General features: G+C 40.2%; 1 protein-coding gene and 1 pseudogene across 4 annotated transcripts in view; both read left to right on the top strand.

Moving 5' to 3' along the window:
* The window catches only part of ZC4H2 (zinc finger C4H2-type containing), a 116,240-nt gene extending 102,881 nt beyond the window's left edge, over positions 1-13,359 (top strand). For 3 of the 4 annotated variants that reach the window (XM_032255803.1, XM_032255801.1, XM_032255802.1), the window contains exons 2-5: positions 7,803-7,974; positions 9,528-9,700; positions 10,562-10,724; positions 11,843-13,359. In XM_032255803.1, the coding sequence (XP_032111694.1) occupies positions 7,819-7,974; positions 9,528-9,700; positions 10,562-10,724; positions 11,843-11,956 (606 nt within the window). In that variant the 5' untranslated portion in view covers positions 7,803-7,818 and the 3' untranslated portion in view covers positions 11,957-13,359. The remainder of the gene's footprint in view (positions 1-7,802; positions 7,975-9,527; positions 9,701-10,561; positions 10,725-11,842) is intronic. The other variant, XM_032255804.1, reaches the window with a different exon arrangement.
* A 22,154-nt stretch (positions 13,360-35,513) lies between these two features.
* LOC116534993 lies at positions 35,514-50,224 on the top strand (annotated as a pseudogene).
* Positions 50,225-72,089: the final 21,865 nt, after the last annotated feature.

Here is a 72,089-nt window from a genome sequence, read left to right as displayed (position 1 = left end):
CCACAGCTTCTGCACGGCAAAAGAAAACAGTCATTAGAGTGAATTGGCAACCAACAGAATGGGAAAAGAATTTTGCAGTCTACCCATCTGACAAAGGGCTGATATCCAGAATTTACAAAGAACTAAAACAGATTTACAGGAAAAAAAACAAACAAGCCCATTCAAAAGTAGGCGAAGGCTATGAACAGACACTTTACAAAAGAAGACATACATGAGGCCAACAAACATATGAAAAAATGCTCATCATCACTGGTCATTAGAGAAATGCAAATCAAAACTACATTGAGATACCATCTCACGCCAGTTAGAATGGCGATCATTAAAAAATCTGGAGACAACAGATGCTGGAGAGGATGTGGAGAAACAGGAGCACTTTTACACTGTTGGTGGGAATGTAAATTAGTTCAACCATTGTGGAAGACAGTGTGGTGATTCCTCAAGGACCTAGAAATAGAAATTCCATTTGGCCCAGGAATCCCATTACTGGGTATATATCCAAAGGATTATAAATCGTTGCACTATAAGGACACGTGCACACGAATATTCATTGCAGCAGCACAGTTTACAATAGCAAAGACCTGGAACCAACCCAAATGCCCATCGATGACAGACTGGACAGGGAAAATGTGGCACATATGCACCATGGAATATTATGCAGCCATCAAAAATGATGAGTTTGTGTCCTTTGTAGGGACATGGATGAACCTGGAAACCATCATTCTCAGCAAACCGACACAAGAACAGAAAATCAAACACCACATGTTCTCACTCATAGGCGGATGTTGAACAATGAGAACACATGGACACAGGGAGAGGAGCATCACACACTGGGGTCTGTCAGGGTGAAATAGGGGAGGGAGAGTAGGGGGTGGGGACTTGGGGAGAGATAGCATGGTAAGAAATGCCAGATATAGGTGATGGGGAGGAAGGCAGCAAATCACACTGTCATGTGTGTATCTATGTAACAATCTTGCATGTTCTTCACATGTACCCCAAAACCTAAAATGCAATTTAAAAAATTAGCTCAAGGTGGATTAAAGATTTAGACATGAGGCTTAACACCATAAAAACTCTAGAAGAAAACCTAAGCAATACCATTCAGGACATAGGTATGGGCAAAGATTTCGTGACTAAAACACCAAAAGCAATGGCAACAAAATCCAAAATCGACAAAAGGGATCTAATTAAACTAAAGAGCTTCTGCACGGCAAAAGAAACTATCATCAGAATGAACCGGCAGCCTACAGAATGGGAGAAAAATTTTGCAATGTATCCATCTGACAAATGGCTAATATCCAGAATCTACAAGGAACTTAAATTTACAAGAAAAATATAACCCCATCAAAAAGTGGGCAAAGGATATGAAAACAGACACTTCTTAAAAGAAGACATTTATGCAGGCAACAAACGTGAAAAAAGAAAAAAAGCTCATCATCAGTGGTCATTAGAGAAATGCAAATTAAAACCACGTTGAGATATCATCTCTTGCCAATTAGAATGGCAACCATTAAAAACTCAGGAAACAACAGATGCTGGAGAGGATGTGGAGGGGAAAAAAAAAAAAAAACTCTTTTACACTGTTGGTGGGAGTGTAAACTAGTTCAAGTGGAAGAGAGTGTAGCAATTCTTCAATGATCTAGAACCAGAAATACCATTTGACTCAGCAATCCCATTACTAGGTATATAACCAAAGGATTATAAATCATTCTACTATAAAGATACATACACACGTATGCTTATTGCAGCAGTGTTCACAAAGGGAAGACTTAGAATCAACCTAGGCCAGGCGCGGTGGCTCACGCCTGTAATCCCAGCACTTTGGGAGGCCAAGGCGGGTGGATCACGAGGTCAAGAGATCGAGACCATCCTGGTCAACATGGTGAAACCCCGTCTCTACTAAAAATACAAAACAAAAAAAAATTAGCTGGGCATGGTGGTGCGTGCCTGTAATCCCAGCTACTGAGGAGGCTGAGGCAGGAGAATTGCCTGAACCCAGGAGGCGGAGGTTGCGGTGAGCCGAGATCGCGCCATTGCACTCCAGCCTGGGTAACATGAGTGAAACTCCGTCTCAAAAAAAAAAAAAAAAAAAAAAGAATCAACCTAAATGTCCATCAGGGATAGACTGGATAAGATAATTTGGCACATATATACCATGGAATACCATGCAGCCATAAAAAAATGAGTTCTTGTCTTTTGCAGGGACATGGATGAAGCTGGAAACCATCATTCTCAGCAAACTAACACAGGAACAGAAAACCAAACACTGCATGTTCTCACTCATAAGTGGAAGTTGAACAAAGAGAACACATGGACACAGGGAGGGGAACCTCACACACTGCAGCCTTTTCGGGGGCAGGGGACTAGGGGAGAGATAACATTAGGAGAAATACCTAATGTAGATGATGGGTTGATGGATGCAGCAAACCACCATGGCACGTGTATACCTATATAACAAACCTGCACTTTCTGCACGTGTATACCGGAACTTACAGTATAAACAATTTGTAGATGAAAGAGAGAAAAAGAGACAAAATTTTCAAAAAAATATATTATAATAATAACTCGATAAATTCGACTTGAAAAAAATTTTAATACTTTTCCAAAGACACTTTCAAGGAAACAAAGAGGCAAGCTGCTAAGTGGGAGAAAATATTTTCATACCACATGTCTGCCAAAGGACATATATCTAGAATATATAAAGAATTATTAAAACTCCACAATGATAAAACAAACACAGTTACCCCTCAGTGTGTATAGGGGATTGGTTCTAGGCCCCTACCTGCACCAAAATTTGCACATATGCATACTCAAGTCAGCCTTTAGTATACAAAAAGTCAGCCCTGCATATATGCAGGTTCCGCATCCTGCAAATACTGTATTTTTAATCCATATTTTGTTGAAAAAAATCCATGTATAAGCGAATCTATGCAGTTCAAACCCATGTTGTTCAAGGAACAATGGTAATCCAATTAGAAAGTGAGCCAAAGATGTGAGCAGACATTTCATAGAAAAGGATATACAGATGGCAAATAAGTATGTAGAAAGGTGTTCAACATCAATAGGCATTAGGGAAATGCAAATTAAGATCACTTTGAAGTAACACTACATATCTATTATGATAGTTAAAATAGCTGACCAGGTGGAGGGACTAGATCACTCATATTTTGCTGATGGGCATGTGAAATGTTACAGACACTCTGGAACAGGTGGGTAGTTTATTGAAAAGCTAAATGTGCAATTACCATACAACCCAGCAATTGCAATCTTGGATGAAAATGGTTACCCTAAAACTCCTACATGGATATTCATATTGGCTTTATTCATTATTACCAAAAATTAGAGTCAGTCCAGATGTCCTTCAGTAGACATTTTTTGAGATTGCCATTGCAAGGTGGTAATAAAGAGTAGACCAACTTCAGTTGGTTTTATTTTTATGTTTTTATTTTCTACACACATCACACCCCCTTATTGTCTTCACCCCAGGGTAGACTGTTCTTACTGCCCTGCCTTTGATGCACCGCTACTGAGAGATGTTAGTGGCACCATCAAAGTCTGCAGTGACATTGCTGTCCCTCCACTAAAGCATGGGCCAGGCTTCCCTCAGAGAAACTGACTTTACAAATAGCAAATAGAGGATATTTCTGAAACCTATCTTCGTAAATGTATTTTCCTTCCCTAACCAGGAGTCTTGGCCCTTCTGCCTGTTAGTCAGGGTCTTGGTCCTTGATATTTCTTGCCATAGTGGGTGAAAGACAAAGGCTCCCAACCATCTTGGATGGAGGCAGTCATTGTGGCTATCTATCTAACTTGTACCCAAAAGATTACGCTGCCATCTTGCTGTTGGCAGCCCTCTACCCCAGAGAGAGGAAATACCACTGGTGCTTTGAGGAAGGCTTTGTGCTTTTGATTTTCCATGTCAACTCAGCACTTAACTGTGACCCTGGACACATCAAGTGAAAAATATTCGGTTTATTCTGGAATTAATATCTCTTGCCCAACAACATGGGTTTCTGTAAACAGAAGTAGGTGTGGTGGGAGGAGGGAGGATTAGATAAAAGGCACTCATTCAAGCAGGGTTAGCTGCACTCTGCTGATTTCTATTAAGTGGCAGTGGGAGAGACCCTCTCACCCCTGATTTCGGTTAGTGGTAGTTACTTTCATGTTAATCGAATTGACTGCAAACTGGAAGGTTTGGGTCAGCTTCATAAAATACTGTTATTTATGTAGACATTATGATGTGGCTTCAGCTAATATATATATATATATATATATATATATTTAAATTTTAGATTCAGGGGCTACATGTGTAGATTTGTTATGTGGATATATTGCATAATGGTGAGGTTTGGGCTTCCAGTGTACCCATCACCCAAATAGCAAACATTGTACCCAATAGGTAATTTTTCAACCCTTATTCCTCTCCCATTCTCCCACTAATGATTATATTTTAATCTCAGTAACCAGCAATATATCTGGCCACTCATGCATGTGGACACACATGAACCCTTTTTGCTGTAGTGCAAACCACTAAGGTGAAAGAGATAACCATGGTGGAAGAGTTGGGCAGAGTGGAGAAAGAAGGGCACCATTTATGTGTTGACTGCCCTCCATGTGCCACATACTCTGCTTGGTGACTTTACATGTCTTATCTCATTTAATCCTCACCACATGATGTGTAAAGTAGTTGTTATTGTTATTCCTGTGTTATTGATGAGAAAGCCAAGGCTGAGGGAAGTGAAGTGAGATGATCAGATAATATCACTCTCCTGCTGGTTAAAATTCTAAAAATCCACCTTCCCCTTGAGGATAATATCCTAACTCATCCCAATCTCCAAGTTGTGTTTTAGTCCCTGTCAACCTCAGCAGTTTTATCTAGGCCCCTCTCCCTCTTGTAGTTGGTGTTCCAGTCACACTTCTCTTTACTCAGTTCTGTTAATATGCCATATTCTTCTTCTGTGGCATCATTACTCATGCTATTCTTTTTGTCTAGACTGTTCTCCTGTGTGCCCACCTGCAGTCACCAGCTAACTAACTCCTATTCATTCTTCAGGCCACAGCTTAGATTTCATGTCCTCAGTTCTCAGGGAAACCTCCCCTGACTGCCCCCTTTATTCTATAGTGTCCCTCAGACTATGTTAGGTCACTTTGTTGTATTCTTCTGTGACATTCTGTATCACCTCCCTACCACTAATATGATTTTACATGTAACCCTGTGTTCAGGATCTATTTTCTTCATTAGATGAAACGTTGTCTATATACTGTCCTGTTCTCTGCTCTATCCCTTGCTTAGCACATGACAAATATTTAATAAATAATTGTTGAGTGAATGTATATTGAAACCTTCTATAATTGGTACATAGTAAGTGCTCAATAAATGTAGTTAAAATACAGCTGCTGTTATTGTTGTCCAAAAGCAAATAGTTAATCAGAGGCAGAACCAGGATTTATACTCAAGCCTGACTCTAAAGTACCTGCTTCTTTTATGATATGACTCTGCAGAAATCGGTTCTTGAACCAGCACTGCCCTAACTGGTTGTATGGCACTTAGGGTGAGACATTATACTACTCTGAGTCTTAGTTTTCCCATCTGTAAAATGAGCATGGGAGTAGGCAAAGTTCAGATTTCTTTTCATGTCACCTAGAAAAGGACAATAGAGGGCCGGGTGCGGTGGCTCATGCCTGTAATCCCAGCACTTTGGGAGACCGAGGCAGGTGAATAACCTGAGGTCAGGAGTTTATGATCAGCCTGGCCAACATGGTGAAACCCCATCCCTTAAAAAAAAAGAAAGAAAGAAAAGGACAATAGAAGTCTAGATAGATGTAATTAACCAATACAAGTCAGTATCATCCCTCTGCAAGATAATTGATGAGCTATAACAAGAACCCTTGATGTTTTTATGCCCTTGAGCCTGGTAACACCGTTCAAATGCAATGTGGAATAGTGGATGGTATGTAGGCTTTGGTGTTAGAGAGCCCTGGGTTTAAATCCCAACATCCAATTTACTTGCTCCATGGTACTAGACAAGTTACCACCCTGAACCTCACTCAGTTCCCTTCTCTACAAATGGGATAACACCCACTGTTTAACCCATTTCTAAGGTTAAAATATATATATATATATATATATATATATATATATATATATAAAAAATAACATGAAAAGATGTTTTTTAGTATAGAAAGATAAACTTCTACCATATTACCCACCTAACAGTTCTTACTGTAGTTCTGTGCCATTGAAGGCTACCTCTTGAGGCAAGAGGCACAGGCAATGTTGAGAAAAGGGAGACTGAAGACAAGCAGGCTGATGTCAGAGGACAGAGTCCAGCATGTGGAATTGGAGCACCCATAGGATAGACTGGGGCAAAGGGGAAGGTCACTGAGGCAGAAGAAGGAGACTCCAAATCTGAGTAAGGGGATAATGGCTAGGCAGATCCTGAGAACCATGGGAGGGAGCCAGTGGGAAGACAACAACATGCCATAGAGAGGACCCCTTTCAAAACTTTGTAGCCCTTTCCTATAGGCGGGCTCTAAATAGTCTTATTAAAGGCCCTTGAAACTGTGCTTCTCCAGATCTTTTTCTTATTTAGTCACATGCATGTACACTTTGAAATTGTAATTTCAGTGTGTACACTTTTTCAGTTAGTATCTTATCTTCAACATGTTTTATGTCACAAGTCTTCAGTGGCTGTCAAATATTCTAATTTTGCTGAAAGCCCAGAAAGTGCATCTCTGTGAATTAACTTTTTGCTTCCTTGAATTACCTCCTTAAAATAAATTCCCAAGTATAGGATTCCTGAGCCACAAGGTATACGATTGAGATTTAATGACCAAAACCAGGTTTTTGTTTTTCTAAGAAAGAAGTGACCCACAGTATCCTTTCCCCTTCCTTTTCTGGAACTGATGAACACAACCTCTAGAGTTATGCTGTCTAATATGATAGCCATTAGCCACATGTGGCTGTTTAAATTTTAAGTTTGATTAATTATAATTAAATAAAATTCAAAAATCAGTTTCTCAGTTGCACTGGCCACATTACAAGCACTCAGTAGCCACATGTGCCTTGTGGCTACTATATTGGGCAGCACAGATACAAAACATTTCCATCACTGTACTAAGTTTGTTGGACAGTGCTTCCCTAGAGTTTCTCAAGAGATCATTTTTAGTATCTTGAGTCGGAGTTCTTTCTGTTCGGGACTTTTCTGTGCATTGAGAGGCTATTTAGCATCTCTGGACCACGTCCACTAAATGCCAGTAACACTTTTCCTTGAGTCAATGTAACAACCAAAACACATCCCATATTTGCAAATGCCCCATAAGGAAACAAAATTAACCCCATTTGACACCTACTGAGCTTTTATCTTAGAGGAAAACATCTCCTAACTCTTTCTTGAGACAAGGTCTTGCTCTGTCACCTAGGCTAGGGTATAGTGCAATCACAGCTCTAGCAAACCTCCTGCCTTAGCCTCCTGAGTAGCAGAGACTACTGGCATGTACTACCATGCCTGGCTTTTTTTTTTTTTTTTTTTTTTTTTTTTTTTTTTTTGAGATGAGGTCTCATTATGTTGCCCACACTGGTTTCAAACTCCTGGGCTGAAGTGATCCTCCTGCCTCTGTCTCCCAAATTGCCAAGATTACAGGCATGAGCCATTGTACCTAGCCTCCTTTTTTGAGATGGCTTCAGGTTGGCTCTGCCTGGAGAGGGGAAAGCTTGGAAAGATGGCTTAGAAAGAAAGTTCTGGCTCCATTTCTATTTTCTCCCTTCTTCTGCTGGCCTGTTTTCTGCTTTTTGCAAATTGCAGGAATAAGACCCTGCAGATGGAGAAGATCAAGGCTCGTTTGAAGGCTGAATTTGAGGCACTTGAGTCAGAGGAAAGGCACTTGAAGGAATACAAGCAGGAGATGGACCTTCTGCTACAGGAGAAGATGGCCCATGTGGAGGAACTCAGACTGATCCATGCTGACATCAATGTGGTACGTGGCTGCCTGTAGCCTATCTCTAAAGCCCTTAAGAAAAATGTAGTGATGAATAATAGGACCTCTCCTTGAGATGTGGCCTTGGCCAACCTTGGAGAGCAGGAATCAGTGCAGGCTGTGGAGTGGAAAAATCCAGAAGTTCTGAGATCCAGCCCTGACTCTGTCACTAACTGTATATCACTGGACAAGTCCCTTCTCTCTGGGCCTCTGTACGATAACAGAGACTCGGTACCCTGCAAGGGTACTGATTTGATGTGCTCTCATTCTGGGATTCTGCAAGTTGACAGCTAGACTTAGGAAAAAGAAGAGCAGGCAGCTGCCTCTGGAATGTAGCTTAAAGCGCTCCAAGCTTTCAATCAACCAAACAGATCATTTCTGCCTACCTATCAAAGTGGGGCTTCCCCTTTGGTATCTCCTTTGGAAACCCTTGGAACATGGAATATGAACTGTCTGCTAAGGTGGTAAGCTCCCCTCTTTTGGAGTTATTCAAGCAGCATCTTAATGGTTACTTGTATGAGCTGCTATACTGATGATTCCTTCACCAGGAAAGAGGTTGGCAGTGCTGACCAGTAAGGTCTTTTCAAACCCTTATCTCCTATAACAATGAGGAGTATATTTGTTAAATTTACCTTTAAAGGAAATAAGTTTATATTTCTGGGAAACTCATTTCTGTGGCAATACTCATTTTCTGATATTGTCAGATATAGAATCTTAAAGGAAATATGAATGAGGTTTGGACAATAGGCAATTGGGATTTTCTGTGTTAGAGATCACAGAATTCTAGATCTCATAAAGTGTTGACAGTTTTGCTGCCAGCTAACCAATAATACAGGGCCAGTTAAATGAGGAAGATATTTGCCAGAAGGGCTGAGAATATAGGCCAATGGATCTCAAACTTGAGCATGTATCAGAGTCACTTTGAGAGCCTAAGGCACATATTGTTGGACTCCACCCTTCATTTTCTGACTCTGTAGGTCTGAGGTGGAGCCTAAGAATATGCATATCTGAGTTCCCAGGTGATACTGATGCTGCTGATCCCTTGGCCACATTTTGAGAAACACTGATCCAGGAGAAAGAGTGTTGGCCTAGGAGGCAGAAGCCCTAAGTCTTTATGCAGGCTTTGCCACTAAGAAGTATATCCCCAGGAGACTCCCTTATCTCTGAGCCTCAGTTTTCTTAGCTGTAAAATGGTACCAAGGGTGGACTAAATGAGCTCTGAAGGACATTCCAGCTCTAAGATACTATATTTGAACAATAACTACTATTTATTTAGTAGTAAATACTAAATTTAGCCCTTTTACTGAGTGCTTTATATGAATTATATCCTTAAATCTTCACCAAGGTTGCATGAGGTAAGCGCTAGATTATCACTATTATACAGAGGAAGAAACTGAGGCTTGAGCAGAGTTACATAGAGAGGACATGGAAGATCAAGGACTTGAACACAGACTGAACAAGCTCTGGAGCTTGTGCTATTGTTCACTCAGCTATAAAGCCTCTCTGAGAACCTTAGGATCTTTTCTCTGTGCCTATCCCACTCTATGTTCCAGATGGAAAACACTATCAAACAGTCTGAGAATGACCTAAACAAGCTTCTAGAGTCTACACGGAGGCTGCATGATGAGTATAAGCCACTGAAGGAACATGTGGACGCCCTGCGCATGACTCTGGGCCTGCAGAGGCTCCCTGACTTATGTGAAGAAGAGGAGAAGCTTTCCTTGGAGTAAGCTACCTGCCCCTAGTCCCTACAACATACCCTCCCTTTGACACACATACATACCTACATACCTACACACACACAGGCATGTATACATACACGAAGTCTAGTCTGAAAGTCAGAGTACCTAGTTTTAGTCCCAGGCTTTTCAGTGGCTGACTCATTGTGTGACCTCAGGCAAGTCTCTGTGCCAGCTTGTTAAAACAGAAGAGGATTATTAAACTGAATTGCTATATGAATTAGAACAACTACTAGATGGCTTTTAAAATTCATTGTGTGATATTGACAAGACTATGTCTATAACTCTTAAGATGTCATTTCCCAAGTTAGGGTCTAGAAGGGGGTATCTAGAAACCTTTAAAAACCCAAAAGACTGAGTTTTCACAGCCTTCACAGGCTAACCTGGGACTTCATCTCCAGACCAAAAGTTAAGAACTAGGCTTGCCTTACAGAGAGAAAGAATTTGGCTTAATAGAGGAAACCATTCCCTAAAGGTAGAGCAAGGTGTCTGTGGAATTGGTGAGCTCCCTATTCCTAGAAGCATGTCAGCAGAGGCCTTAGGACACTTAATAGGAATACTCAAAACAGCATGGGATGGTTGACAGGGCTAAATGCCCTTTAAGGACCTTGCCAGTCCTAAGATTTCTTGGTCTTCTTGGTCTATCAGAGCTAAGGACCAAGAGAATTATCTTTCTCATCAGACATTGGTCCTGGTACCAAGGGAAATAGCCTTGTGCTTGGGAAGGTGTGGGGACCTTCTAGAATGAGCCACAACTCAACCCTTGGTTATATGGCATGGAATCTTTAAGAGGGGAAAGGTTCTCCTTGCTTTCAGAATGATCCAGCCAATGTCTCTCATCTCCAAAGTTACTTTGAGAAGCAGAAAGCAGAATGGCAGACGGAACCTCAGGAGCCCCCCATCCCTGAGTCCCTGGCCGCTGCAGCCGCTGCTGCCCAGCAGCTCCAAGTGGCTAGGAAGCAGGACACTCGGCAGACGGCCACCTTCCGGCAGCAGCCCCCACCTATGAAGGTGAGTGAGCTGGGTAAGGGCTGTGGAGGAAGCAAAGTATCCTCCCATGGAAGGGCCATGGAAGGCTAGGTCTGGGTCTTTGGCCTTATTTACGTTGGGTCTTCTTTTAATAGCCTTTGCTTGTGACACAGAGGAAGGGGTGACATGAGTGTCCTGTGTTGGACCCACAGGGTTTGTTGCCCCATGTTCCCAGAGGTGTTAGAATGCAGGGAGATTTTCAGGCCCTGCTAAAGTACAATTCTAAAAGTTAGAAATGACTCTTACACAAATATGTAATGAGCATGTATCATACATGAGGGAGTCAGCAGGATTATAAAGCTGGTTCCAGGAGCATTTGAGGAACAGATATCTCTATGGCCAAGAAAGGAGAGGAAAGCCAAAACAAATTTGCAAAGTTAGATACAAAACTGGTTTATATCCTACAGGGCAATAAAATCTTAACCTTTATAGTTACTTTTTCTTCCAAACAGAAGCAATTTGCATCTCAACTGGGCAAAAGTCATTTGTAGCTTATCAGTTTAATATCACGGTATCTGGGTCCTAATCAGTTAGTAAATAGTCAAACAAAGAGACATTCTTCTGGAGCAGGGATCATCAAACTACAGCCTACAAGTCAAATCTTATCTGTTCCCTGTTTTTGTTAAAGTTTTCTTGGCCCACATGCATGTCTGTGTTTGCAAGCTATTGTCTATCCCTTCTTTCATGTAAAACAGAGTGGAGTAATTGCAGCAAAGACCATATGATGTAAAAAGTCTAAAGTATTTGCTGTCTAGGCCTTTACAGAAAATGTTTGTTGAACCCTATTCTAGAAAATTAAGTAGTCCTTAACTGGGCATTTTAGACAATGCTTCAGTATAATGATGAATAGATGTGTAGTTCTCATTTTGCCTTACTTTCTAGTTTTGTATACTTTTTCTCAACACCCTTCCCTGAACTTGGTTACATCCTTTGTTACCATCTTCTATGGCATCCAGGAGTACTTGAGTCTTACTCATTGATTATTGCTCCCTTCTGATGGGAAATCACTTTGCTTTCTGGGCTCTTGGGGAATCAGAAGTCTAAGCTGTGGCCTGGAAGAATCTGACAACTAACTTCCTTTTTCCTGTGTCCCCCACTAGGCCTGCTTGTCTTGTCACCAGCAAATTCACCGGAATGCACCTATATGCCCTCTATGCAAAGCCAAGAGTCGGTCCCGGAACCCCAAAAAGCCAAAACGGAAGCAAGATGAATAAAGAAAGGGAGAGCACATGAAGCTTTGCTAATTATAACCCCTCACCTTGACCAGAGTGATTGATGTCCTGATGTGAAACAACCCTTGCCAAACCCTATGAAGTCTCCTATTTAATGTGATGGAAGCACAACCCCTCTCTCATTTTGCTCCTATTTCTTTCTGCTCTTGGGATTTCTGGTTTAGGAAGAGATGTGGTTCAGGTGCTAATGACAGTGTGTCTGATGATCCCATCTCTCCCACTCACATTTCAACCCCCGCCCTTGTTTGGAGCTATGGAAGGGCAAAAGGCTCAGATATGATTCTGTGTCTCTTGTGCCTGAGGCTTGGAGCCTAAGGAGCTGTAGGGTCTGAGGGGCAGGGGAGGACCATATCTTGTTTCAGGTAAAGGACCCAGTGTTTCCTCTCCTTGTACTTTTGCCTTAGGTTCTGAAGGGACAATAGTCTTCATGTTGGATTCTCCAACAGGCTGGGTGCATGTATCCCCCTACTCTCACCCTCATCTCATCTTTAAGGCCCAGAGGTAGCTTGGACAAGCCCTCCTTTTCATAATCATTTGGGAGGCCTGGCTGTTATTCTTTAACTTGCTTCACTTCAGTCTCCCAGATATACTAAAATTTTTAGGTACCAGGCTGTGTGTCTGGGAATCTTAAGATCAATGGGCCTTTCCCCAATATCGAGTCTTTGCAAATTCTAGTAGATTTCCACAGCAAAATCAGGGAGCCAGACCAACTCTGCATGTCCTGCCAAACCTACTCTCTAAGTCATCAGTGCTGAGGGCTTGGCTATAGGGGCTGTCTCAGGCTGAGAAGGCCCCCAGGCTGACATCTGTGTTGGCTTTTGTTCAAAACCATTATTCTGGCACATGCTCAATAGTATATCGCAGGGGAGGGCAGAAGTAGATTTAGATTCAAGTAAATGCCGATCACTCCACACATGAAGGTAGGTGGGATTTTCCTTCCATTCTTCCCTTGCTCTCTTGGATCTGACCTCTTCTGTAGCCTCCACTCAGGACAACTGCTGGCCACTCCTATCCTGTGGATTGTACAGGTGATCTTTCCACCCAAAAGAAAAGACATCAGGCTCCCCAATGTTTTTCAGCTCTCCTTTTCACCAAAGCCAGGTTTCCTGGTAATGTCACTCAAAGATAACGGATGGGGATGAGGTCTGACTGACAAAAAATTTTAGCCCCAGTTCTCAGTCCCTGGCGGGGGAGGGGGGATATTTTTCCTTCCTTCTTTAAGTAGTTTTACATTGCCACAGTATGTATGTGCTCATAATATAAAATGTTCCTCTGCTCTTTGAAAGTGAGAGTGTTATATCTGTACAAATCCTTTTAACATGCATTCATTGGTGTAAATTCTGACTACTGTGTATTGGATAATACAAAAGATGTAATGTCATTTACCTTCTGGGTAGCTCTTCTTTGCTCTTATTCATTCTACTTTACAAATGAGAAAGCCAGGCACCAAGGGCAATAATTTACCTAATTATCACAATAATTTCCATTTATTTAGCACCTACTACATGCCAGGTCCCTATGCAAGTTGCTTTATATAAATGATTATATTTGATTTCCAAAACACCTTACAAGCTAAGTATTCTTATCACCATTTTCCAAAACAAACAACAAAAAAAAGATACTGAACCTCCAAAAAGTTAAGTAACTTTTTCAGAGTTAAACAGCTAGTGAGAGAAAATTTCAGGATTTGAAGCCAGCTTTGTCCAACTCCAGAGCTCATTTTTTTCTCCTTCTTTTCCATAATCATTTTGAAGAAAACCTTTCTCCCTTTTGGAATGGCCTGATGATGAGAGTGGTTGAAATAACTTTGGACCTGAAATCAAGAACTAGGATGTCCAATGACTGAGGCAGGGATATAAAGGCCTTGTTTCCTATAGGGATACAATAGGGAACGACTTTGAAGGGATATCCCAGCTGCTGAGTTTGCCATTAAGACTGCATCACAGATCAGCACCTCCCTCTGTCTAATCCTGTTTCTTTACCTCTCCTTCCCTTAGACAAGTGTTGATCCCAAGGACTCCCTAAGTAATAGCCTGTACACTAATTTATCTCTATGCTTGTCAGGGAATTCAACAGCTAAATAAAACCTCCCTGTGCGTCAGTGTTCTTATCTGGAAAATGGGAAAAATATTAGCACCTATTTCATGGGATTATGAGCAATGTGAGGCACATAGTAAGCACTCATAAATATTAACATCCTTTTATCCACTGTACCTCTGTGTTTAGGTAGATTGGAACACCAGTCAAAAATTATACTACTCCTCTTCCCTGACATTACTGCACCACCCCAGGTTTTGTATAGCTACAGGTCTGCTTTCGAAGTGGCTCAGGCTCACTCTGGGCAAAGGGAGGACACTCAACTGTGCAACTTGGAGTACACCTTAACCTGTATAGGCATTAAAGTACAGGAGGCATCGCCATAGCTCTGCATCCTTGGCACAATGGAGGTCAGATCTGTCAATTATGTTGTAGTGAAGATAACAGATTTTGAACTCCGAGCACTACCAGCCAGGCAAGCCAGATCCTAGGGATACTTTTGAAGTGGAAGAGTATAATCATGTGTTGAGCACCTACACCTGCCAGCCACTTGGCAGGGCTCTACTATCTCATTTAGTCTTCCCAGTTTATTTATCTATTGCTGTGAAACAAACCACACAAAACTTAATGGCTTAAAACAACCATCATTTATTTGCTCATGACTGCAGTTTGAGCAGAACTTGCTGGGGATGGCTAATTTCTGTTCTATGTGGTCTTGCCTCAGACAGCTGGCTAAGGCTGTAAATTCCAAGGTGGCTGCATTCTCATCTGGCACCTCACCTGGGGTGGCTGGAACAAGAATGGGCTGAATGTTCCAATCCCCACCCCAACCTTTGTAGTCTTTCATCCTCCAGGGCCTCTCTCCATTTGGCATTATTCTTCAATACCTGGCAACTGGCATCCAAGAGGGCAAAAACCAAAGCAGACTGACTTACCCTTCTCTTCCTTCTTCTCTGTCTTTCCTAACTCCCTTGTATTATTTTTTTTTCACTATATGTTTGTTCCTTCTCTTCTTTATTCTCCCGTAAGCAAGTCTTGGGTTCACCTGCTGCACTGCACTTAGGCAAAAGAAACACAAAGACTTTTGAGGAAGGCAGACTTGAGTCTGACCTGGCTTTGCCCCTTCATACCTGTTTGTTGGGCAATTGCTTTACCCTTTTTGAGCCTCATTTTTATCATCTGTAAAAGTGGACCCATATAACACATATAAACAGCAAGATCTTTTGTGGCATAAAACCAGAAGTCATTTAGCAATACTGCCTCTGCACTTTATTGGTCAAAGTGAGTCACAGGGCCAGCTCATATTTAAGGAGTGAGGAAAATACACTCCATCTCTTGATGAGAGGAGCTGCATGGATGTCAGAGATGGGAGGAATTATTGCCAGCCATATTTACACACCATCTACCACATTTTCTGACAACAGTGTTCTAAGAAAGGTGTTATTAAATTGGTGCAAAAGTTGTTGTGGTTTTTGCCATTACTTTCCATGGCAGACACAACAATTACTTTGACACCAACCTAATATGTGTCCCTTTTTACAGATGATAAAACTGTGGCTCAAAAAGGGTGAAGTGGTTGCTTAAGAAACAAGTAGGAAGGGGCAAAGCCAAGTCAGACTCAAGTTTGACTACCTCGAAAGTCTGTGAATCTTTTGCCTACATGCAGTACTGCAGGTGAACCCAAGACCTGGTTAAGGGAGAATAAAGAAAGAAAGAGAAGGAACAAAAATATAGTGAAAAAGAAGATAAGGGGGTTGGAAGAAACAGAAGAAAGAGGAGGAGGGTGAGTAAGAAAATTAACAGAAGGCAAGGTATCCTTTATATTTGCTTTACATTTAAAGTACTTTCTTCAACATTTCCATTTCATGCTCACATTAATAACCTTGTTCTATTGGTAGAGAATGTATTATTAACATTCACATTTTACAGATGAAGCCCAGATAAAGGAACCGACTTGCCCAACAAAGATTATGTAGCACGTTATGAGCAAAGCCATAACTAGAACCTAGGCCTTCCAACCTGAGAATCACCTAGGCTGTAGCATTCTCTATATGCTTCACACAGCAGGGATTAATTGTACGCATGTTTTATGCCAGAGGTTGCTGACTTTTACGCAAAAGGTAGGAGCTCACTCCACAGGGAGAGGTCAGGTGATTTTAACAGTCTTGCTCTTAAAGTCCAGTTGCCTGGTATCATTATGCCCTCAGCCTTCCCAAAGCAACTAACAGCATCTTTACAATGATCAGCATCTCCCAAGCTGAACATGGGGAAGGCTATTAACTCAAGGTCATGTACTGTTAGGTTAGTTACTTAACCTATCTGGGCCTCAAAGAGTCCTTTTCCTGTAGCATTGTCTTGAAGATTCAGTGAGCTAATACATGTTAAGCGCCTAGAAGAGTACCTGAAAAGCATTCAATTAGTGGTAGTTATGAGGAAGATGTTAGTAATGATGATTAGCTTCCTGAGAAGCCAAAGATGATGATGATCATGATGACTTACTCAGAATTCCAAATGTGCAAAAGTCAGGGGGTTCAATAAGTAAGGGGTTGTCCTTGTATAGGGCCTCCCATATAGGGCAAGCAGACAGCTAGGAGTTATGGTGCCTTTCCTAAAGACTGAGAAGACTCTGAGGCTCAGCTGCCACCAGCCATTTAGCCTGTTTAATGGTGACAAAGGGCACAGGCCCTTCCTGAATGCTAAGTAAAATTCCCTTTTTGCACTACATTCTGTTCTGCTTGTGGCTGGGAAGACCATCCTTAAACAAGTACTCCCCATCAGTGGTCTAGGCCCTCATGCACTTCAGTCGTTTCCATATTGCACAGTGCAGGGAAATGACACTGACTCAGGAGCCAATTGTTTCTGTGTTCAGATCCTAGATCTTCTATTTAGTAGCAGTGCATTCTTGAGCAAGTTATTAAACTTCCCTTATCTCCAGTTTTTCTCATCTGTAAAATTTAGATAATACCTGCTGTGTGGAGTTGCAGTGAAATTTTTAAGAGTGATGAAGACAGTCATCTTTCATTGGATACCTATAATGTGGTGGATTTTGTGTTAAGTGCTTTCACATACTTTATTACATATTGGGAGGCAGCTTAGTATAATGGCTAAGAGCATGGATACTAAAGCCAGATAGTCTGGATTCAAATCTCAGCAATGCCATTTGCTAACTATGTGAGCTTTGGAGAACTCACTAAATTTCTGAAATCTCAGTACCCCAATCTGTACAATGGGGATAATAGTGTCAGGCCTCCATATGCAAGCCTGAACCCAGAAAGTCTGAAGTCCTGCCTGCCTTAGCTGATCACACCTCACCCACTTACCTGCATTCGCAATTATCCCTGATCGCCCAGCGGAGCTTCTCCCAGACATTAAGCTTCTCAGTCTGCCCTGTCAACTTAACTGTTCTTATGATAATGTGAATATTCCTCACCCCACCCTGCCATCTTAACTGTTCTTGCTCTGTGAATATCCCTCCCCCCACCCTACCATCTTAACTACACTTATTCCTTACGCCACCCATCACTGAAACTGAACTTATTGTAATGTAGACTCCTTGCCCCTACCCCCACCACTGTAACTGATCTTACTCCGTAACACCCATGCCCCCCCCAAAAGATTTGGCCCAACCTATAAAACCAACTCCTATCCCACTGCCCTTCACTAATGCCCTTTTTGGCCTTAGCCCACCTGCACCCAGGTGAAGAAACAGCCATGTTTTTCCACAAAGCCTGTTTGGGGGGGTCTCTTTATTCAACGCGTGTGTTTTTAACATTGGTGCCAAAATCCAGGATGGGAGAACTCCTATGGGAGACCAAACCCCTGTCCCTGTTCTTGTGCTCCCTCCATGAAGAGATCTACCTACCAACCTGGGGTCATCAGACCAGCTGACAGACACACACCACTGGCTACTTTGGTAAGCCGTCTCTCTATCTTGCTTTCCCATCCTTTGGTCTTTTCCTTTCCACTTCCTCCCCCTTTCTGTTTCATCGTTTTTCCACCTCAAAGGCAAGGAAAATCAGGTAAACCAGGTTCTTCCGTGTGGTTCAGGACCTGAAAAATTTCCTATGTAGGTCACGGATCCAGTGACCCAGTTTTTCCCAGGAGTTTGACTATCGTGGAGATGTTCACCCTAATCACTCGACCAGGCTCATGGCCAATATTGGTGGCAGGTCAATGTAGAGGACACTCTCTTTGGCCGGTCACCAACAAGGAGGTAGAATATTCAGGCCTCTTCAACTGCCTCCTAACCTAAAACCCAAATGTCTCATCTTCTGTAACACTGCATGGCCACAAAACAAGTTAGATAACACCTCCAATTGGCCAAAATATGGCACCTTTGATCCCTCTATTTTACAAAATTTAGACAACTTTTGTCACAACATGGGCAAATGGTCTGAAATTCCCTACATCCAGGCATTTTTTTTTATACACAAATCCCTCCCTAATCTCTATTCCTCTTCCCTTCCATCCTACCCTCCTTCCTCTGCTGGTAACCCAGAATCCTCCTTGTCCATCAACTCTTCTGACCTTTCTCCTCCCTGCCTGTCCAAACCGGGCCCTAATCTAGGACCTAACTCCACCCCCAGAGCCGTCCTCCTCTTCCTCTGCCCACAACCCACCTCCTTATGCCCCTCCTGTCACCTCCCCACCTCATATGCAGCCCAGCTTACAGTTTAGTACCTCGGATACCTCCTCTGCCCCTGCCTAACAATTCTCCCTCCACAAGGTGTCTAGAGCCAAAGGCATAGTTAGGGTGCATGTTCCTTTCCCTTTATCTAACCTTTCCCAAATTGACCACCCGTTAGGCTCCTTTTCATCAGATCCTCCAAAATTTAACCCAGGCCTATAATCTCACCTGGAGTGACTTAAATGTCATCCTTACATATACTTTCACCCCTGAAGAATGCTTAATATGCATTTTATCACCCAATCAGCCCTTAACATTATAAAAAGTTACAGAAATTAGAATCTGGCCCTCAAACCCCACAACAAGAATTAAGCAACCTCACCTACAAGGTGTTCAATAATAGGGAAAAATCTGCCGAGCAGCAGCGCATCTCAGAACTACAGATGCTTGTCTCTTCTATAAAACAAACCCCAGCCACACCATCAGCTCACAAAGACTTCAAAGTGCCCAGACTGCAGCTCGTCCAGCCACCCCTCCCTGATCTTGCTTCAAGTGTTGTAAACCTGGCCACTGGGCCAAGGAATGCCTGCAGCCTGGAATTCCTCCTAAGCCCTGCCCCATATGTGCAGGGACTCCCACAGAAAGTCGACTGTCCAACTCACGTTGCTGCTCCCAGAGCTCCTGGAGCTCTAATCCTCAGCTTGGCAGCTAAAGACTAATGCTGCCCGAGCATCTCGGCAGCCCCCTGGACCATCACAGATGTCTAACTTTGGGTAACTCTTATGGTGGAGGGTAAGTCCATCCCCTTCTTAATCAACACAAAGGCCACTCACCCCAGGCTGCCTTCTTTTCAAGGACCTGTATCCTTGGCCTCCATAACTGTTGTGGGTATTAATGGCAATGCCTCTAGGCCTCTCAAAACTCCCCAAGTTAATTAGGCCAGCACTCCTTTCTACATTCTTTCCTAATTATCCCCACTTGTCCTGTTCCCCTCTTAGGCCAAGATCCTAGCAAAATTGTCTGCCTCCCTAACTGTTCCTGGGTGACAGACATACCTCATTGCCACCCTCCTCCCCAAACCCATACCTCCCTCAATAGCTCCCTTTATGTCCCCTTACCTTAACCTCAGGGTGTGAGACATTGCCTTCCCATCCATTGCTGCAAGTCACTCACCCCTCATCATCCCCTTAAAACCTAACCACCTTACCCTGCCCAGTGCCAGTGCCCCATCCCACAACTGGCTTTAAAAGGCATAAAGCCTGTTATCACCCATCTATTGCAACTCATGGCCTTTTAATTCACCTTCCTGCTTCTTCATCTATACTCAAAGGGGTGTCGTGTATCCCCTTCCAAAGACCAAATTTCTTCCCCTATCCTAGCTGTCCAAAAAACCAGACAAATTCTACAGACTAGTCCAAGAACTCTGTCTCATCAATTAGATTGTACTTCCCATTCACTTGGTTGTACCAAACCCCTATACCCTCCTATCTTCCATACCCCCTTCCACAACTCACTATTCTGTTCTTAACTTTAAAAATGATTTTTTCTAAAGCCCAAATTTCTTTGTCATTTGTTATAATCTTTCACCAGCATACATGCACTCTCCCTGCCAACCATATCCAGTTAATTTCCCAAACCCCAACCCCATCTACTAAACAACAGGTTCTCTCCTTCCTAGGCTTTGCAGGATACTTTTGCCTCTGAATATCAGGGTTTTTTTTACCCTGTAACCAAACCACTTCATAAACCTACAAAAGGAAACTTAGCTGATCCCATAAGCCAAAAATTCTGCCCCCCCCCATTCTTCCTTTCAGTTGCTAAAGAAGACCTTAGAGGCAGCCCCTACGCTAGTGCTCTCCAGCTCCTCTCAACCCTTCTCTATCTACACAGCAGAAATAAAAGGCTGTGCCATTGGAATTCTTACACAGTAGCCAGGCCCACAGCCTGTAGCCTTTTTATCCAAACAACTTAACTTCACAGTCCTGGGCTGGCCCTCATAACTCTGTGTGGCAGCAGCTGCTGCTCTAATACTCTTAAAATCCCTCAAAATCACAGGCTATGCCCCACTTACCCTCTATAGGTCTCACAACCTCCAAAGTTTCCTCTCTACACCTCACACACTTACTTTCAGCCCCTTGCCTTCTCCAGCTTTATGTAGTCGCCTCTACTACTTAAACCACACCCCAAAAAGTCTGTTTCTATTATTTTCTGTCTAACTGTAATTGAATTCACTGTACTCATTTACTTTTACATGCCCTGCTTTTGTTTAAGTTGCCTGTTTACACTTTTCCTCCAGACAATTACAGCTAATATTTCAATCTTAATCTGGCTCCCATTCTCTGCTCATACCCAATCTTGTTAATAAAAGTAAGTGGTTGCTTATAAATACCACACGCTTCCTCATACACCATGAAAAAAGCTCTCCCTCCACACAGTTACCCTCCCAAGCCCCGCTACAACCTTTAACAACCGCAACCCTTGCTTGTTCCCTTGGCATTTGTGTCCAAAGCTCCAGCCCCTCAGAACAGTTTCTCATCTTTTCAGTTTATGCTTCCAGTTCTGTCTAAGTCAGGGACCTTTTTTCCCTCTGTGGTTCTTCTTTTTACATCTGCCTTCCTAACAACTAGACAGGCACTTGTACCTTGGTTTTCCTTACTCCCAAAATTCAGTTTGCCAACGGGGATGAAAGCCTCCCTGATCTCCTTGTTGTCCTGACACAACACAAGTGGGTCATTCCATGAATCCCCTTATTTGTAGGGTTAGGAATTACTACTGCACAGAGCACAGGTCTTACCACTTCAATTGGCACCTTCCTGTAGCTTCTCTAATGATTTCTCTGCTAGCATTGGAGAATTAACTCAATCATTATCCCTCCTTCAAGCTCAAGTAAATTCCCAGCTGCAGTTGTCCTCCAAAACTGCAGTGGTCTTAATGTACTGGCTGCTAAAAAAAAGTCTTTGCCTATTCTTAAATGAAGAATGCTTTTATGTAAATGCAGAGTGGTCTCGTATATAACGCCATCAGTAAATTAAAATACAGGGCCCAAACGCTCACTAATAAGGCAAATGGTTATTCTGGACCTGGCTGGACTGGCTGGACACTCTCTAACTGGGACTCATGGCTTCTTCCAATCTTTAATCCTCTGATACTATATTTCTCCTCTTATTTGGACCCTGTGTTTTTCCAACTGATTTCTCAATTCCTACAAAATCATATACAAGCAACAACGAATCAGTCAGTACAACAAATGCTCCTTCTAAAAACCGCACAGTATCACCCCTTTCCCCGAAATTTCTCAGCAGTCTAAATTCTTTCCCACTTTTAGGTTTCTGCACTGTCCCCAATCTCACTCAAAGAAGCCTTGAGAAAGTTCGTCCCCTACCCCTTGAAGCTTGTTATCACCCCCTCTTCTCTAATTCTTTCTATATATAAAAAGACAGGAATGTCAGGCCTCCATGTGCCTGGACCCAGAAAGTCTGAAGTCCTGCCTGCCTTGGCTGATCACCCCCCACTCCCCACCTGTGTTTGCCATTATCCCTGGTCTCCCAGCGGATCTGCCTCCGACATTAAGTTTCTCAACCTACCCTGTCATCTTAACTGTTCTTATGATAATGTGAATACTCCTCACCCCACCCTGCCATCTGAACTGCTCTTGTACTGTGAATATCCCTCCACCCACCCTACCATCTTAACTACTCTTATGCCTTACCCACCTGCCATTGTAACTGAACTTATGGTAACGTATACTTCTTGCCCCTACCCCCACCACTGTAACTGATCTTACTCCATAACATCCCTGCCCCCTCCCCAAAAGATTTACCCCAACCTATAAAACCAACTCTTATCCCACCACCCTTCACTGATGTCCTTTTTGGTCTCAGCCCACCTGCACCCAGGTGAAGAAACAGCCATGTTGCTCACACAAAGCCTGTTTGGGGAGTCTCTTCATTCAATGCATGTGTTTTAATAAATAGTAGAATCTGCCTTATTGGATTGTTATGGAGAATAACTAAGTTAACCTTTATAAAGTGAACATAAAAAGCATGATTTGAGTGTTTGATAAATGACTAAACAAATCAAATATTCCTACCAACACTCAGTGTTATCAATTTAGAGACAAGAAAATTGAGGTTGGAAGAAGTCAAGTGTATTTACATTTGGGTCTGTCTGATCCTACTGTATCACTAAAGTGCCTGGAAGAGTACCTGATACCAAGTAAGTCCTCAATAACATTTCATTCCCTTCCTCTAGACTTGGAGTTTGAAGGGTTGGATCTTGTCTTGGCTCAGAGCCAATGAGGAGAGGAGGGAAACTGATAGAGAGAAAAAGTCACACTACAATAAGAAGCCACGGGGGGTTACTCCTCCCTACTTGAGTTCAAGCTAGTCTTTGTGCTCTTGACAGGCACATATTTAGTGATTCCCCTGCTTGTCTGCCTTCATTCTCCACTAAAAGCTGAGCTCCCAGGGGACCGATCCTGTATCCCTGACTGCCTAGCCAACTCTCTTCTACCAGCAGGTACTGAGCTGCTGAAACTGAGAACACAGTCTTTCAGAAGCATATTACAAACAAGCTCCTTTATTCCTAAAAAATAGTTTCTCATCTGTCTCTCTGTTTGGGTCTCTAATTGAAGCTGGAGACAGAAAAGTGAGAATTGGCACAGGTCATCCAACCACTGCTTTTCCTAGGACACCAGCAGGCAGATTTCACCTAAATTAAGCTACAAGTGTGCAGGACAGTACACAGGGGGCAGTAGAAAGGGCGACATTAATTGTTCAATACGAGACTTCCTTCCTTCCAGCTGCCTAGATACTAAGCAATGACGAGAAAGAGTTGTCTTTTCAGGAGACCATGACTAAGCTTAATTCAATTTAATTACTGTTTTCCAGGTTGCAGTAAATGGCATCCCAATGCATTGCTAATTCTGACACATGTATACACATGCATCATACCACACAGGCAACTCTCTTCACCCTCTGGCTTTTTGCCCCCTCAAGTCCCTCATTCCTCAGCCCCAGTATCAGGTTTCGTCATCTATGCATTGGAGAATTCATATGATAAAAAAGCTTCTATCCCTGCAGCTTGTCTCCCCACAACTTTCCTTAATACTTTGTCACCCTGTCATTTCCTAGAGGTCTACTGCATGTCAAGTGCATATCACTCTACCCTGCTAAGTTTTGCAGAGTCAAAGACATATGAGAAGCAGTTTCCTGTATCTGTACATACTCTTGTGTCTCATCTCTGGACCAGCCAAAGCCAATCCCTCCATCTTTGTGTGGACCCACCTTTTTCTGCTTACTCAAGCCCTAGTAATTCCATCATTTATTCATCCTGTTTCCCTAATCCATACCTTTGCCCTGGATTATGAACAACCTCTACCCTGGATTATGAACAACCTCTACCATGGATTATGAACAAGCTCAATTAGTGCTCATCTTTTAGGAAAAAGGAAAGAAAGAAAGAAAAAAGACTCCCCTCTTAAGACTTTAGGTTTCTCACATCCCACCCTCTCTTCTGTATTTTATTCAAACTTTTACATAGACTTCTAGATAGTCTGTGATGACTGTCTCCACCTTTTCTTTATACTTTAAGTTCTGGGATACATGTGCAGAACGTGCAGGTTTGTTACATAGGTATACATGTGCCATGGTGTTTTGCTGCATCCATCACCCCATCACCTACATTAGGTATTTCTTCTAATGCTATCCCTCCCCTAGCCCTGCATCTCTGTACATTTCCTGGTGTGTGATGTTTCCCTCCCTGTGCCCATGTGTTCTCATTGTTCAACTCCCACTTATGAGTGAGAACATGTGGTGTTTGGTTTTCTGTTCTTGTGTTAGTTTTCTGAGAAAGATGGTTTCCAGCATCATCCACGTCCCTGCAAAGGACGTGAACTCATCCTTTTTTGTGGCAGCATAGTATTCCATGGTGTATATGTGCCACATTTTCTTTATCCAGTCTATCATTAATGGGCATTTGTGTTGGTTCCAAGTCTTTGCTATTGTGTCTCCACTTCTTTATACACATCTCCATCATTATAGTTAACTGTTTTTAATCCATGAAGAACCTCAGAGAAATCTCAAATGACTTTCACATTGTGAAAGTCAATGGACGTGAGTTGATCCTACTTGATCTTTCTTTGTCTGCTGTATAGTTAACTCTTCTTGCACTGATGACACTCTCAGGCTTCTTGTAATGCACTGTACAGGTTCTTTCTCCTACCATGGCAACTCTTTTGTATTATTATTTGTGGATTCTTGTACCTCTACCTGCTTTCTGGAAGCTGATCTACTTTGAGGTGCCAACCTCAGCTCTCTTTTTTCAGCATTTTACAACAAATTTTTTGAGAGATATCAACCACCTCTTGATTTCAACAGCCCCTTTACAACAATCACCTGCATATCTGTATGCAGATTTTCCACCTGAGATCTAGACAAATAGGAGAATAATGACAATGGGCATTTATTGAGAACTTGCAGTGTGCCAAAAACTGTGTCTAGTATTTTACATACATTTTCTCATGGAATCTTCACAAACACTTTATGGAGACAGGAATTACTTTTGTTATCCTCCCCGTTTTAATTATGAAGGAAAGTGAAGCTCAATTTCTTAATTAATTTGCCTAGTACAACAGCTAATAAGTGGTAGAATTAGGATTTAAATTTGAGGCTGTTCAACCTTAGAATTTTTGTCATTAACCACTGTACTACTAGGTAGGAAATAATTCCATGATTTTCCAGGAGAATGGTACAGATTATTTTTCACATAAAGAGTTTGATTCCAGCTTTTGCAGAAAAACTTGGATATTAAAGATAAATTCATGCAGAAAGCACTGTGAAATCTAGGGAAAATTTGGATGGGTCAACCAGAGAAGAAAGGGTTTTCTGGGCTAAGGGAACAATAAAACCCAAAGGCGGAGGTGCAGAAAAACATACAGCTCTCATACAGGGCAAAACAGTTTGGGATTTTTTTCAGAATAGTTTTACATAGCAACATGGAAGGTGGATGTGAGGGAGAGACAAAGGCAGAGAAATTATCTAGGTGGCTATTGGAATAATCCAGGCTAATGGCAAAAGTGTCTTAACTAAGACAATGCATTGGAGATTGTGTGAGAGGAACAGATTAAGTCAAAATTCAGAAGGAAGAAAAAGGGCTCCTGGGGGAAGGAAGAGAAAAAAAGACAAACTATTTCCACTATGAGAGAGAAGGCATAATTCAGACCCTGAGGCCCAGAGTCTTCCTCCTGAGATTCAGCAAGGGAGGAAGATAAAATTAAGGACTAGAGCATTTCTGGCCTTTAGCATTAGGAGGCTTAGTGCAAGTTTGTCAATGCTTCAGGAATCTAGACATGAATCACAGCCCCTGAGTGATGTTATTTTTATTTATGGGCTTAAATGAATAGTTATGACAGAGGTAATTTGTTAATTGGAAACTGTGACCTCCACAATATAATCAGTTGCTAGGAGCTAGAGTTTTTCTCCCTAGAAATCACCTCACATGGAAGTTGGTTAAATTGGCCAGTGTAAGGGAAGGAAACCCAGGCCTGGCTGAGTCATGGAGAGACAGATATATTCCCAACACAACTCTGGTAGCCCCCGATGCTAGAACCGGGACTTTCCTTTGGAGAAAAACTTGGAGGAATGAGGACCCAACACTTCCCTAGGGTCCCATATGGGCTGTGGGATGGAGGGTGGTGATAGGTGGTGAGAATTTAGCTGAGAAACTTTTACTATACTTGGTACTTCTGAACTGTTTTATTTTTAATAAGTATGTTTGACTTTTGTAATGAAACCAGACCATGCATACAGCTACATACCTATTAGAATGGCTAATACAATATTAAAGACTGATGACATCAAATGTTGATGAGGTTGTGGAGCAACCAATACTCTCATACACCTGCTGGAGAGAATGTAAAATCTCAAAATCAATTACTTTGGAAAAAGACCTGAAAGTTTCTTTTAAAATGAATAGTAATCAGCATTATAACCCAGCACTATATCCCAGCAGTACATAGCACTACTAGTTATGTACTTAAGAAAACTAAAAAAAGTCCATTAAAATCTTATATGTGAGTGTACATAGAAGTTTTATCCTTAGCAGCTCCAATCTAAAAACAGCTCAGGTGTCTATCAATTAAAAAATGGATAAGACACTCAGAGACAAGATGGCAGATAGGAGACAGGGCTAAAGTGCAGCTCCCACTTGGAAGGACAGAACAGAATGTGGAAACTCATACCACAGTCTTTCGCTGCTGTAACCATCACAGGAGCATACCAGGAAAACAAACAATTCAAAGATCCTTTGAAAGAAGCACCACACCACTGCAAATTCTGGAAAACTGTGAGTTCCCAAAGTTTCAGTGGGAAAAATCTGCCTCTGAACACACATTCCTACAGGGGAGTCTGAAAATCCAGACTATAGGAGAAGGATTTAACCTTACCTAGAGTTGAAATGGATTTAGGGAGTCATATGAAATATAAAAGTAGAAGTAGCAGTGGGAAGTGCCTTGGAGGCACTCACAGTCTCCAGCTCAAGTCCAGGGAGGCCATCCCTGACTATATCTCACAGGGTCACTTGGGGAAGGCAGCCAGCAGAATTCAGGAAGGGTCATGAGGTGAGGAAATCTTCCAATTAAAATTGGTAGTGGTTTTAACTAGGCATAAATTTTCTTGAGTGGATTCTGGGAGATGAGTGGGAGTTGATGTAGATATGAGTGCAGGAGCACAGGAGTCTCTGTCAACAGAGTGGGCAGATGAGGAGGGGCTAGGTCCAGGCTTGCTTTCCCAGCAGGGAAGTTTATGGCCTGGGGCAAAGTCTGAGCAGGGCACTGAGGGAGTAAGACCAGTCTCACCAACTTCATGGGAGGTGGATAACGCCTCTTCCTACTGTTTGTTTCCCACTTCCCTGGCAAACTATATGACACAGCAGAGGCAGCCAAGATCTCTGGAACATAACCCCACTGGGCCCAAGAACCACCTCCCATACCCTCCACAGTGGCCATGGCAAGCCCTGCCAAAGGAGAGTCTGAGCCCAAACCCACCTAACCCTGCCCCCACCTGTTGGTATTTCTCCACCTACCCTGATAGCCAAACACAAAAGATAGGAACTCTGGTGCCCTCTTGAAAGCACCACTGCCTGGAGGGAGGCCAACCAACTCAGGTCATTACAGCAACTCATGATAGGATAACCTCTATCCTAGAAAATATAAGAAAATGTGGCACATATACACCATGGAATATTATGCAGCCATAAAAAACGATGAGTTAGGGTCCTTTGTAGGGAAATGGATGAACCTGGAAACCATCATTCTCAGCAAACTGACAGAAGAGCAGAAGATCAAACACCGCATGTTCTCACTCATAGGCGGGTGTTGAACAATGAGAACACATGGACACAGGGAGGGGAGCACTACACACGGGTCAGCTGGGGGGAAATAGGGGAGGGAGGGTGGGGGGTGGGAAGCTGGGGAGAGATAGCAAGGGGAGAAATGCCAGATGTAGGTGATGGGGAGGAAGGCAGCAAATCACACTGCCAGGTGTGCTCCTATGCAACAATTTTGCATGTTCTTCACATGTACCCCAAAACCTAAAATGCAATAAAATAAATAAATGGGAAAAAAAAAATAATACCTAATTCTACCACCTGCAGCATCCTGTCTAACCAGAGGTCCTGGGTGTGTCCAGAGGACAACTTCACTGCTGGCATAACCAGCATTTGAGATAGCACACTAACATATCCACAACCAAGGACTCTTACAGGGTCTAACTTCACTTCTCTGCCAGCTCTACCAGAGCAGGTGCTGATATCCACAGCTGAGAGACTCGAAGATGGATCACATCACAGGACTCTACAGATATTCCCCAGCACCAGCCTGGAGCCAGGAATCCCCACTGGCTGGCTAGACCCAGAAGAGCAATAATGTTCACTGCAGTCTGGTTCTCAGAAAGGATCATCTCTAGGGGAAGAGGGAGAGCACTACATCAAGGGATAACCTGATAGGACAGGAGGATCTGTGCAAATGACATTGAGTTTCAGACCTCTCGACTGAAATAGTTTACCCAAATGAGAAGAAACCAGAAAAGTAATTCTCATAATATGACAAAACAGGGTTCTATAACACTCCCAAAAGATTACACCAGCTCTCCAGCAATGGATTCAAACCAAAAATAAATCTCTGAATTGCCAGCTAAAGAATTCAGAAGATCGATTATTAAACTACTCAAAGTGATACCACAAAAAAGTGAAAATAAAGCTAAAGAAATTTAAAACACCAGATATGGATTTTAAAAAGTTTCCAGATAAACAGGTATCATAAAGAAAAAACAATCAGAGCTTCTGAAAATGAAAGACATAAATAAATAAATACAAAATGCAGTGTAAGTTTCAACAATAGACTAGAACAAGTAGAAGAAAGAACCTCAGAGCTCAAAGACAAGTCTTTTGAATTAACCCAAACAGACAAAGACAAATTAAAAAGTGAACAAAGTGTCTGAGAAATTTGGGATTACATAAAATGATCAAACCTAACAATAACTGATGTTCCTGAAGAAGACAGGAAATCTAAAAGTTTTGAAAACTTATTTGCAGGAATAATTGAGGAAAATTTCCTTGGCCTTGCTAGAGACCTAGACATCAAATACAAGAAATGGAAAGAACTCCTGGGAAATTCATTGCAAAAAGATCATCACCTAGGCACATAGTCATCAGATTATCTAAAGTCAAGACAAAGGTAAGAATCTTAAGAGCTGTGAGACAAAAGCATCAAATAACCTATAAAGCAAAACCTATCGGTTTAACAGCAGATTTCTCAGCAGAAACCTTACAGGCCAGAAGAGATTAGGGTCAAACTTTTAGCCTCCTGAAACAAAATCATTGCCAGCCAATAATTTTGTATCCAGCAAAACTAAGCTTCATACAAGAAGAAGAGACAAAGTCTTTTTCAGACCAAAAACATGCTGAGAGAGTCATCATTACTAAGCCAGTACTATAAGAAATGCTTAAAAAAAAAATTCTAAATGTTGAAACAAAAGCTTCATATACACCAAAATAGAACCTTCTTAAAGCATAAATCTCACAGGGCCTACAAAGCAATATCAGAATGCAAAATAAAACCAAAGTATTAAGGTAACATCTAGCATGATGAATAGAACAGACCGTCACATCTCTATACTTATGTAGAATGTAAATGGCCTAAATGTTCCACTTAAAACATACAGAAAGGAAGAATGGATAAAAATTCACCAACCAAGTATCTACTGTCTTCAAGAGACTCATGTAACACATAAGAACTCATAAAATTAAGGTAAAGTGGTAGAAAAAGATATTCTATGCAAATGGAAACCAAAAGTGAGCAGGAGTAGCTATTCATATACCAGACAAAACAGACTTTGAAGTGAGAAGAGGGGGAAAAAAGACAAACAATGACAGTAAATAATGATAAAAGGATTAGTCCAACAGGAAAATATCACAATCCTAATTTTATATTCACCTAACACTGGAGTTCCCAAATTTATAAAACAATTCCTATTAGAAATGAGATAGTTGGCAACACAATAATAGTGGGGACTTCAATACTCCACTGACAGCACTAGACAGGTTATCAAGACAGAAAGTCAAAAAACAAACAAACAAACCAAAAAAAAACAAAAAAAGAAACAATGAACTTAAGCTATACCCTATAACAAATAGACTTAGCAGATGTTTACAGAATATTTTATCCAAAAACTAAGGAATATACATCATTTTCTTCAGCACATGGAAGAATCTCCAAGATAGACCATATAATGGGTCACAAGACAAGGCTCAATGAATCTTTAAAAATTATATAAAATATCAAGTATCTTATTGGATTACAGTGGAATGAAACTGAAAATTAACTACAAAAGGAACCCCCAAAACTATACAATTACATGAAAATTAAATAATCTGCTCTTGAATGAGCTTTGAGTCAACAATGAAATCAAGATGGAAATTTAAAAATTCTTTGAGCTGAATGATAACATTGACATAATCTATCAAAACCTCTGGGATTCAGCAAAAGTGATGCTAAGAGGGAAGTTCATAGCATTAAATGTCTACATCAAAAAATTGGGGAGGGTACAAATGGACAACCCAATGTCACACCTCAAGGAACTCAAAAAAAAAGAACAAACTAAATCCAACCCCAGCAGAGGAAAATAAATAACAAAGATGAGAGCAGATTCAATGAAATTGAAAGAAATAAGCAAAAAACACAAAAGATAAAACAGAAACCTGTTTGTTTTTTTTTTTTGAAAAGATAAACAAACTTGATAGGCCATCAGTGAGATTAACCAAAAAAAGAAAAGAGAAGATCCAAGTAAACTCAATTAGAAATGAAATGGAAGACATTACAACCAATACCACAGTAATACAAAAAATCATTCAAGGTTACAATGAACACCTTTACACATACAAACCAGAAAATCTAGAGGAGATGGACACATTTCTGGAAACATACAACCCTCCTAGATTAAATAAAAAATAAATAGAAACTCTAAACAGACCAATAACAAATAGCCAGATTAAAACAGTAGTTAAAAAATTGTCAATAACAAGAAAAAATCCAGGGTGTTTTTGGGGAAAGCTTTCAATATTCCAAAAGATAAAGAAAGAAGGAATTCTCTGTAAATTATTCTATGAAGCCAGTATCACTCTAATATCAAAACTAGGAAAGAGTTAAACCAAAAAAGAAAACTACACAGCAATATCCCTGGTGAACAAAGATTTAAAAATTCTCAACAAAATACTAGGTAACCGAATTCAACAATATATCAAAAAGATAATACACCACAATCAAGTGGGTTTTATCCCAGTGATGCAGTGATGGTCTAACATATGCAAGATAATAAATGTGATACATCACGTAAACAGAAGTATAAACAAAAATTGTATGATCATCTCAATAGATGCAGACAAAGCCCATTTGACAAAATCCAGTATCACTTTATGATTAAAACCCTTAGCAATATTGGCATAGAAAAGAAACACCTCAAGGTAATAAAAGCCATCTATGACACACTCACAGCTAACATTATACTTAATGGGGAAAACTTGAAATCATTCCCTCTGAGAACTGGAACCAGAAAAGAATGCCCACTTTCATGACCTCTATTAACATAGTACTGAGGTCCTAGCCAAAGCAATCAGAGAAGAGAAAGAAAGAAAACACATCCAGGCCAGGCACAGTGGCTCATGCCTGTAATCCCAGCACTTTGGGAGGCCAAGATGGGTGGTCAGGGTTCAAAACTAGCCTGGCCAACCTGATGAAACCCCGTTTCTACTAAAAAAAAATACAAAAATTAGCTGGGCACAGTGGTGCATGCCTGTAGTCCCAGCTACTAGGGAGGCTGAGGCAGGAGAATTGCTTGAACCCCAGAGGTAGAGGTTGCAGTGAGCCGAGATAGCGCCACTACACTCCAGTCTGGGCAACAGGGTGAGACTCCGTCTCAAAAAAAAAGTATATATATATAACTTTTTTTAAAAGTTAAAAAAGTTATATATATATATATATGTACACACACATGCACACACACACACACACACATATACATATACATGTACATATACATATATATATATATAACTTGCCAGGACTGTTGACGGCCCTGCATTTGGACTGATGCCTTCTAACATATTTCCCTCTGTGATACACAGGGAAATGGGGTGTGTGTGTGTGTGTGTGTGTGTGTGTGTGTGTGTGTGTGTAGGGGGGGTGTGATGAAGAAAGATCAGAAAGAGACAAAATATAAAAGCTATTTATTTATTTAGAGACAAGGTCTTGGTCTGTCACCCAGGCTAGGGTGCAGTAGAGTGATCATGGCTCACTGCAGCCTTCATCTCGTGGTTCAAATGATATTCCTGCCTGAGTACCTGGGACAACAGGCAAGCCACAATGACCAGCTAACTTTTTTTTTGTTTGTAAAGATGAGGGTCTTACTATGTTCTTAGGCTTATCTCAAACTCCTGGCTTCAAGTCATCCTCCCACCTTGGCTTCCCTAAGTGCTGGGATTAGAGTCGAATAACAGCTTTTGAAACAAATCCCATGACATTCTGTTTCCAACTGTCATTGTCTATACATATTAACTTACCTGCCACTTAGGGCTTCACTACCTGGTTTACTTAGAGCACATGACCATCTTTTAGCCCTGTGATTAGCTCCAGGTAACTGAGATGCAGAATTGGAGAGCAGAATGGAAGAATTCTGGATTTCCACTAGCACCTTAGCCAGCTCCAATATCTGGTGCAATAAAAAAATAGGGGCCAGAGGAAAGCTTGTGAAATATCACCTTTCATCTCAAGAACACTCAAGGACACATTAGATTCAATAAATCCAGCAAATCAAAAAAGAAGTCCAGAGCCATTCACTACTAGAGAAAAGCATATATATGTCGGTAATAGGAGGTACTCCATTTTTGCTCTGGCCATTTAAGCCAACTAAGAGATGCACACATTAGGCATCTGATGCCTCATAAATATCTCAAGGCTGTTTATGACATGTCCTCAGGGCATCCCCATCCTTGTTCCTAATTTACATTTTCTCAAATTGCATCCTTTTGGGATGCACATTATAGGCTCCACAATCCTTTTTTAAAAATTATTATTATACTTTTTTTTAATTGCATTTTAGGTTTTGAGGTACATGTGAACAACATGCAAGATTGTTGCATAGGTACACACATGGCAGTGTGATGTGCTGCCTTCCTCCCCTTCACCTATATCTGGCATTTCTCTCCATTCTATCTCTCCCCACCTCCCCAAATTACTATTATACTTTATGTTCTGGAGTACATGTGCAGTTCTTGTAGGATTGTTGCTTAGGTACACACATGCCATGGTGGCTTGCTGCCTCCATCCTCCCGTCACCTACATCAGGCATTTCTCCCAATGTTATCCCTCCTGAGCCTCCCCACCCCCTGCTATCCCTCCCCTAGCCCCCCACCCCCAACGCACCCCAGTGTGTGATGTTCCCCTCCCTGTGTCCGTGTGTTCTCATTGTTCAACACCCATCTATGAGTGAGAACATGTGGTGTTTGGTTTTCTGTTCTTGTGTCAGTTTGCTGAGAATGATGGTTTCCAGATTCATCCATGTCCCTGCAAAGGACATTAACTCATCTTTTTTCTATGGCTGCATAGTATTCCATGGTGTATATGTGCCGTATTTTCTTTATCCAGTCTGCCATTGATGAGCATTTGGGTTGGCTCCAGGTCTTTGCTATTGTAAGCAGTGCTGCAATGAACATATTTATAATAGAATGATTTATAATCCTTTGGGTATATACCCAGTAATGGGATCACTGGGTCAAATGGAATTTCTATTTCTAGGTCCTTGAGGAAGTGCCACACTGTCTTCCACAATGGTTGAACTAATTTACACTCCCACCAACTGTGTAAGAGTGTTCCTATTTCTCCACATCCTCTCCAGCATCTGTTGTCTCCAGATTTTTTAACGATCACCATTCTAACTGGAGTGAGATGGTATATCAATGTGGTTTTGATTTTCATTTCTCTAATGGCCAGCTATGATGAGACTCTGCAATCTTGATCTCCATTCTCCCACTGATCCTCCTTAGACCTTAAGGTTTACAGTGACTGAGCAAGTGCTAAGACCCAGGTTTACCCCCGGCATGCTGCCTTGGTGCTTTGTGTTCTGGTTGCAGTCTCTCTGATTACATCGTTGACATCAGTTACTGGGCTTTCTAGACTATTCAGGCCTGCTCTGACTCTACCTCATGAGAGAGATGCAATCAGACACAGTTCCTTCCCCCTCCTCCTAACCTTCCTCACAAACCACACCATGCCAAGCACTGCAACAGCCAAATAGTGGTACAACTGTGGCTGAAAATTGCTATGGTGCTCAATCTTTCCCTCCTCTGACTCTATGCTTTAGTAGTTATTGGCAAGGGAATAGGAGCTGGCAGACATTCAGCTTAATTCCAGGTCCTGCCTTTGATAATTTTTTCTCCTGTACACTAGTAGGAAGCCCCAGAGGTTCTCTAAATTCATTTTTTAATTTCCACAGAAGCATTATGCAGGATGGGTCATGATCAGCCACAGCATAGGGACAGTATTGACTGGGAAAGGAGGACCTAAGGCTATGCTGGAATTCTAGATGAAGGGTAATTACTGGAAGATTGATGAGGTTTTCTGATTCATCTATTTAATCCACCTTCTAAATGCCAATTTATACACATTCATCTTTCTTTTGCTTAAGTTCAGGGTTGGAAGATGGAGACAGGGAGGAAATGTAGTCTCAGTTTTTCCTGGAAGCCTGAGAATATGATGGCTGTTCAACCAACCTAGGGCTCTTAGAAGTCTCCAATATATTATTCAACAGGTTGTTCAACAAATATGAAGAAACTCAGCAGCAATTCCCTGCCAACCAGAGAAGTGAACTACAATAAACACTACAGCTTCAAAAATAAAGTGATTAATCCCTGTGTGATCCTGTTCATATCTCTTTAATAACTTGCCAGAGATTAGAACACATTTCTTATACAGTTGGCTGTTGATATTCACTTGGGGTGGCTGGTACATATTAAAGATATAATAGGAAAAGTTATAGAATATAGTCTCAAACCTTTGGGAAGGCTGAAAGGTTTTATTGGGGCAGGCCAAAGGCAGCCAGCTGGTCCATTAAGTTAGGGAGAAGAGAAGGACAATAAGAGGTTTTTCCCAGTTTAAGTCTGTTTACCCCACATTCCTTTGTCTCTACTCTGTTTACTCATGTTAATTTTGTGCTGGGTGGCCCTCTCTGGAGAGGATCAAAGGGGAATTACCTATTAATAGTGTTTACTGCTCTCCTCTCTTCCTTTCTCTGCCATTGTGGTGTGTGCTTTACTCCATTTCTTGCCATGTCTTCTCACAAGACTTTCAGGATTAAGCGACTTCTGACCAAGAAACAAAAGCAAAATGGTCCCATTCCCCAGTGGGTTCAGATGAAAAATGGTAATAAAATCAGGTGCAACTCCAAAAGAAGACATTGGAGAAGAACCAAGATGGGTCTATAAGAAATTACACAGGAGAATGGCACACATATTTATGCAGTCTGAAGGTCACAATCATGTTACTAAATCGAGCTGAAAAATTTCACTACTCTCTGAAAAAGTTTGAACAGAGTTTCCTCTCCGCATCTGTTATGAAGGCATTAGTTGGTATAACCCTCGGTGCTTCCATTATTCATGTTAAAAAAAAAAAAGAAAGAAAGAAAAGAAGGCTTTGGTTGGCTGGGTTCAGTAATAAATATGTGAGATCTTTCAAAAAAAATAGTGTTTACTCTGGGCCTGGAACCTAAAGCTTTTATCATTTGTATATCCACTCTTTCAGCCATGCTAATTATCCACAAATGTGTTGACTTAGAACCTCTATTATGAATAAATATGTGGATGGACAGAGGTTTTTGGTTGATTGGCTGCATTTCATCCTCTGAAAGCAGCCAATGGCCATCCTTAGCCCACTTGTATCACTGTAATGGTGTTAGAGTGCATTCATTCATCCATCATTGTGTTGGGGTTTGCAGGTCAGACTTCCGCAGGTGGTGACTGACGTCTCAGCTGACCCTGTTAGAACCTAAGAATTTAGACCTGGAAAGGTACTTAGAGTCATTTCATCCAATTCATCCTAGTATGAATGGGAATATTAAACCCAGGCAGAAGGGACTACACAAGGTAACAAATCAGTCTATTACCAAGGCAGGGCTAGGACTGAGGTCTCCTTCTGAGTTCCATTTTATTCCAAGTTTTTGATGCTACCTATGTCCTGATTTATCTAAATAGACCTATTGGCTCCTTACTTTTCTGGGGGCATCCTGTCCACAACATGATCAAAGAAAGCCTCTGGCCATTGTTGCTGCATGCCATGCCATGTAAGGGACTCACATGCCAATTTACTGTGGTAGAGAGTTTGGCATAAAGGAGTTCAGGTCAACCTTGTTTTGGGAAAGATTCAGCACCATATTCTACCTAATAAGACTGAGACTGAATCACTCAGGGACAGGATGGTTTTCACTGGCCAAAATTCATCTCTTAAGATAAAGCTTTGGTTGCCCCTGTTCCAAATAAAAGCCTGTTAAAACTTCATCTCTGTTCCATTTCAACCCCTAATACCCAGATAAGTCCACACCCAAAAGCATTCTACCTCAGATATCTTACAATTTAATGTCTCTTCTCTGCCTAACAGACACCTGTCACATTTTCTAGTCTTATTCTTCTCTCCCTCAGTTTCTCCTTCCCACCTTCTCCTGGACCTAACAGAGGCTTCAGGCCAGGGACCCTCTCCTGGTCCATCCATCCCATCCTGACTTTTTTCACAGCTTGGACTCCCTGGTCCATTTCTTCAACATTTCATTTGGCAATACCATCAACCCTCCTTGTCCCTGTCCTTCCTCTATGCTCCCCAGAGAATCCCAAGTCAAGGATCACTGCTGCTGTTGTCCTGGGCAGTCAATGCTGCTGGAATCACTTCCCAGCCCCATGTTGCCTGGTCCCACTTAGCATTCATGGTCCCCAAACCCATCTGGATGTCTAGTATTTTCCAGTTATCTGTTAGTCACCTTTCTCCCCTGATCCTCTAGTGAAGAGGACTAAGAGCTGTCACTTGGAGGCCATGTGGTGCTTAGAATCACATGGGTTAAGGCAGCATAGGAGGTATAGGTGAAGAACAGTTTGCAGTTATGCTGATCTGAATTTGAAACTTGGATCTTCCACATATTTGTTGTGTCACTTTGGTCAAGTAAATAATCTTTTAAACCTCATTTCCTTCTTTAAAGTGTAAAAATATAGTGTAAGGGATCTAAGTTCTTAGAAAAAATTTTCGGCAGGCACTCAATAAGTGGTGGCTGTTATTTCCTAGTGCTCTGGGCAACACTTTGATTGGCAATACATCTTCATTTCAAGTCTGATTTCTTGGTGGACAAAAGCTGCTGACTGAGCTACTGTCTTGATGGGGATTGGCTCAGGAATTGGGGTGGACTTGGGCCCGTATGTGGGCACATAAGAGGCATAGGAAAGACATGGGTGGAATACCAAAAAAATGCAGAAAGTCTGGAGTCAGACAGATCTGATATCTTTGTGACTTGGGGTAAGCCAATTTACCTCTCTGAGCCTGTCTGTTGCTCATGTGTAAAATGATAATAGTCTTTACTCATCACACCTCTCAGGGTTTCAGGGAGGATCAATGGCTTAGTGCAGGGCAAAGTGCTTTTAGAAACTATTATGAACTCTATATTAGTTATGTTTGTATATGTTTGTGTGTGTGTGTGTATGTGTGCACACACGTGTGTATGTGTGTGTGTGTCTTTTCTCACAAGAGCTATGATCTTGGACTCTGAACCAGAGGGTGCTGGAGGCAGTGTTTGGGTGACCATTCCAGGATATCATTCTCTTCTGATTCCTTTTTCCACTTTTCAGGAGTCTTTTGATGACATCTTGCCTACTCAGATAACCGAGGGTAATGTCCTTAATACCAGCTGATTAGGAACCTTATTTCTATCTTCAACCTTAATTTCTCTTCGCCATGCAATCTGACATATTCACAGCTTTCAGATATTAGAATGTAAGAATTTTTGCAGGGAGGGTCATTATTCTGCCCACCACTGGTAATTCACAGGTTAAAAGAGAGTTAACAAACAAATCAATCCAATATTATCTCTAGATTTTGGATTGGATCCCAATTCAAACAAACTAACTGTAAATATAAGAAAATCAGAGAAATTTGAATACTAAGTGGATATTTCATGATATTAAGAAATTACTGCTAACTTTTTAATCTGTGGTAATATTGGGGAAAAAAGAATCCTTATCTTTTACAAATATGTACTGAAATACTTGGGGATGAAATGAGATGATGTTTGGGATTTACTATAAAATAATCCAGGCAAAAGATGTTAGTGAAGGGGAAATACAGTTACCATGTGCAGATAAATGTCAAAACCGGGTAATGGGAAGATAAAAAAAATCATCATACTATTTTTTCCACTTGTGTATATGCTTAAATTTTTTTATTAAAAATTTACCTGGCAAGATGGCTGAATAGAAATAGCTGTGGAGCACAGTTCCCAGCAGGAGAGACACAGAATGTAAGTGATCTCCACATTTCCAACTGAGGTACCAGGTCCATTTAAATGGGACTGGTTGGACAGCAGGTGTAGCCCAAGGAGGGCAAACCGAGGTAGGGTAGGGCACTGTCTTACCCAGAAAGTGCAACTGACTGGAGGATTGGGGAATTTCCCCACACCAGAACTCCAGTTCAGATACTGCGCTTCTCCCATGGCCTCTGCAACCCACGGACCAGGAGATCCCCACCAGACTGAAAAGCACTGTGAGTTAACAGCACAGATCTGAGCAGCAGCTCCAGCTGGTGCCATGGTGTCAGCACAGATCTGGGTGGATGTTTTGACTAGCACCAAGAGTGCCTGTGGGAAAAAGCTACCCACTCCCCAGAAACAGGGGGAGCTGAAACAGGGAGACAGGTGATACAGCTGTGCAGGTACCACCCCTACAAACACCAGCAAACTAAAGCCCTCTTGCTTGAGAGTTTCACAGCCAGCACACCAGTTTGAGCTCAATTCAGGACGATCAAACTCAGTGAGGGGAAGGGCATCTACCATTGCTGAGGTGGGTCTAAACCTGCCTCTGTAAACAAAAGCCAGAGGAAGCTTACACAGCCTCTGGACTAAGTCTGTGACAGCCCGACAGCGCCTCTACAGGCAGACAAGGGACAAACTGCCTCCTGAAGTGGCTCCCTGACCCCTGTATAACCAAAAAGATGCCTCATACAGGAGAGCTCTGGCTGACATCTGGCAGGTACCCTTCTAGGATGAAGCTACCAGAGGAAAGATCAGTGAGCAATCCTTGCTGTTCTGAAACCCCCACGGGTGATTCCCAGGCAAGCAAGGTCTGGAGTGGACCTCCTGCAGTCCTACAGCAGAGGGATATGACTGTTAGAAGGAAAACTTAAAAACAAAAAGAAATAGCTTCAACATCAACAGAGAGAATGTCCACTCAGAGACCCCAACCAAAGTCGCCAACTTCAAATGTCAAATGTAGATAAATCCACAAAAATGAGAAGAAACCAGCACAAAAATAATGAATTCATCAAGGACCATAATACCTCTCCTCCTCCAAGAAATCACAATGCCTCACCAGCAAGAGAACAAAGCAGGATGGTAAATGAGTTTGTTGAATTTACAGAAGTAGGCTTCAGAAGGTGGATAATAACAAACTCCTCTGAGCTAAAGGTAGGGTAGGGCACTGCCTTACCTAGAAAGTGCAACTGACTGGAGGATTGGGGAATTTCCCCACACCAGCACTCCGGTTCAGATCTAATCCAATGCAAAGAAGTTAAACCTTGAAAAAAGGTTAGACAAAATGGTTGCTAGAATAACCAGCTTAGAGAAGAACATAAAAGACTTGATGAAGGTGAAAAACATAGCACAAGAATGTTGCAAAGCATACACAAGTTTTAACACCCAAATCGATCAAGCAGAAGAAAGGATATCAAAGATTGAAGATCACCTCAATGAAATAAAATGAGAAGGCAAGATTAGGGAAAAAAGAGAGAAAAGAAATGAAAAATGCCTCCAAGAAATATGGAATTATGTGAAAAGACCTAATCTACACTTGATCAGTGTACCTGAATGTGACAGGGAGAATGAATCCAAGCTGGGAAACACTCTTCAGGATATTATCCAGAACTTCCACAACCTAGCAAGGCAGGCCAACATTCAAATCCAGGAAAGACAGAGAACACCACAAAGATATTCCTCAAGAAGAGCAACCTGAAGGCACATAATCATCAGATTCACCAGGGTTGAAATGAAGGAAAAAATGCTAAAGGCAGCCAGAGGGAAAGGTCAGGTTACCCACAAAGGGAAACTCATCAGACTCACAACTGCTCTCTCAGCAGAATCCCTACAATCCAGAAGAGAGAGGGTGCCAATATTCAACATTCTTAAAGAAAACAACTTTCAACCTAGAATTTCATATCAAGCTAAACTGAGCTTTATAAGTGAAGAAGAGATAAAATCCTTTATGGACAAGCAATTGCTGAGAGATTTCATCACCACCAGACCTGCCTTACAAGACCTCCTGAAAGAAACACTAAACAAGGAAAGGAACAACCAGTACCAGCCACTGCAAAAATGTACCAAATGGTAAAGACCAATGATGCAATGAATAAACGGCATCAACTAACAGGCAAAACAACCAGTCAGTAACAAAATGGTAAGAACAAATTCACACATAACAATATTAATGTTAAATGTAAATGGCCTAAATGCCCCAATCAAAAGACACAGACTGGCAAATTGGATAAAAAGTCAAGACCATCAGTGTGCTGTATTCAGGAGACCCATCTCACATGAAAAGACACACATAGACTCAAAACAAAGGGATGGAAGAAGATTTACCAAATAATGGAGAGCAAAAAAAAGCAGGGGTTGCAATCCTAGTCTCTGGTAAAATGTATTTTAAGCCAACATAGATCAAAAGAGGCAAAGAAGGGCATTACATAATGGTAAAGGGATAAATACAATAAGAAGAGCTAACTATCCTAAATATATATATACATCCAATACAAGAGCACCCAGATACATAAAGCAAATTATTTTATTTCTTTTACTTTTTTTTTTCAGAGCTACTGAAAATCAAACATGAAGCAAGTTCTTAACGACCTGCAAGAGAAACAGACTTCCATACAATAATAATGGGAGACTTTAACACTCCACTGTCAATATCAGACAGATCAACAACACAGAAAATCAACAAGGATATCCAGGAATTGAACTCAGATCTGGACTAAGCAGATCTAATAGACATCTACAGAACTCTCCAACCCAAATCAGCAGAATATATATTCTTCTCAGCACCACATCACACTTACTCTAAAACTGACCACATAATTGGAAGTAAATGACTCCTCAGCAAATGCAAAAGAATGGAAATCATAACAAACAGTCTCTCAGACCACAGTGCAATCAAATTAGAACTCAGGATTAAGAAATTCACCCAAAACTGCACAACTACATGGAAACTGAACAACCTGTTCCTGAATGACTACTGGCTAAATAATGAAATGAAGGCAGAAACAAAAATGTTCTTTGAAACCAATGGGAACAAAGACGCAACATACCAGAATCTCTGGGACATATTTAAAGAAGTATCTAGAGGAAAATCTATAGCAATAAATGCCTGCATTAGAAGTGAGGAAAGATCTCAAATTGACATCCTATCTGTAGGGAGCCAGCCCTACATCACCTGTGGGCACCCTGAGTTTGGTGGCAAAGAAGGAATGAGAAAAAGACAGATTAAGACAGACAGTAGGACCAGGGGTGCATTACTCATTACTTTGGAGGAGACAGTGAAGGTCCCAAGCTCTGATCATCCACATTATTTATTGGTTACAATCACTTTGATCTCATTGTGACATGATGGTGAAGTGAATCAGTGAGCCAGAACTGAATCAGTGAGCCGAAACTGGTGTGTCATTCTAAGGATTGATAGCAGTGGTGGTTTGGGAGTTTCACAAAACAAGAACATGTGGTTATATTTAGCTTATTATTTATGTACAGCTGATGCATTGTGGACCTTACAAGGAGCCTACAAATTTGGCTATGTCATAGTGCTACAAAGGGGTTTTACGTCATTGAGCACAATGTTTATTGTAACAGAGCTGAGTTCACCCTGCACTGGAACATGATGCATGGAGCGGCCTTCCTCCTCAGAGGCCTGTTGTGGCCTTCTGCAGTTTCTTGTTCCTCATTTATGTGTTACTCATAACCAATTTAGGTAGGCACTCTAAGTCCTTTCAGCTTTCCTGTTTTTCCCAACACCTATTGTCAAATTGAAAGAATTAGAGGAGCAAGATAAAAAACAAACAAACAAACAAACAAAAAACCCTCAAAATCTAGCAGAGACAAGAAATAACTAAGATCAGAGCAGAACTAAAGGAGATAGAGACACAGAAAACCCTTCAAAAAAATCAATAAATCCAGGAGCTTGTTTTTTGAAAAGATCAGACAGACTGCTAGAAAGACTAATAAAAAATAAAACAGAGAAGAATCAAATAAAGGCAATAAAAAATGATAAAGGGAATATCACCATCAATTCTACAGAAATACAAACTACCATCAGAAATTACTACAAACAACTCTTTGTCTATAAACCAGTAAATCTGGAGGAAATGGAAAAATTCCTGGACACTTTCACCTTTCCAAGACTGAACCATGAAGAAGTTGAATCTCTGAATACACCAATGACAGGGGCTGAAGTTGAGGCAGCAATTAATAGCCTACCAACCAAAATAAGTCCAGGTTCATATGGGTTCAGAGCCGAATTCTACCAGATGTACAAAGAGGAGATGGTACCATTCCTTCTAAAACTATTCCAAACAATACAAAAAGAGGGAATCCATTCCAAATCATATTATGAAACCAACATTATACTGATACCAAAACCCGGCAGAAACTCAACAAAAAAGGAAAACTTCAGGCCAATATCCACGATAAACATAGATGCAAAAACCTTCAAAAAAAAATGCTAGCCAACTGAATGCAACAGCACATCAAAAAGCTTATCCATCAAGACCAACTAGGCTTCATCCCAGGGATGCAAGGCTGGTTCACGTGTGCATATCTATAAATGTAATTCATCACACAAATGGAACCAAAGACAAAAAACACATTATTTCAATAGATGCAGAGAAGGCCTCTGACAAAATTCAACAGCCCTTTATGCTAAAAACCCTCAATAAACTAGGTATCAATGGAACATACGTCAAAATAATAAAAGCTATCTATGACAAAACCACAGCCAATATCATGCTGAATGGGCAAAAATTGGAAGCATTCCCTTTGAAATCTGGCACTAGAAAAGAATGCCCTCTTTCACCACTCCTATTCAATATAGTATTGGAAGTTTTAGCCAGAGCAATCAGGCAAGAAAAAGAAATAAATAGTATTTAATTAGGAAAAGAGGAAGTCAAATTTTCTCTATTTGCAGGCGACATGATTGTATATTTAGAAAACCTCAACATCTCAGCCCAAAATCTCCTTAAGCTGATAAGCAACTTCAGCAGTCTCAGGGCACAAAATCAATGTGCAGAAATCATAACCATTCCTATAAACAAATAACAGACAAATAGAGAGCCAAATCAAGAGTGAATTCCTATTCACAACTGCTACAAAGAGAATAAAATACCTAGGAATAAAACTAACAAAAAATGTAAAGGACCTCTTCAAGCAAAAATGCAAACCACTGCTCAAGGAAATAAGACAGGACACAAAGAGATGGAAAAATTTTCGATGCTCATGGTTAGGAAGAAGCAATGTCATGAAAATGGCCATACTGCCCAAAGTAATGTATAGATTCAATGCTATCCCCATCAAGCTACCAATGACCTTCTTCACAGAACTGGGGAAAGCCACTTTAAACTTCATATGGAACCAAAAGAGAGCCCACATAGCCAAGACTATCCTAAGCAAAGAGAACAAAGCTGGAGGCATCATGCTACCTGACTTTAAACTATACTACAAGGCTACAGTAATCAAAACAGCATGGTACTGGTACCAAAACAGAGATACAGACCAATGGAACAGAACAGAGGCCTTGGAGGCAATGCCACACATCTACAACCATCTGATCTTTGACAAACCTGACAAAAACAAGCAATGGGGAAAGGATTCCCTGTTTAATAAATGGCGTTGGAAAAACTGGCTAGCCATGTGCAGAAAACAAAAACTGGACCCCTTCCTTACACATTACACTAAAATTAACTCCAGATGGAGTAAAGATTTACATATAAGACCAAACACTATAAAATACCCTAGAAGAAAATCTAAGCAAAACCATTCAGGACATAGGCACAGGCAAGGAGTTCATGACTAAAACACCAAAAGCAATGGCAATAAAAGCCAAAATAGACAAATGGGATCTAATTAAACTTAAGAGCTTCTGCACAGCAAAAAAAAAAAAAAAAAAAAAAAAAAAAGAAAACCATCATTAGTGTGAACTGGCAACCAACAGAATGGAAAAAAATTTTGCCATCTACCCATCTGACAATAGGCTAATATCCAGAATCTACAAAGAACTAAAACAGATTTACAAGAAACAAACAATCCCATTCAAAAGTGGGCAAAGAATATGAACAGATACTTTTCAAAAGAAGAAATATATGAGGTCAACAAACATACGATAAAAATGCTCATCATCACTGGTCATTGGAGACAACAGATGCTGGAGAGGATGTGGAGAAATAGGAACACTTTTACACTGTTAGTTGGAGTGTAAATTAGTTCAACCATTGTGGAAGGCAGTGTGGTGATTTCTCAAGGATCTAGAAGTAGAAATTTTATTTGACCCAGCAATCCCATTGCTAGGTATATACCCAAAGGATTATAAAGCATTCTGTTATAAAGACACATGCACATGTATGTCAATTGTGGCATTGTTTACAATAGCAAAGACCTGGAACCAATCCAAATTCCCATCAATGATAGACTGGTTAAAAAAAATGTGGCACATATACACCATGGAATACTATGCAGCCATAAAAAAACCATGAATCCATGTTCTTTGTAGGGATATGGATGAATCTGGAAACCATCATTTTAGCAAACTGACACAAGAGCAGAAAAGCAAACAGCATATGCCCTCACTCATAGGTGGCTGTTGAACAATAAGAACACATGGGCACAGGGAGGAGAACATCACACACTGGGGTATGTGGGGGGTGGGAGCTAGGGGAGGGGCAATTGAGTGTGGGTAGGTTGGGGAGGGATAACACTGGGAGAAATGCCTGATGTAGGTGACAGGGGAATGGAGAGCGCAAACTACCATGGCATGTGTGTACCTATGCAACAATCCTGCCAGATCTGTACATGTACCCCAGAACTTAAAGTACAATTAAAAAAAAAAAAAAAGAAAATCAGTTGATTATAATTACTCTCTGTTTTTTTTCCAATGTGTTTTTTTATTGCTAGCTATCATTGCCAGTTAGAATTAACATTAATTAGAATTAACAATAATTTCAGGTATTGAATGTTATGATTACCTAAAGGGATGCCTCTACTTACTGGGCTCAAGTGATCCTCTGACCTCAGCCTGCCATGTAGCCAGGACTACAGGCAAGCACACCACCATGCCTGGCTAGTTTTCTTTTTGTTTTTTCACTATATTGCCCAGGCTAGAAGAATTTTCTAATGCTCTATTACACCTCCTGTTTTGGCAAGTAAATTGAGAATAATTTTAGGTTCTTTTATTATTCAGTAGGTTTTCAGACTTAAAAGTGTAAATTTAAAACTAGAAGATAAAGCTATATTAGTAAGAATCTCAAGTTGAAGGGTTTTAGCAAGCCAAAGCAGTATAGTAGAGCATAGGCTTGAACTTAAATCCTAGCTCAGTCACCTGTGTGACTTTACGCATCAGTCATTTCACACTTCTGAGCCTGTTTCTTTATTTGTAAAATAATTATAGTAATTCTTTCACAATATTGTGAGGATTAAGTGAAATGTCTTAAATGCCTACTACAGTTGGCTCTCAAATATTTATTTATTTTTTTGTTATGCACTTTGTTTTTTCTGCCTTTTTATGGCTGTCTATAGCCTAGGGAAAAGGGAAGACTGGTTAATGATGAGTAGAAAAAAACTTGTAAGCTAATCATTCACTGACTTATTGTCCTTTCAATTTCTGGTTTTTAAAAAATTAGCCACTCCACAAGAAACCCACATTTTTAGACAGAAAGAGCAAGAAAATTTTGTCACTGCTTTTAATTATTTTCTAGATTTAATAATGTTTCCTTATCTGATGTGATTGTAATTATCTTCTTGTAGTGATTGTTTTAGTGCCCTTTTTGTTGTTGTTATTGTTTTGGTGTTAGGAAGTGCCTCAGTAGGCTCTGTGGTTTCTGGAGACACTTTCTTGTTTGACCATCAACTTAAAAGAAAGGGATAACATGCGGAGAAATACCAGCTATAGCACGCACCTAAAGTTAAATAAGTTTAAAAAAAAGAAAAAAAATTAATTACTTTATTAATTAAATATTTTTAAGAGCAGGAAATACACTTGGAGATTGTATTTCTTCTTAAAATTTTCACCAGCAGGGCTTAGTTTTATTATTTTCTTTGCTATTTAACTTTTAAGTTCAGGGGTACATATGAAGGTTTGCTATATAGGTAAACTTGTGTCATGGAGGTTTATTGTACAGATATTTTGTCATCAAGATTTTAAACCTAGTACTCATTAGTTATTTTTCCTGATATTTTTCCTCATCCCACACTCCGCCCTCTGACACTGATAGACCCCAGTGTGTGTTGTTCCCCCATGTGTCCATGTGTTCTCATCATTTCTTTCCCACTTATAAGTGAGAACATGAGGTATTTGGTTTTCTGTTCTGACATTAGTTTGCTAAGAATAATGGCCTCCAGCTCCACCCATGCTCCTACCAAGGACACACTGTCATCTATAAACTATATTTTAGCTATCAAACTGCTTCTCTGTGTTTTGGTCCTTCCCTGAGACAGTTAATGTCTCATGGTTCCAGAATAGCTGAGGCATCCTAGAACACCTAGATTATGCAGAAGAGCCCCTAGATTTTCATCTTGCTCTAACAAGATTGTCATTGGACTCTTTTCCAAATATTTACCAAGAGGATGGAAAGAAAAGCACTAAAAAATGAGATCTCCTGGAAGAAACTACCTCTAGTTAGTGTAGGCACCTAGCTTATGATAGTTGTTTTTTGAAGGAAACTTTAAAAAAATATGTACATTGAAGAATATACTTGACGATTTTCTTGCCATTTTCAGGGACCATTTCTCAATATTTCTCCTTATAGGTTCATCAGCAGAATTTGACACAAAATAATCACACTGTCCTCCTATAACTCTGATCTTTTAGTCTCTGTGGCTTTTTTACGTATTTCCTACTTCTCAGCTATTTTTCTCTTTCTTTTCTCCCTGATCTGCGCCTTCTGCCTATCTAATCTTACCATTTCAAGTCTCTCTTTTGTACTAAATCACTGATTGATATAATCAAATCCCAAATTAACATAAAATATAACTTGCAGATGTCCTGTAGGCAAATTTTACTTTCCTTCTCTCTCTTTTTTTTTTATTGCATTTTGGGTTTTGGGGTACATGTGAAGAACATGCAAGATTGTTGCATAGGTACACACATGGCAGTGTGATTTGCTGCCCTCCTTCCCACCACTTATATCTGACATTTCTCCCCATGCTATCTCTCCCCAACTCCCCACCCACTGCTGTCCCTCCCCTGTTTCCCCCCCACAGACCCCAGTGTGTGATGCTCCCTTCCCTGTGTCCATGTGTTCTCATTGTTCAACGCCCACCTATGAGTGAGAACATGTGGTGTTTGATTTTCTGTTCTTGTGTCAGTTTGCTGAGAATGATGGCTTCCACGTTCATCCATGTCCCTACAAAGGACACGAACTCATCGTTTTTGATGGCTACATAGTATTCCGTGGTGTATATGTGCCACATTTTCCCTGTCCAGTCTATCATCAATGGGCATTTGGGTTGGTTCCAGGTCTTTGCTATTGTAAACAGTGCTTCAATGAACATTCGTGTGCATGTGTCCTTATAGTAGAACAATTTCCTTCTCTCTTTTCGTATTACCTCCATACTTGAGAAAATGGCCATCATATATAACATTAATTTCTATCACTCTGATGCAACAAATATTAATTGAGATTGTACCCTGTTTCAGGAACTTTCACTTGGGTTATCTCATTAAATATTTTCACAGTGATCCCATGAAAATGGTTTTTATCTCTAGTTCATAGTCTAGGAAATGCAACTACAAAAGTTTAAGTAACTTACCCATGTTCATTTATTTAGAAAGTTACAGAACAAAAATTCTGTGGGCACATTAAGCTATTTGTACATAATTTGACATTTTATTGGTGAGGAGACAGTATATCATCTTCTACGAATGCAAACGAAAAAAAGACAGTTTCATACTTTAAGAATTTGCCTTCAAAAGGACAGATCTATAAACAAGAATTACAATGCAAAGTGTTAGTAGAGGTACATACAAAGTGTTATGGGAATAAAAAGATCTAGCTTCTCTGGTGGGATTAAGAACAGCTTCGATGCTGGTTAATATTTAAAATACATTCTAAAGAATGAGTAGATCTTTATACAAATTCTATGAAAATGCATCATCAAGTTCCAAAAACTGATACAAAACTCATACTTTTGGTAAATAAACCATTTGTTATTTGGGCACAGCGCCAACTTAATTTAGACTATGAGGCACTGAATGGAAATAAACTTGTTTATACTTCTGAATTTTCTAAGTGTTTGCCAGAATTTCTCAGAATTAGCAACACTTGTCTGCTTGGAACTTTTTTCCTTAGGAGAACTTAGGACATTATTCATATGTAGATACTTGCTCTATTGGGTAGTGTACCTAAGAATTACATCTTTTCCAGCATTGCAAGATAAAGCAGGATACAATCATCCCCTCAACAAAGGAGTCATAGGTGAAAGTATAGGGGTATGTAGGAGCCCAGCAGTCAGAGGTGAACCTATAGGTCCTATATCTGGTCTATGAAACTTAAGCCCCACTGGATTGTGTGACTGATACTGTTACTCAACCTGAGTGCCACCTCAAGGTAGGGTCAAGATTGATTCAGAATGGGAATGGGATGGATAGAGTCTACCAATTAACCCAGCTTTGAAGGGCCATGGAAATAAAGTGGGGACAGATGAGTCACTAGAATCTAGAAGGAAAAGAATCTGAGAGAGGTTTAAAGGAAAGCACTGAAAAGCCCTTTAGACCTCTAGGATACAAAGAGAAAATTGAGATGGAGCTAGGAGATATCTGCAATGATGTACTGTCATCTTTGGAAAAGTACTTGGTCCCCAGTACTTCACAAACAGAAAGCAAAGTCCTCTATTTGAAAATGAAAGGAGGCTACTACCATTACTTGGCTGAGGTTGCTGCTGGTGATGACTAGAAAGGGATTGTGGATCAGTCACAACAAGCATTCCAAGAAGTTTTGAAATCAGCAAAAAGGAAATACAGCCAACACATCCTATCAGATTAGGGCTGGCTCTTAACTACTCTGTGTTTTATTATAAGATTCTGAACTTCCCTAGAGATAGCCTGCTCTCTTGCAAAGACAGCTTTCAATGAAGGTATTGCTGAACTTGATACATTGTCATAAAAAGACAACACACTAATAATGCAATTACTGAGAGACAACTCACAATGTGAACATCGGATAGCCAAGGAGATGAAGCTGAAGCAATAGAAGTAGGGGAAAATTAACTGGCCTTGCAACTTTTGCCTGCCTCATTCTAAAATTTACACAGTAGAACATTTTCTCATTCATGATGTGCCACAAACAGTTTTTTGTTTATGATTTATGACACGTTTATGTTACTTCTATTTGAATTTATATATTTCCCATGTGGTTTTTATGTTTAATGTTAGGGTATTAAAGCCAGTTAATATTTAGGTAGTTATCTGTTTTCATCTCGAGGTGGCCAATATGGGGATGTGGAATTTTTATACAAGTTATAAATATTTGGTGTAGTACTTTTGGTACATTGTGGTTTCACAAGGGCCAGTGTTAAAACTACTTCCATATCTAAGCAAAGAAAACTACCTACATATTGGTTTGTCTTGGTGAGGAATAAAAGGGACCACTGGTACACTGGGTCCAGTCACAAGTAATTTTGGACACTTTAAGGTTTGGAGCACTTACAAGGCTTTGCTAGAAGCAGATATCTCATGGATACTGCACATTAAACTATGTATATCTATGGAATACTCAATCTCAAAGTACACGTCTTTGACGACAGCTGCAGAAGTATTCCTTTAGACAAAGTTGTAACCTAATTTACTCTGGATAAGGACAGAATCAGTTCACATTCCATTATTTGTAAAGTTACCAGATGCTTGTTTTCATTATTTTTGCTGCACTCAATTTTTTTGTATTTGCATTTAAATACTTTAGGCAACCTAAGAACAAATGTAAAGATAGAGATGCACTAAAATGAATTGCTTGATATTCAATACTTCATCAAGCACAGAATTAAAACAAACAAAAAATACAACATGTAATTAACCTTTTTTTCCTTTTTTAAAATTTTACTTTAAGTTCTGGGGTATACGTGCAGATCTTGCAGGATTGTTACATAGGTATATACATGCCATGGTGGGTTGCTGCCTCCATCCTCCCATCACCTACATTAGGTATTTCTTCTAATGTTATTCCTTCCAAATCTCCCCACCACCTCCTGTCCCTCCCCTAACCCCCCCCACCCACCAACAGACCCCAGTGTGTGATGGTCCCCTCCCTGTGTCCATGTGTTCTCATTTCTCATTGTTCAACAACCACTTATGAGTGAGAATATGTAGTGTTTGGCTTTCTGTTCTTGTGTCAATTTGCTGAGAATGATGGCTTCCAGATTCATCTATGTCCCTGCAAAGGACATGAATTCATCCTTTTTTATGGCTGCATAGTATTCCATGGTGTATATGTGACACATTTTCTTTGTCCAGTCTATCTTTGTTGGGCATTTGGGCTGGTTCCAAGTCTTTGCTATTGTAAACAGTGCCACAATGAACATACGTGTGCATGTGTCTTTATAATAGATGGATTTATAATCCTTTGGATATATACCCAGTAATAGGCTTGTTCGGTCAAATGATATTTATATTTCTAGATCCTTGAGGAATCTCCACACTGTCTTCCACAATGGTTGAACTAATTTACACTCCCACCAACAGTGTAAAACTGTTCCTATTTCTCCACATCCTCTCCAGCATCTGTTGTCTCCAGATTTTTTAATGATCACTATTCTAACTGGCATGAAATGGTATCTCAACGTGGTTTTCATTTGTATTTCTCTAATGACCAATGATGATGAGCATTTTGTCGTATGTTTGTTGGCTGCATAAATGTCTTCTTTTATTCACTGATAAATGTTCATATTCTTCATCCACTTTTTGATGAGTTTGTTTGTTTTTCTCTTGTAAATTTGTTTAAGTTCTTTGTAGATTCTGGAAATCAGCCCTTTGTCAGATGAGTATTTTCCCATTCTGTTGGTTGCCTGATAATTGTTTGCTTTGCTGTGCAGAAGCTCTTAACTTTAATTAGATCCCATTTGTCTATTTTGGATTTTGTTGCCATTGCTTTTGATGTTTCTCTCATGAAGCCCTTGCCTATGCCTATGTCCTGAATGGCATTGCCTAGGCTTTCTTCTAGGGTTTTTATGGCATTAGGTCTTATGTTTAAATCTTTAATCCACCTGGAGTTAATTTTTGTATAAAGTGTAAAGAAGGGGTCCAGTTTCTGTTTTCTGCACATCACTAGCCAATTTTCCCAACACCATTTATTAAACAGGGAATCCTTTCTCCATTGCTCATTTTTGTCAGATTTGTCAAAGATCAGATGGTTGTAGATGTGTGGCACTACTTCTGAGGCCTCTGTTCTGTTCCATTGGAATACATCTCTGTTTTGGTACGAGTGTCATGCTGCTTTGATTACTGTAGCCTTGTAGTATAGTTTAAAGTCAGGTAGCATGATGCCTCCAGCTTTGTTTATTCTGCTTAGGATTGTCTTTAGTATGTGGGCTCGTTTTTGGTTCCACGTGAAGTTTGAGGTTGTTTTTTCAGTTCTGTGAAGAAGGTCAGTTGTAGCTTGATGGGGATAGCATTGAATCTATAAATTACTTTGGACAGTATGGCCATTTTCACAATATTGATTTTTCCTAACTATGAGCAGGGAATGTTTTTCCATCTGTTTTTGTCCTCTCTTACTTCCTTGAGCAGTGGTTTATAGTTCTCCTTGAAGAGATGCATCATGTCCTTTCTTTTTTCTATTCCTAGTTATTTTATTCTCTTTGTAGCAATTGTGAATGGGAATGTGCTCATGATTTGGCTCTCTTTTTGTCTGTTATTGGTGTGTAGGAATGCTTGTGATTTCTGCACATTGATTTTGTATCCTGTGACTTTGCTGAATTTGTTTATCATTTTCAGGAGATTTTGGGGTCTTCTAAATATACAATCATGTCATCTGCAAATAGAGACAATTTGACTTCCTTCTTTCCTAATTGAATACCCTTTATTTCTTTTTCTTGCCTGATTATTCTGGCTTGAACTTCCAATACTATGTCAAATAGGAATGGTGAGAAAGGGCACCCTTGTCTAGTGCCAGTTTTCAAAGGGAATGCTTCCAATTTTTGCCCATTCAGTATGATATTGGCTGTGTGTTTTTCATAAATAGCTTTTATTGTTTTGAGATACTTTCCATCGATACCTAGTTTATTGAGAGTTTTTAGCATAAAGTGCTGCTGAGTTTTGCCAAAGGCCTTTTCTGCTTCTATTGAGATAATCATGTGGTTTTTGTCTTTGGTTCTGTTTATGTGATGGATTAGGTTTATAGATTTGCATATGTTGAACCAGGCTTGCACTTCCGGGATGAAGCTGACTTGATCGTGATGGATAAGGTTTTTGATGTGCTGTTGGATTCAGTTTGCCAGTATTTTATTAAATATTTTCACATCATGTTTCTCATGTATATTGGCTTGAAATATTCTTTTTTAGTTGTGTGTCTGCCAGGTGTTGGTATCAGGATGATGTTGGTCTCATAAAATGATTTGGGAATGATTCCCTTTTTTTGTATTGTTTGGAATAGTTTCAGAAGGAATGGTACCAGCTCCTCTTTGTACATTTGGTAGAATTCGGCTGTGAATCCATCTGGTCCTGGACTTATTTTGGTTGGTAGGGAATTAATTGTGGCCTCAACTTCAGCCCTTGTTATTGGTCTATTCAGGGATTCGACTTCTTCCTGTTTTAGTCTTGGGAGGGTGTAAGTGTCCAGGAATTTATCCATTTCTTCTAGATGTACTGGTTTGTGTGCAGAGAGGTGTTTGTAGTAATCTCTGATGGTAGCTTGCGTATCTGTGGTATCGGTGGTGATGCCCCCTTTATCACTTTCTATTGCATCTATTTAATTCTTCTCTTTCTCTTTTTTTATTAGTCTGGCTAACAGTCTATCTATTTTGTTGATCTTTTCAAAAAACTAGCTCCTGGATTCACTGATTTTTTTTGAAGGGGTGTGTGTGTGTGTGTGTGTGTGTGTGTGTGTGTCTGTCTGTCTGTCTGTCTCTCTGTCTCTCTGTCTCCTTCAGTTCTGCTCTGATCTTAGTTATTTCTTGTCTTCTGCTAGCTTTTGAATTTGCTTATTTTGCACCTCTAGTTCTTTTAACTTCCTCACTTCTCATGTGGGCATTTAGTTCTTTAAATTTCCCTCAGACACTGCTTTAAATGTGTCCCAGAGATTCTGTTGCATTGTATCTTCATTCGCATTGATTTTAAAGAACATCTTTATTTCTGCCTTTATTTCATTATTTATCCAGTACTCATTAAGGAGCAGGTTGTTCGGTTTCCATCTAGTTGTGCAGTTTTGAGTGAGTTTCTCAATCCTGATTTCTAATTTGATTGCAATGTGGTCTGAGAGACTGTTTGTTATGATTTCCATTGTTTTGCATTTGCTGAGAAGTGATTTTCTGGATTTTGGTGAATTCAGCTCTTTTGTGCTGGATTCTTCTCATCTTCGTGCATTTATCTACCTTTTGTCTTTGAAGTTGGTGGCTTTCGAATGGAGTCTCAAATTGTTTAACATTACATGATATGTTACTGCTGTGGTGACAGTTCCTGGATTTCATTTTAATAGATTTTTCGAGCAGTACATACTCTCAAGGTAGTGTGACCGTAATAGAATCTATTGCTTAAATTCTGAAATCTGTAGGCTGAATTTTTATTTGTTACCTTCCACAGCCTCAGCTGGGCTTGGCAGATTTGAAATTTTCTGTAATGTTATTTTCCTGCATTTTGCTATTTTGCTGACCCTCTTTGTAAGAGCCCATGAGTTATGTGCTGCATTTATATTGGAAGCTGTTCCTTTGATTTCTGAGATATGAGGTACTGAAGTAACATGTTGGACATTTCAAATGTCAGACTCATTTCAGTCAAACAGCATTAGTGTAGAATAATTTGTTTTGAAATTCACATACAAGGTAATGGCATATCTCCATCAAAGAAATGACTTTAATTTTAGTTTTGACAAGCAAGACAGCTGTATGGAAAACTTGTTAATGCCCTCACCAAAGATTGTTTTGCTGAGATGGTTATACTAAAAGCCTAGATTTCACCACTATACAACTATCCATGTAACAATTTTGCATTTGTACTTTTAAAATCTATACAAATAGGAAATAATTTTAAAAATTAAAAAAGATTGTTTTGCTGATGTCACTGGCAAGAAAACTGATTAAAGAGTTAAGATCATCAATTGCCTGGTCCTAGGAGAGCCACATTTTTGTTAACAGTTTATATTAAGACTGAATGTGTATTTTCATATTTTAAGTATTCTCTAATGATAATAATAGCAAAAACAAAAAGAATGCAGTCTCCTCAACATATAAATTTAGAGACCAAAGTAATAGCTATCCTGAAAAAATGGCAACCCACCCTCCCCTTCATAAAAAAAACAATTTAAAAATGTGTATTGACTCTCAAATTTTTAATGAGAAAAACAGACTTTTTAATAACAGAGGACTAGAATAAAAAGTAAATATTATAGTACAGATGTCATTAACCAAAAGAAATGTGATATAAAACAACATTTATTAGCCTAAGACTTTCAAAGAAACTAGATCTAGACTTTTACTTTTTCTTCGTATTTTTTAAAAGTGAATTTTATTGTATATATTTAACATGTACAACATGACGTTATGAAATACATATATAGTAAAATGGTTACAATAATGGAAAAAATGAACAAATCCATTATCTCACATACTCACTCATTTTCCTCTCTGTGGCAAGAGACACTCATAGTCTGCTCCTTTAGCAAAAACCTTGAATATAATGAACTAATATTAACTGCAGTCCTCATGTTGCAGATTCCTGACTAGTTGCATTGCCCTCCCTTTCCTGAAACTGGTCCTTAAGTTGCACCTCAACCCTGATACCCCAACAGTTACTGGTGGCCATTTAGCAAAAATCCTAAATACAATGAACTAGTAGTATTAACTACAGTCCTCATGTTACTCATTGCTGAACCATTTCAGTGCCTAGTAACCCTTCCTTTCTTGAGACTGGTGCTTAAGTTAGGCCTCAGCCCTGATACCCCAACAGTTACTGGCAGCTTCCATTCACCAAGGGCCAAACCCGCCTCCAATCTCTGACCCCTAATAGGGATATTGCTATACGTAGACTAGTCTCTCATCATGACTGTCTGGACACCCTACAGTCATGCCCCATCTCTCTGATTGGATACAAAGAAAATGACTGCTTTGAAAACTAGGCTTGAGACAATGGAATGCTCTGATATATTCTATCTATGTTGAATCACACTTCTTTTCAGGACTATTCTTAGTATCCAAGTCACTGTCCTACAACCTTGTCCTCATCCTATGCTGCTTCACCCCAGTGAGTGGGTATCTACTATCACTGCCCATGCTGGTCAGGTACCAGCATGAACATCTTTTTTTTTTTTGTGACTTGTCATATATTCTTAGAGCTCTTCAGTTAGATACAGTACCTCCTTTGTTCAGTCTTAGGTTCCATTGCAATGCCTATTTGCGAGCTAAAGTCTGGGGTTCCTAGTCTTTCGTATTTCAGTAGTATCATATTGAATCTATTAACAGTCTAATTATTTTGCTGTCCCAAATATAATTGCCTATTCATTTTTTTTCAATTAGTTGATAGATTTGAAGAGTTGTAATGGTAATTTCAAAAAATATGATTTTGGAAGCAATATAGCTGTCTTAACCATCTGAATTTTGGCCAATCACATTTGGAGAGTTGGCTAATATAACAGGTATTTTTAAATTCCACAGAATAATTGTGTATTATTGTTTATGATCAAATTACAGATTACATAGGACATTTTTATTCCCAGTGGTCTGCAAATAAAACATTAACTAAACTAATTTAAATTTAGTAGGGACTGAACAAAGTAGATCATTTGATGTATACCCAGCTATAAATTCTGATTTGATGTGATTCTGAAGCCTAAAGCTTGCTGGTAAGTGAATAACTTGTGAATCTGCATTTCTTGCAATAGGTAAATTATAATATCATGCATAAATAGGCTAATAATTCATCAAGCACTTGAGATTTCCAGTTATTTTATTACAGCAAATGCCAGTGGTTTTCCCTTTCAAGCATAATGGAGTATATAGAGAGGGCAACTCATTTCTTTCTTAACTGTAAAATTTAAAGAAAACAAAATTGTTTAATTTTGTATGGTTTCATTCCTTACTTAGAACATTAACTAGCTGAAGGAAAATTTATTCAAATTGCTTTTTATTTTTATTTTATTTTATTTTATTTTTGACTTTGTGCTCTTTTCCCACTTTATTTTCTTTTTTCTTTTTTTTATTGCATTTTAGGTTTTGGGGTACATGTGAAGAACATGCAGGATTGTTGCATAGGTACACACATGGCAGTGTGATTTGCTGTCCTCCTCCCCTTCATCTAGATCTGACATTTCTCCCCATGCTTTCTCTCCCCAACTCCCCACCCCCAGATGCCCCTCCTCTATCTCCCCCCAACAGACCTCAGTGTGTGATGCTCCCCTCCCTGTGTCCATGTGTTCTTATTGTTCAACACCCACCTATGAGTTAGAACATGTGGTGTTTGATTTTCTGTTCTTGTGTCAGTTTGCTGAAAATGATGGTTTTTTAAAAATTGCTTTTTAAAAGAAAAAGTTTTCAAATTTAAACCTAAACTTTTTTTGCAGTGCCTGTCTGATGTTACTATTGACATGGACAATTTGTAGTAGTGCATTCATTTTCAAATTCTCCTTCCACTATCTGCCAAGTGCCTACTTATGATAAATCTGCTTTGATTTTTATGAATACATTCTGAAATTATATTAATCCATTATTAGCTAATATGGACATAAACTATCTTGGCAAAAAAATGGTACAGGACTGACTATAAGACTCATTCTTTTGTGGATCTTTTTCAGGTTTAAGCAAAATTATGATGTGTCTCTGTCTATGAGAATTGTGCCTCCTTCTAAAATGCCACTGAATCATTTTATCAAATGATTATTAAAAGAGTCCTTAAAATATACCTATAAAATGCTGCAGTCAACCCATCTCACCTTGGGTTTCTGGGATCAAATTTGAAAAAGTGGTAGTACAAAATCTTTGTGGGTAACGTGGAGTCTCGAAGTTTATCATTTTAAGATTTTATTGCACAGTAGGATGACTATAGTTGGCAATAATGTATTGTGTATTTCAAAATAGCTAGAGGAAAATATTTTGTCACCAAAGAAAATGACAAATGTTTCAATGATAGATTTGCTAATTACCCTGATTTCACCATTACACAATGTATATGTGTATTAAAGCATCACATTGTACCCTGTATGTACAATGATGAAGTATCAATTAAAAAATAAAGCTTTGGAAATGATGGTTGTATTAATATTAGTAATTACATTTCTGCAGTACTTACAATCCACAAAAAATTTCTGAAATGTTGAATTATTTGATCCTCATAGCAGTCTTATAAGGTGGTTCAGGTATGTCCACTGAGTACCTACTATGTCCTTTGGCGATGTAACATTGAAATTCATTTAATAAAAATGAGTGCCTCTTATGTGTCTGACTCTTTTCCAAGTACAAGGGATTCAAGAATAAAGAGAGACCCTACCCCCATGCACCTTACAATCTAGGAGGGAGACAAGTAATAAGAAAATAGGAAATATATAACATTAGGTAGTTATTATTACTATGAAGAAAAAGAAAAAAAGTTAATGACATAGATAGGGAGTTGCCAGAAGTGTTAGTTTAGTTGACTTGTCAGGGAAAGCCTCACAGAGGGAGACATTTAGCAGAGATCTGAATGAAGAGAGATCAGTCATTCATTCAACAAATACTTATGATGTCTACCATACACCAACCACTGACATACACACTGGTAACTCAGTCACTACCCTCAACAAGCTCTTAGTGTAGTAGGAAAGATAAATGAATAAGCAAATTCAGTAATGCAATGCGGTAGGTACTGTAGGAGAAGTGTTTTTAAAATATTGTAAGACTCTAGATAAGAGAATAATTAATTCTGCTTGAGGTAAAAACAGGAAGAGCTTCTCAGGAAGCACTTCAGAAAAATGGTATTTAAACCCTAACCTTAAAGAATGAGTAAGAGATTGCCCAATGGACAGGAGTGGAAGAGGGAAAGGCATTCCAGATAGCTAGAACAGTGCAATCAAAGATGTAATGTTAGGAAAAGTATAATATATATATATGTGTGTGTGTGTGTGTGCGCATATATGTGTATGTATACACACACACACACACACACACACACACACACACACACACACACTTCTCCATGAAGTATTTGTTGGAGGAATAAATAAGGCAGATCAGGTGTGGTGAAAACATCCTTTCCTTAGCTAAGTTAAGAGAGAGAGAGAATTTCCCTTCTCCCTAATCCTCACCACTCTCACACATATAGCTTCTTTCATACATGCACACCCACACGTACACACATTTCATGCATTTGGGCTGGTATAACAAAAATACCACAGACAGGGTGGCTTAAACAACAAACATTTATTTCTCTCATTTCTGGAGGATGGAAGTCCTAGATCAAGGTGCCAGCAGATTCAGTGTCTGGTGAGGGCCCACTTTTTTCATAGATGGCCATCTCCTTGCTGTGTCCTCACAGGGCAGAAGACAGAAGGGTTGCAGGAGCTCTCCAGGGCGTCTTTATAAGGGCACTAATTCCATTCATGAGGGCTTTGTCCTTATAACCTAATCACTGACCAAAGGCCCCATTTCCTAATGCCATCACATTGGGGGTTAGGATTTCAACATACGAATTTTGGGAGAACATAATTACTCCATAACACACACACACACACACACACACACACACACACACACACTCCCCTTCCCATATTTTGTAACTCAATGGACAGGGTCCTCATTCTTGATAAATGATGTGGGGGAGGGGGGTCATAAATGCCAAACCAAGGAAACTCTAAATAGACAGAAATACAATATAACTTGTATGCATACCTCTTCTGATGAAACAAATCTCTAGAGCAGGTAATTGCCCTTCAAAACAGGAGGACCAAAGAGAAATGAAAAAGAGAAGCCAAGAAAGCATCATTTAAAAATGACGAGATTATCTTGTTAACAAAGCCAGAAAATATGCATTTGTAAGACTTTCTACACTATCTATATAATGGATACCAATCATACCAGAGGTGACACAAGATTTAAGATGGGAAAATTAATGATCACATCTTCAGCGGGCATATCCTTGTGCACCGTAACTTGCTAAGTGCTATTTATAGTAACATTGAGATAAAAAAAATTTCATATTTTATGGAGACATTTGAAAGCCAAGAGGATAAAATATCTTAAAGGATAGAAGTAGATCTCAGTCAGCTATAATCAGGTAACTAAACATAGGGTCAAAAGTAATTTATGTTAAATTCTATTTGAAGGGTAATAGTAGCCTTATCATTTAAAAGTGCTGTCAATCCTTTTTGTAAAGTGACAAATCTTTTAAATATGATAACATGAGCATATATTGTTTTAATTTATATTTATGCTTTAGAAGTCTGGGTTTGGCAGTGTAAGGCTTCGAAACGAGGCTGAAGGGCCTCTGCCATATATTTATATTAACATTTCATACTCAAAGGGGCTTGATAAGTGTTTGACTAATTGAAAGAATCAGAAATCAGATGGATCAGATTTCAAGATCCGTCATTTGAAACCAGAAGAATCCTTTGAATTAACCTAACTAGTGGTTTTCAAAGTCTTTTTAGGGGATGAGTCCACAAAACCATTTCTTCACAAGGAAGCCTTATATGAAACTTGACGTGTAAAACAAGTAAAAATCAGAGCTATTCTGAAGCAGTAGGGAAAGCCTTCTCACTCAGCCCAAGCCACCTCTCTGGAACTCCATTTATAGTTAGAGAAACTGAAATTCAGAGAGAGAAATGCCTTACTCATCCATTCACATATTCACTCATCTGTCAAATACCTAATGCATGATGGCTATGTGTTTAGCACTCTGTATTGTGCGCTCAGGTTACAAAAATGAGCAATAAGAGATAGGAGCCAGAACTCAAGTGGTCTTATCTAAGAGCAGAATGACTTCTTATGTTGTGACATAAAGGAAGGCAGACAGTATGGCTAAACAGGCAGTAGTAAGCTGCGGTGGGAGGGAGAGAAGAGTTTGTTTTACATGACTTATATTTATTTCCTCAATGAAGTATGAAGCAAGATTTTCAGCTGAAAGGGAGGTGGGGTGAAGAGTTTGCAGGAAGTTTGAGTAAAGGGAAGGTTATGTAATCTCAGAAAAGAGAAAAGTCAGCCTACTAAAAAACATTTTACAACTGCCAGGCAAAAGTAGGAGTCAAGCTTAAAACTCCTGGCTCTTTGACCAAATTCCAGTGAAGACCAGAAAGGAAAGACTACTTCTACCTAGCTTTATACGACCCTCATACTTGGACCATAGGGAGCCTTATTTTCCTCCAGTCAAGAACTCAGTAAAAGCCTAATGCATGAGATATCCATCTTTTAGGTCCTAATGCCTGATTCAAGTTTAGTAGCATTATTATCTTTAAGAGATAGTCATGAATTACCATATTAGATTCTTAGATGCCTTAATTTTATTCTTCCATAAATTTCATCCTAGTAGAGCATAGAAAGATTACTGCCTTTGGGATCCATAAATTCTGGGTTTGAATTGAAGTTTTGACATTGGATAGGTGTATAAAATTACTTTTTCCTCTCTAGATCATAATATCTTTATCTGTAAAATGGGAGATAAAGAGGGGAAGTTTAGATAAAAATCTATACTAATTTGTTCTTGTTTACTCAGGGCTTTCATGGTTTTAAAACTGTAAGTCCTACATCCTGGGAACTCCCTAAGTCCCACACAAACTGAATGGTTGGTCATCTTAACTAGATTAGCTTTTTTCAAAATACTACTTGACACTAATAGATTTTTTGTAGAAAAGGGGGTTCTAGGATGAAAAAAACCTGGAAAATTGTGCCTAAACATGGCTCTATTCTGAAGAACTTTGAGCATCATAAATATCAGGGAAGGAGCCTAGTATATAGTATTTCCCAATCTTATTCAACCATAGGACTCTTTTTCCCCCTAGAGTATCTTAGAAGGCTACTGTTCCATGGATAACACATGGTAAGATTGCTTATAGTTGATAAACAAATGCTTAATGATTTGAGAATAGCAAGGTATAAGGACTTCCACGGGAACTTGTTGGCTATATGGGCAATTTGGAGATTGGCCAACTTTTGAAATGTTTTGGGGAAGATTCTTCTAGTTTAAAGAATGTACAGTTTGACCACAGAGTTCTTCAGAATCATAGAATTGAGGTTATCCAACGTTTAATTCTATCAGAAGACTGGGAAAAACAATATACCAGCATATTGATTATGGGTGGTATGATTATGGTAATTTTTTTACACTTTTTAGTATATTCCAAATTTTCGTTCTTTTTTTTAACTACTGGGCTCAAGTGATCCACTCTCCTCAGCCTCTTAAAGTGCTGGAGTTACAGGTATGAGCCACTGCACCCAGCCATCACTCGAATTTTTTTGTTTAACTCATGTAAATTTACATGACACAAAACTAAGCATTCTTTTTTTTTTTTTTTTTTTTTTTTTTTTTTTTTTTTTTTTTTTTTTTTAAATGGAGTCTTGCTCTATCACCCAGGCTGGAGTGCAGTGGTGCAATCTTGGCTCACTACAACCTCCACCTCCCTGGTTCAAGTGATTTTCCTGCCTCAGCTTCCTGAGTGGCTGGGATTACAGGTGCCCACTACCACAAATGAATTACTTTTATATCCACCCAAAAGAATTATTTTAATAATTCCTAATTCTGCAAACTCACATACTTATTTTAGAGCCCCACTATGGTCATTAGAACTAGCTTCTCTGGCTTGATTTACCTAGTATCTATTGAGAGTACAGTGCTTGAAAACAGGCTTTGGAGTCAGATCTGAGTATGAATCTCAGCTAGGCTTCAGACAAATTCGCCTCTCAGAATTATGATTTTTTTTCATCTATAAAATTGTGGCTACAATACTGTTTACCTCACAGGTTGTTTCAAAGATTAAGATAGATAGATAATAAGGCCACATGTGGTGGCTCATACCTGTGCTCCCAGCACTTTGAGAGGCTGAGGTAGAATTATCACTTGAGCTCAGGAGTTCGAGACCAGCCTGGGCAACATAGCAACACCTTACTTCTATTAAAAATAAAATAAAATAAAAAGCCAGACATGGTAGTGTACACCTGTAGTCCCAGCTACTTGGGAGACTGATGTGGGAGGATCGTTTGAGCCCAGGAGGTGAAGGGTGCAGTGTGCTGTGATCACACCATTGCACACCAGCCTGGGAAACAGAGCAAGACCCTGTCTCAAAAAAAAAAAAAAAAAAAAACCCACACACAAAGAAAGAACACGAAATATTTATTTAGTCCTGCCTTTAGTGCTGCTGTGTGACTGAGTAACTGTGTGGCTTTGGGCAGGACATCTTCCTTCTCCATAACTTTGTAAAATGATGTGATATGGTGAGGAAAGTGTTGGTTTGGTAGTCAGAAGACTTGAGTACTAGCTCTACCACAAACTAGTTTTATGATTGTAGGCAAATCATTACCTCTTTTTATGCCTCTGTTTAAAATGGAAAATGGGAAGATGATTGGATGATTTCTAGGACTATTTCTGGTTCTTAACAGTCTAGGAGTCTAGGAGCAACTAAAGTGTGTTGCTAGGTATCCCCACCTCTATTTGTATCAACCAATCTGTCTTGAGCACCTACCGTGCACCTAGTCATGCATTTGATAACTATATATTAAGCATTAAATAAACATTGCCACCGACCTTTTTGGGTTTGGATCCAAGATGGCCGTTTAGGAACAGCTCAGGATTGCAGCTTCCAGTGAAATCGCAGAGGGTGAGTGGATGCCACGTTTTTATTGCCCACAGACTAGGAAATTCCTGGGCAGAGGAGCTCCACAGTCGCCAGCGCAGCTGTTTCAGCTAGCGCGGCTGTGCCGGCCGATGCTGCTGCTTTGCCCCGCACAGCTGCTTTGTCGGCGCCCCGGAGCCGCGGGTTCTCCGGTACTCCATACAAAATACACTGGTGCGGGTGCCCTTTTGGCTGGTGATTGGAGCCATGGGAAGTCGCCCATTCGCCGGTTCAAAAAGGGGACTGAGCAGAGAACCAGGACAGTAGGTTACAGGGCAAAAAAAAAAAAAAAAAAAAAGCGCCACAAACCTCAGTGCCGCTGTTTAAGCCAGCCCAGTGAGTGGCCGCAGGGGAAAACAAACAGACCCCGGCGCCTCTTCAACAGGCGACTGGAACACAAACTTTAAAAAGGCTCTGAGGCAGGGAGCCACGCGATCAGGCTCGGCTGGCCCCACCCCCACAAAAGAACAGCAACCAGAAACTCTGGATTGAGAGTTTCACAGCAAGCGCAGCTGAACCCGGGACGGTCCAGCTCTGTGGGGGAGGGGCGTCCGCCATTACCGAGGCAGCCCGCTGTTGCCAAGGCAACCCGCCATTGCTGAGGCAGCCCGCCGTTCCCAAGGCAACCCGCCACAGCAAAGAGACTCCGCCTCAACAGAGGCGGGCCACCATCGCCAAAGCAGTTCTAACTACACCCATATAAACAGGACTGCAGGGAAGTTCACTTGGCAGCGGGGCGGAGCCCACAGCAGCTCAGCAAATCTGCTAAAGGCCGACAGTGACTAGGCTGCCTCCTTGCTGGGCTGGGCAGGTCTGAAGGAAAAAAAAAAAAAAAAGAAACCGGCAGCATAACGGAAAATCATAAATAAAGCCCTAAATCCCTGGGACAGAGCACCTGGGAACAAAAAGCAGTTTATGAGTTCTGCTGCAGCAGACCTAAAAGTACCTGCCCAGCAGCTCTGAATGAACAACAACAGAGCTCACAGCTCACCATTTGAGCTCCTATAAAGAAGAGACCGTCTCCTCAAGCAGCTCCCTGACCCCTATATATCCACAAAGGCACCTCATAAAAGAGAGATCAGATAGACACTAGGCGGGTATCCTTCTGGGACAAAGATAGCAGAAGAAGAAAACTGGCAACAGCCCTTGCTGTTCAGCAGCTGTTGCAGGTGAACCCCAGGCAAGCAGGGCCTGGAGTGAACCTCAGCAGACCTACAGCAGAGGGGCCAGACTGTCAGAAGGAAAACCAAGAAACAGAAATAACCTCATCATCAACAAACAAAACGTCAATCTGAAAGATTTGAGACCCAATCTGAAAGCCAGCAACTACAAAGTCGACAGGTGGATAAATCCTTAAAGATGGGAAGAAACCGGTGCAAAAAGGATGAAAACACCCGAAACCAGAACACCTCTCCTCCTAAAAGGGATCACAACTCCTCACCAGCAAGGGAACAAGGTTGGATGGAGAGCGAGTGTGATGAAATGACAGAATCAGACTTCAGAAGGTGGGTAGTAAGAAACTTCTGTGAACTTAAAGAACATATTCTAACCAAATGCAAAGAAACTAAGAACTTGAAAAAAGATTTGACGAAATGCTAACAAGAATGGACAAAATAGAAAGGAATATAAGTGAATTGATGGAGCTGAAAAACGCAACACGAGAACTTCATGAAGCATGCACAAGTATCAACAGCCGAATTGACCAAGCAGAAGAAAGGGTATCAGAGATCGAAGATCAACTCAATGAAATAAAACGGGAAGGCAAGACTGGAGAAAATAGGGTAAAAAGGAATTAACAAAGTCTCCAAGAAATGAGGGACTATGTGAAAAGACCTAATCTACGTTTGATAGGCGTACCCGAATGCGACAAAGAGAATGAATCCAAGCTGGAAAATATTCTTCAGGATATTATACAGGAAAACTTCCCCAACCTAGCAAGGCAGGCAAACATTCAAGTCCAGGAAATACAGAGAACACCACAAAGACATTCGTCAAGAAGAGCAACCCCAAGGCACATAATCATCAGATTCACAAGGGTCGAAATGAAGGAGAAAATACTAAGGGCAGCCAGAGAGAAAGGTCGGGTTACCAATAAAGGGAAGCCCATCAGACTCACAGCAGATCTCTCAGCAGAAACCCTACAAGCCAGAAGAGAATGGGGGCCAATATTCAACATCCCTAAAGAAAAGAACTTTCAACCCAGAATCTCCTATCCAGCCAAACTAAGCTTGATAAGTGAAGGAAAAATAAAATCCTTTGGGAACATGCAAGTACTCAGAGATTTCGTCACCACCAGGCCAGCTAAGAGCTCCTGAAAGAGGCTCTACACATATAAAGGAACAACAAGTACCAGCTAAACTAAAGGGCAAAACAGCCAGCTAGCACCAAAATGGCAGTATCAAATTCACACATAACAATATTAACCCTAAATGTAAATGGACTAAATGCCCCAATCAAAAGACACAGACTGGCAAATTGGATAAAAAACAAAACCCATCGGTGTGCTGTATCCAGGAAACCCATCTCACATGCAAGGATACACAAAGGCTCAAAATAAAGGGATGGAGGACGATTTACCAAGCAAATGGAGAGCAAAAAAAAGCAGGAGTTGCAATTCTCATCTCTGATAAATTAGACTTTAAAGCAACAAAGATCATAAGAGACAAAGAGGGACATTACATAATGGTAAAAGGATCAATGCAACAAGAAGAGCTAACGATCCTAAATATATACGCACCCAATACAGGAGCACCCAGATACATAAGGCAAGTTCTTAATGACTTACAAAGAGACTTAGACTCTCACACAAGAATAGTGGGAGACTTTAACACCCCATTGTCAACATTAGACAGATCAACAAGACAGAAAATTAACAAGGATATCCAGGACTTGAACTCAGACCTGGACCAAGCAAACCTAATAGACATTTACAGAACTCTCCACCCCAAATCCACAGAATATACATTCTTCTCAGCACCACATCACACCTACTCTAAAATTGACCACATAATTGGGAGTAAATCACTCCTCAACAAATGCAAAAGAATGGAAATCGTAACAAATAGTCTCTCAGACCACAGTGCAATCAAGTTAGAACTCAGAATTCAAAAACTAACCCAGAACCACACAGCTTCATGGAAACTGAACAACTTGCTCTTGAATGTTGACTGGATAAACAATGAAATGAAGGCAGAAATAAAGATGTTCTTCAAAACCAACGGGAATGAAGACACAACATACCAGAATCTCTGGGACACCTTTAAAGCAGTCTCTAGAGGAAAATATATAGCAATAAGTGCCCAAATGAGAAGCAAGGAGAGATCAAAAATTGACATCCTATCGTCAAAACTGAAAGAGTTAGAGGAGCAAGATCAAAAAATCTCAAAGTCTAGCAGAAGACAAGAAATAGCTAAGATCAGAGCAGAACTGAAGGAGATAGAGACACAAAAAACCCTTCAAAAAATCAATAAATCCAGGAGCTGGTTTTTTGAAAAGATCAACAAAATAGACAGACCACTAGCCAGATTAATAAAAAAGAAAAGAGAGAATAACCAAATTGATGCAATAAAAAACGATAAAGGGGATATCACCACAGATTACACAGAAATTCAAACCATCATCAGAGATTATTACAAACAACTCTATGCACACAAACTAATAAACCGGAAAGAAATGGATACATTCCTGGACACTTGCCTCCTCCCAAGCCTAAACCAGGAAGAAGCCGAAACCCTGAACAGACCCATAACAAGGTCTGAAGTTGAGGCAGCAATTAAGAGCTTACCACCCAAAAAAAGCCCAGGTCCAGATGGGTTCACAGCTGAATTCTATCAGACATACAAAGAGGAGCTGGTACCATTTTTTCTGAAACTATACCAAACAATACAAAAAGAGGGAATTCTTCCCAAATCATTTTATGAGACCAACATCATCCTGATTCCAAAACCCGGGAGAGACTCAACAAGAAAAGAAAACTTCAGGCCAATATCCATGATGAACATAGATGCAAAAATCTTCAATAAAATACTGACAAGCTGATTGCAACAACACATCAAAAAGCTTATCCACCATGATCAAGTAAGCTTCATCCCGGGGATGCAAGGCTGGTTCAACATACGCAAGTCTATAAACGTAATTCACCACATAAACAGAACCAAAGACAAAAACCACATGATTATCTCAATTGATGCAGAGAAGGCCTTTGACAAAATCCAACAGCCCTTTATGCTAAAAACCCTCAATAAGCTAGGTATCGATGGAACGTATCTCAAAATAATAAAAGCTATTTATGACAAACCAACAGCCAATATCATCCTGAATGGGCAAAAACTGGAAGCATTCCCCTTGAAATGTGGCACCAGACAAGGATGCCCTCTCTCACCACTGCTATTCAATATAGTATTAGAAGTTCTAGCCAGAGCAATCAGGCAAGAAAAAGAAATAAAGGGCATTCAAATAGGAAAGGAGGAAGTCAAATTGTCTCTATTTGCAGACGACATGATTGTATATCTAGAAGACCCCATCATCTCAGCCCCAAACCTTCTGAAACTGATAAGCAAGTTTAGCAAAGTCTCAGGATACAAAATCAATGTGCAAAAATCACATGCATTCCTATACACCAATAACAGACTGAAAGAGAGCCAAATCAAGAACAAACTTCCATTCACAACTGCCACAAAGAGAATAAAATATCTAGGAATACAACTAACAAGGAATGTAAAGGACCTCTTCAAGGAGAACTACAAGCCACTGCTCAACGAAATAAGGGAGGACACAAACAGATGGAGAATCATTCCATGTTCATGGTTAGGAAGAATCAATATCATGAAAATGGCCATACTGCCCAAAGTAATTTACAGATTCAATGCTATCCCCATCAAGCTACCAATGACCTTCTTTGCAGAACTGGAAAAAACCACCTTAAACTTCATATGGAACCAAAAGAGAGCCCGCATAGCCAAGTCAATTCTAAGCAAAAAAACAAAGCGGGAGGCATCACACTACCGGACTTCAAACTATACTACAAGGCTACAGTAATCAAAACAGCATGGTACTGGTACCAAAACAAGGATATAGACCAATGGAACAGAACAGAGGTATCGGAGGCAACACAACATATAGACAACCATCTGATCTTTGACAAACCAGACAAAAACAAGCAATGGGGACAGGATTCCCTGTTCAATAAATGGTGTTGAGAAAGCTGGCTAGCCACATGCAGAAAGCAGAAACTGGACCCCTTCCTGACACCTTACACTAAAATTAACTCCAGGTGGATTAAAGACTTAAACATAAGACCTAACACCATAAAAACCCTAGAAGAAAATCTAGGCAAAACCATTCAGGACATAGGTGTAGGCAAGGACTTCATGACCGAAACACCAAAAGCATTGACAACAAAAGCCAAGATAGACAAATGGGACCTAATCAAACTCCACAGCTTCTGCACAGCAAAAGAAACAATCATTAGAGTGAATCGGCAACCAACGGATTGGGAAAAAATTTTTGCAGTTTACCCATCTGACAAAGGGCTGATATCCAGAATTTACAAAGAACTAAAACAGATTTACAAGAAAAAAACTAACAAGCCCATTCAAAAGTGGGCAAAGGATATGAACAGACACTTTACAAAAGAAGACATACGTGAGGCCAACAAACATATGAAAAAATGCTCATCATCACTGGTCATCAGAGAAATGCAAATCAAAACTACATTGAGATACCATCTCACGCCAGTTAAAATGGAGATCATTAAAAAATCTGGAGACAACAGATGCTGGAGAGGATGTGGAGAAATAGGAACACTTTTACACTGTTGGTGGGAGTGTAAATTAGTTCAACCATTGTGGAAGACAGTGTGGCGATTCCTCAGGGACCTAGAAATAGAAATTCCATTTGACCCAGCAATCCCATTACTGGGTATATATCCAAAGGATCACAAATCGTTCTACTATAAGGACATGTGCACATGAATGTTCATTGCAGCACTGTTTACAATAGCAAAGACCTGGAACCAACACAAATGCCCATCGACGATAGATTGGATAGGGAAAATGTGGCACATATACACCATGGAATATTATGCAGCCATCAAAAACGATGAGTTTGGGTCCTTTGTAGGGACATGGATGAACCTGGAAACCATCATTCTTGGCAAACTGACAGAAAAGCAGAAGAGCAAACACCGCATGTTCTCACTCATAGGCGGGTGTTGAACAATGAGAACACATGGACACAGGGAGGGGAGCACTACACACTGGGGTCAGTTGGGGGGAAATAGGGGAGGGACGGTGGGGGGTGGGGAGCTGGGGAGAGATAGCAAGGGGAGAAATGCCAGATGTAGGTGATGGGGAGGAAGGCAGCAAATCACACTGCCACGAGTGTTCCTATGCAACAATTTTGCATGTTCTTCACATGTACCCCAAAACCTAAATTGCAATAAAATAAATAAATGGGGGAAAAAAAAACAAAAAAACATTGTCACCCTTTATAGATAGAGACAATCGTCAGTAATACTTGTCTTAAACATTCTTCAGTGTTCTTAGGGGCTCGATTGTGCGCTTACCTACTGTTTTTGCTATTACAAACAAAGTTGAATAACAGGCACTCACTCTCTCTATTCCTCCTTTACCAGATATAGGGGACCTTATTTCTAACCTTCACATTCCTTTTGTCACCTCGGCACCCTAAGCCTGTGCCCTGAGTGGGCTTCTCTTTTGCCACCCATACAATGAAGGGAGACAGAGCCAAAGATCTCTGAGGACTTTTCTAGATCACTGACCCTGGGAAATGGCCTCTGAGGCCTTCTGCTTGATGAAACCATTGCAGAACAGAATAAACCAAAGTGAATCATCACTGAGGGTAAGAATGGAACCTTGATGTCCTGCTCAGAATACTCTCCAATCTTTCTAGGCACAAAAGCCAGGCCAGAGGTTGCAGAGTCTATTATTTCCTACTACAAACATGGCCGATCTTACCTGTGCCCACATGGCGGGACTTTTTTAGGAGCCAAAAAGTCCTCTACTCCTCAGATTCCACTCTCACATGGCTACAAATAATCTGAAATTTGCAATTCAATTGATTCCTTTGGGGAGAGGCATTGTCCCCAGCAAAACAAAATATATCTCACAGCAAGTGACTACCACCACCTCCTCTTCTTATTTAATAGGGGAAAAGGGAGAGAATGCTTGAGAATTCTGAGAATCCTGGGGCAATAAGGAGGGTTGGATAAGAAAGCTAGAGTATTTCCTAGAAAGTCCTTACCTGGGAGTCAGAACACCTAGACTGTCTTTGCCTCTTAATTACTCTGAGCTGCTAGACAAATCACTCTCCTGGACCTACTTCCTCATTTGTGAAATAGGTATAATACCTGTCTGGCCCAATTTCTGTGGAGTTTAAGGAGGATCAAAAGAGAAAAGTTCAAAGTGAAAATAATTTGTCAACTAAGTGCCCCTAAAGCACATGAGGAATTCTTTTGACAGAAGCCCCATGTCTGATTTCTTGGGACTTGACTGATTCTAACAGCTTTTTCAGCACTGTGGTCTGGGAGTTGTGCAAAGGCAGTCTCTGGGCAGAGACGAGTTTGGAAAGTAGAGACAATTTGGGAAATAAGTGAGAAAATTAAGGAAACTAGGTTTATTGTCCCTTAATCAAAAATTGGGCATGAAGTTTTTCGGGACTGTGTTTATTTGTAGCAACAGATAGTCTTTTCTATCTTTTTTGTTCTTAACAAAGGGAAATTTTGCTTGCACCATCTTTAAGAGGCTACATCTGCAAATCATTGTAATGTGTTTCTGCAAACCTCCCTAGAGTTTCTACTCTTCTCTCTGTTAAACTCTTGTTGGGGGAAAGTGAACACATGGAGATTAAGGGCTCTCTATCTCTCCAGTATTGACCGTAAATATTCACTTTCTTGAGAAGGAAAGGGGATTTAGCATGCAAGCTGTTTTCTGCGTGCTAGTAGAAACTTTAAGAATGCAAAGAGCTGAAGAAACTTAATCTCTAGTCACTGAATTCAATTCACATTTGGTTTCCAATTTAACAAATTGATTCTCCCCAACTGCATATACCAAGTAAGGCTTGTGGGTGCTGTAATTTCTCATCAGGGTTGTCTCAGCAATAGTAGTTTGCATTGATTTTACCACTTCTCTCTGGGGAAATGTCTTCTAATTTATAGGCCTTAAATCATTTCATTCTGCCTATCCTCCTTTAAAGCAATGTTCTTTCAAATTAATCTTTTAAACCCCTGGAAAGTCATGGATAGCCAGCAATTATTGTTCCTTTCACTGGGGCTGAAGTCAGGACTCAGGTTTCAGTTTTTATTGCTAGTCAGTGGTTCTCCAATGAGGATTTACTGATAATAGATGACATCAAGTGTTCACTAGGTGCTCTGGACTGAAAATTTGCCCTCTAAAGTATACAGT

The sequence above is a fragment of the Sapajus apella genome, unplaced genomic scaffold, assembly GCF_009761245.1.
Source record: "Sapajus apella isolate SASKATOON/1434 unplaced genomic scaffold, GSC_monkey_1.0 scaffold91, whole genome shotgun sequence".
In the NCBI taxonomy this organism is placed as follows: Eukaryota; Metazoa; Chordata; class Mammalia; order Primates; family Cebidae; genus Sapajus; species Sapajus apella.
This window is presented reverse-complemented; position numbering and strand designations above follow the sequence as displayed.